Genomic DNA, 72,089 nt, shown 5'->3' with positions numbered 1-72,089 from the left:
GGACACCAGTTCGTCACAAGGCACCCCAAGCAGGACTCAAACCCCAGACCCACCAGACAACAGGACCTGGCCAAGCCTGCTGCACCACCATGCCCCGTTTACTGACTGTGCACTTGCTGCCCAATGTATCCCACCCCTTGACAGGTGCCATTGTAATGAGATAATCAGTGTTATTCATTTTACATGTCAGTGGTTTCAATGTTTTGACTGATCAGTGTATATATATTACGATTTAGCAGTGAGACAGAGTGTAGACATCGAGGAGTTACAGGCCTAACACTTACAGGCCCCAATACAGTAAATAAGAAGCCAGCTACATCGGATACTCTCAGGGCAACTGGGTTACCATTAGGAGAAAGTCGAGCAAAGCTAAGCCTAAACCACAGGTTCTTGGTTCTCGCTCCCGTGGTCTGAACCCAAACTGCATATATGGCTCTTAGCAGCACGTTGAGCTTGGAACTTCCTCTTTGAACTTTTGCCATCTGGTTGGTGCTACAGAGCACTGAGCACCAAGACAGCCAGGCACAAGAAAAGTTTTTTCCTCATGCCATCTACCTCATGAACAGCTAAATCCCCCCCAGAGAGTAAACCAGTGCAATATATTTACATATACACACACACACACACTTTCTGAACCACTTGTCCCATACGGGGTCGCAGGGAACCGGAGCCTACCCGGCAACTAAGGGCGTAAGGCCGGAGGAGGAGGGGACACACCCAGGACGGGATACCAGTCCGCCGCATAGGCATTCCCAGCAGGACTCGAACCCCAGACCCACCAGAGAGGAGGACCTGGTCCAACCCACTGCACCACCACACCCCTGCAGTGCAATGCACAACGCTATTTATATTTATAGTTATATCTATTTATCACATCATATCTCTTACTTACATTCCCTTGCATTTGTATAGAACATACCTGTACATACATATAATGTCTAGTGACTATGTTTGTATATTGTGTACTTTATATTTTTTCTATATATTTTTTTATCCTTTATTCACATATTCTATCTTCTCATTTGTGTCTTGTCACTGTCATTCTGTCTGTGCTGTGGAAGTTTCTGTCACCAAGACAAATTCCTTGTATGTGTGAACATACTTGGCAATAAAGCTCGTTCTGATTCTGATTCTGATTCTGAAATAATAATGATGTGCTTTTTTGGGACATTCGGCTGTTCGAAATGATAACGTTTGAGGACTTTGGAATCAAAGTGCAAAAGTGCAGTGTTTCCCACATACACATGTCTGACATCAAGGCTGGTTCAGTGGCCAATTCTCTGGGCACATGTGCCAAGGCTTTCAGGCAGTCACATTTACATTTATTTATTTAGTAGATGCTTTTCTCCAAAGTGGCTTCTAATGAGCTCTGTGTCATGATGTCAGTCCACACACCTTATTGGCCAAGGTAACTTACACTGCTAAACACAGTACTTACAATGGATCACTCATTCATTCATCAGTGAAACACACTCACTGTCACTCATACACACTATGTATGAATCTGAACAGCGTCTCTTTGAACTGTGTGAGGAAACCAGAGCACCAGGAGGAAACCCATGCAGACACAAGGAGAACATGCAAACTCCAGTCAGACTGAGCAGGGAAGGAACCCATGTCCTCTCACACCACTCAGGCGCTGTGAGACAGCAGCACTACTTGCTGTGCCACCGTGGCACCCACAGACTACAAAGCTACACCACTTGTCTGTGATGGTAACGCCTCCCTCCCAGATGCACTGAATGATTTCTACACACAGTTTGAAGCACAGAACAACATGCCAGCAGGTAAGACTACCCCAACTCCCACCGACCAAGTATTTGTCTGTCTGCAGTAGATGTCAGGAAGACTCTGCCCAGAGTTAAGCCACAAAAAGCTGCAGGTCCTGAGAACATAGCTGGCCATGTGCTCAGGGAATGTACTGTTCAGCTTGCAGATGTCCTCACTGGCATCTTCAACATTTCCCCGAGCCAAGCAGTTGTCCCTGGGTGCTTCAGTATGACCTCCATCATCCCTGTGCTGAAGAAATCATCTGCGTCCTGCCTAAATGACTACCAGTTGGTTGCACTCACATCTACCATTATGAAGTTCTTAAAGCGGCTAGTCATGAAACACAGAAAAAGCAGTTTTCCCACTACACTGGGCTCATTTCAGTATGTCTACCATCTCAGTCGCTCAACAGAGGATCCCATATCTGCTAATATCGACCTTTCTCTGATACATCTGGACAAAAAGGACAACTATGTAAGGATGTTGTTCATAGACTTCAGTTCAACATTGAACACAATCATCCATCAGAAACTGGTAACAAAGCTGAGCCTTCTGGATCTGACCACCTCCCTCTGCAACTGGATCCTAGACTTTTTGACTGGGAGACCCCAGTCTGTCAGGACTGGCAACTCCATCGCCAGCACCATCACACTGAACACCGGCACTCCCCAGGGCTGTGTGCTCAGCCCACTGATGTTTACCCTGCTGATTCGTGACTGTGCTGCAAAGTCCAGTTCAGATCACATCATCAAGCTTGCTGACAACACTACAGTTGTGGGCCTCATCAGCAACACTGATGAGTCAGCATACGAGAGGAGGTGAACCAGCTTGCAGAATGGTGTAGAGACAACAATCTATCGCAATGGTGATAAGACGAAAGACATGACTGTCGACTTCAGGAGCACCCAAATAGACCACTCACCACTGCACATAAACGGAACAACTGTGGAGAGAATCAAAAGCTCCAAGTTTCTTGGTATGCACATGACAGAGGACCTCTCCTGGACTCTCAACACCACCTGTCTAGCCAAGAAGGCCCAGCAGCGCTTCCATTTCCTACGGAGGGTGAAGAGAGCCAAAGTCCCCCTCCCATCTGCACCACCTTCTACAGAGGGGCAACATTTACATTTACTTTTATTCATTTAGCAGACGCTTTTGTCCAAAGCAACGTACATCTCAGCAAAAGTACAATTTATGCATTACAACAGAGAGCGCCCTGACCAGCTGTCTCTCCATGTGGTATGGGAACTCTACAGCCTCTGACCACAAGACCCCAGCGAATTGTTAATAGCTGAAAAGATGATCGGAGTCTCCCTATGCACCATCAACATCTCATACAACAGCTGCATCCACAAAGCCACCAGTATTGCAAACGACCCCTCTCATGGACTCTTTGTCCCAGTCCATCTGGCAGAAGGTACAGGAGCATCCGTGCCACCACGAGCATACTCTGCAACAGTTCCTTCCCTGAGGCAGTCAGATGACTCAACACCCTGCTTCTTCCCAACGCTCACCTGGCAAAGTCAAACAGCTAACCCAGCATGACTCAATACTGCTGCACACTTGTGCTTTACAAAGCTGCATCAGACTGTCACGTCCACCCTCGCACCGCAATCCACAGCAGTTGATGTTGATAGAGCACCTGATGACAAACAGAACACTTGGCTTTAAAAGAACCTCCTCAGCCCTTTTTCACTTGCGGAATCTCACCGAGATAACCGTTCCTCTCAGAGCCTATGTTCTTCGCCACGTCCCATGTCCTGTTTCCCTTCGTCCCTGTCTCCAGTTTCTTCTTCTCTGGCTTCTGACCACTCACCTTGTCTTCTGAGTTCATCCATGGATCTTCACTCTCACTCTGACCGCCAATTGGCCAACTCGTCTGATCCCTCAGTTCTGACTAAATGATCCTGCACTTGGGTCCATCTTTCCCAGCATCCTCTGTTCCATGTGACACACTTTTATTATGGGACTCGTTTTTTGCTGCTACTTAATACTTCTTGCTGCTACACTACAAAATGTTTACAGTTTACAGCCCATGCCCTGTGTATTTTTTGTCCTCTGTATCTACTCTTCTGTTCTGTATATTTATTGTCCTGTACTCATCTCACACTGTTGTGTATTTGCACTTTATGGAGTCTTATGTACTGTTCTGTGTTGCACCATGGTCCCAGAGAAATGATTTTTCTTTCCACTGTATACAAGCTAAATATAGGAATGACAGTAAAAACCCTCTTGAACTTGTATTTAATAATGTGGTGTCAACCCTTATAGTGCACGTTGGTGGTAATGATATTCATTACCAGCAATGTGAGGTGTTAATGAGCCATTTTATTTCTGTGTACAATAAAGCCAGGAGTCAGGGCCAGAGGCTTCCAGGGTATCAGAGTCCATTTCTCTGGTGGAAGTCACTGAAGCAGTTGGAAAGCTCCACGGTGGCAAAGCACCAGGGGTGGAGGAGATCCACCCGGAACTGCTTAAGGCCCTCGATGTTGCAGGGCTGTCATGGCTGACACGCCTCTGCAATGTTGCATGGACCTCGGGGACAGTGCCTTTGGATTGGCAAACTGAGGTGATGGTCCCTATCTTCAAGAAAGGGGACCAGAGAGTGTGTGCCAACTATTAGGGTATCACACTTCTCAGCCTCCCTGGGAAAATCTATACCAGGGTGCTGGAAATGAGGCTCCGGCTGATAGTTGTACCTCGGATTGAAAAGGAACAATGTAGATACCATCCTGGGCGTGGAACAGTGGACCAACTTTTTACCCTCTGTAGCGTCCGGACGGGAGTCCGACACGGACGCGCGTTGCTATTACGTCCAAACACAGACGAAATATATAATGACTTCACGTGCAGTGTGAGGTTAGACGTGTACGGTGAGTATTGTAAGACACTCGGTGGAAGTGAAACAAGAAACACGAGACCAGGAAACACACACGGTGTTGGAACTACGGTGAACAGTGAAACGCTAATCTGTGAGTCTGACCGCAACCCTGAGACGTGACGAAATACCGGACAGGAACGATGGACCAGGACTGAAGAACAAGAGGCAGGAACTGACGGGACGGGCACTCGGGACTGGAACATGCACACCTAGGAAACAAACTGAGGGAACAAGAGACTACCAATCGCCAACGAAGCACAAGAGAACTGCTGATTAAGAATCCGCGACTAGTTCTGCTCCGCTGGCTCCTTTTATACCTCCATGTCCTACGAGACTGTGAGGTGATAGGTAAGCGTTAGCTAGCGGCACTGAGTGGCGCCGCCTCTGACCAGGAGGGGCAGTGACCCCGTGGGATGTGACAGTACCCCCCCCTCCAGGGGCGGCTCCAGCCGCAGAACGCCGGCGGGTAGGCGGTCGCCCCCGCCGTCGCGGAGCAGGCCGATCTGGATGACACTCATGGAAGTCCTCAATAAGAGCTGGGTCCAAGATGTCCCGTGCTGGTACCCAAGACTGCTCCTCCGGCCCATAGCCCTCCCAGTCGACCAGATAGTACAGCGTACCCCGTCTCCGTTTGGAGTCCAGGAGGGCCCTGACGGAGTAGGCAGGAGAACCATCCACATCCAACGGTGGAGGTGGAGAGACTGCTGGGCTCTGCAGGGCGGAAACACAATGGGGCTTGAGGCGCGAAACATGAAACGTGGGACAGATACGATAATGCGAGGGCAACTGAAGACGGTAAGAAACCGGGTTGATCCTCTTCAGGATCTTGAAGGGGCCGATGAAACGGGGGGCAAGCTTCCTCGAGGGCAAATGCAGTTTGAGATCCTGGGTGGACAACCATACTCTCTGCCCTGGCTGGTACAATACAGTCCTACGCCTTTTGTCGGCCTTCTCCTTTTGGTTGGATACCACCTCCTGGAGACGGACATGTGCGGATTCCCACACCGACTCACTCCTCTTGTACCAGTCGTCCACAGCTGGCAACCCACTGGTCTCCATCGTCCACGGGAACAGCGGAGGCTGGTAACCGAGCACACACTGGAAAGGAGTTAAGTTTGTGGATGAATGGACCAGGGAGTTCTGGGCGTACTCTGCCCAGGGGAGGTATCTGCTCCAATCCGCTTGATTCTGAGCACAGTAACTCCGCAGGTAACGTCCAACCTCCTGGTTGAGGCGTTCCACTTGCCCATTAGACTGTGGATGATAACCAGAGGAGAGGCTGACTGAGACTCCTAAGCGGGCAAAGAAGGCCTTCCAGACCCTTGAGGTGAACTGGGGTCCCCTGTCCGAGACGACATCCTCTGGCAGGCCATACAGCCGGAAGACATGTTGGAACAGCAGTTCCGCGGTCTCCAGGGCTGTAGGTAGACCTTTCAGAGGAATCAGTCGACAGGCCTTGGAAAAGCGATCTATGACGACCAATATGGTGGTGTTTCCATCAGAACACGGAAGATCAGTAAGGAAGTCCACCGCTATATGGGACCATGGACGGTTGGGAATCGGGAGTGGCTCTAAAAGCCCTGCTGGCAGCTGCCGTGGGACCTTGGCCTGGGCACATGTGGTGCAGGCAAGGACGAAGTCTCGTACGTCCTGTCTCATGGATGGCCACCAGAAGCGTTCAGCGAGAAGCTTCAAGGTTCGGTTGACCCCTGGGTGTCCTGTACTTGGACCATCATGGGCCCAGTGTAGGAGCTCGGACCGAACAGTGGACGGGACGTATTCTTTGTCTTGGGGCTGCTCGTTGGGACCGGGTTCTTGACGTTGGGCTGCTTGGATATCGTCCAATAAAGCCCAACGGATAGGAGCCACAAACTGCGTCGGGGACAAGATGGTGTCTGGTGGGGAGAGCTGAGGCGATACCTCGAACAAACGGGACAGGGCATCGGCCTTGCCGTTCTTGGAGCCAGGACGATAGGTCACCGTGAAACGGAACCTGGTGAAGAACATGGCCCACCGCGCCTGTCTGGAATTGAGCCTCTTTGCCTTCTGCAGATACTCCAGGTTCCGGTGATCAGTTAACACTAAGAATGGGTGCGTAGCCCCCTCTAACCAATGTCTCCACTCTTCTAAGGCCATCTTTATGGCTAAGAGCTCCCTGTTTCCTACATCATAATTCTGTTCAGTAGGCGACATCTTGTGTGAGAAATACGCACATGGATAGAGCTTCAGGGGACTTCCCTGGCGCTGTGAGAGCACTGCCCCTACCCCGGCCTCAGAAGCATCAACTTCCACAATAAAGGGCAGCTTGGGATCAGGGTGCTTCAGGATTGGGGCAGAAGTAAAACGCTTCTTTAGGTCTTCAAAGGCCTGACTCGCCTCAGGAGTCCAGGTCAGGCGCCTAGGGGCTCCTTTTAACAGAGCAGTCAACGGGGCTGCAACGGAACTGAAGTTCCTTATGAAGCGCCTATAGAAATTCGCAAAACCTAGGAACCGTTGCAGGTCCTTTACTGTCTTTGGCTGGGGCCATGACAGAACTGCCGAGACCTTCTGTGGATCCATCGTGACCCCGTTGGGTGTTAGGATGTACCCCAGGAAATCCACAGAGTGCACATGGAACTGGCACTTCTCCCCTTTCACGTACAGCTTATGTGCTGCCAGCTTTTGCAACACCTCCCTGACATGTCCAATATGCTCCTCACGGGACCGAGAAAAGATCAGGATATCATCCAGATACACTAATACTGAGCGATTAATTAGCTCTCTGAGTACTTCATTAACAAAAGCCTGGAATACGGAAGGTGCATTCGCCAGGCCAAAAGGCATGACCAGGTACTCATAATGGCCGAGGGCGGTGCTAAAAGCGGTCTTCCACTCATCCCCTTCCCTAACGCGAATCAGGTTATATGCGCTCCTAAGGTCCAGTTTCGTAAAGATGGTAGCACCGGAAACCTGTTCGAGGGCCGACGTGATAAGAGGCAAGGGGTGCGGGTACTTCACAGTAATGGCATTTAGCCCCCGATAATCAATACAGGGGCGCAAACCCCCGTCCTTTTTCTCAACAAAGAAAAAGCCAGCGGAAGCTGGAGAGGTAGACGGCCGGATGAATCCGGCTTCTAGTGCCTCCGTTATATAAGCCTCCATTGCCTGATGTTCAGGTTGAGAAAGAGGGTATACCCGCCCCCTAGGGGGTGTAGTGCCCGAAAAAAGATCTATAGCACAATCCCAAGGTCTATGAGGAGGCAGTTCTGCAGCCTTGTGTTTGCTAAACACCGCCACTAGATCTGCATACTCCCTTGGAAGCTGCAGGGGCAGATCTGCATTAGGGCTCTCTATGGATGTGGAGTTACAAGACGTCTCCAGGTGTTTGGGACACTGCTGTCCCCAAGACAGCAGTTTCCCCTCACTCCAAGAGATAATAGGGTCATGGGTGCATAACCATGGGTATCCCAAAATAATGGGGTTATCAGGGGACTTAATCAGATAGAACCATATCTGTTCCTTATGGAGTGGCCCTACCTGCATAGTAACGGGCTCTGTGCGCTGCTCTACACGCCCCGACCCGATTGGAGCGCCATCAATAGCTTTAACAGCCAGGGGTTTTGGGCATCGGGCACAGGGCAAGCCCCAGGACGCGGCCATATCATGATCCATGAAATTCCCTGCAGCGCCACTGTCTACCATAGCTTTCGTCTGCTGCTGCTGGAAACCCCAGGATACTGTAACTGGTAATGTCAACAGGGAGGTATGGAGAGATACATCACTCACCAGTAAGTCGGTCCGTTGGGATCCACGGGGTGGCCGCACTGGGCAGGAAACCTGAACGTGATCCGCAGCTCCACAGTAAAAGCACAAGCGTTGCAGAAAACGGCGCCTCCTTTCCTCCTCTGTCACACGCCCGTTACTGAGTCGTATTATTCCCTGTCTGACGCACTGTTCTTCGAGCCCTGCACAGCTGACAAGGTTGCGTGCTTGAGCCGGCTCACTGTCCACAGGGCTGTAGGGCACCTGCTGCCCTGGCGGCGTCGGGGTCCGGCTGGAACCGGAGTTGCTCCGGTAATCCGGCGAGAACTCCTGAGAGAGTGGTCTTGACAACCGGGGGCTGGATGTCTTCTCCACTGGAGACCAGGAACGCACCTGAAAACTCTTGGTGCTGGGGAAGAACTGTCTCTCTGTCTTTCTGTCTGGGCTAGGGGGTGACTCAGGAGAGTAGGGCCCTGGGAACAGAGAGGCTGGACTGGAGATTGAGTATTCTGTGTAATTCTGGTTCTCACCTCTGCTACCTTGCAAAGCCTCCTGGAAGGGAACGGACAGCTGCTCAGTAGCGCTGATCCCATTGGTCTGCACAGGGCTCGTGGGCTCCGCGCGAGGACCCGAGGAAGCATAAAGACGATCAAAAAGACATGTCCGCCAATCATCATGCGTTTGCGAACTGGTCGGATCGGCGCCCCGCCCACCGTGACTGAGGAGTCGTGTCAACCGCTCCAACTGATCTGTGAGGCGGCTAGCGGCGTTTGTGCAAACCAGGAGTTGTTCTTGGTTCGCCTCTGTCAGATCCGCCAGCTCACGCCATTCCGCTGAAGTCATACTAGCAGGCGGATTCTTCTGTAGCGTCCGGACGGGAGTCCGACACGGACGCGCGTTGCTATTACGTCCAAACACAGACGAAATATATAATGACTTCACGTGCAGTGTGAGGTTAGACGTGTACAGTGAGTATTGTAAGACACTCGGTGGAAGTGAAACAAGAAACACGAGACCAGGAAACACACACGGTGTTGGAACTACGGTGAACAGTGAAACGCTAATCTGTGAGTCTGACCGCAACCCTGAGACGTGACGAAATACCGGACAGGAACGATGGACCAGGACTGAAGAACAAGAGGCAGGAACTGACGGGACGGGCACTCGGGACTGGAACATGCACACCTAGGAAACAAACTGAGGGAACAAGAGACTACCAATCGCCAACGAAGCACAAGAGAACTGCTGATTAAGAATCCGCGACTAGTTCTGCTCCGCTGGCTCCTTTTATACCTCCATGTCCTACGAGACTGTGAGGTGATAGGTAAGCGTTAGCTAGCGGCACTGAGTGGCGCCGCCTCTGACCAGGAGGGGCAGTGACCCCGTGGGATGTGACACCCTCTCACAGATAATTGAGGGGGCATGGGATTTCGCTAATCCAGTCTACATGTGTTTTGTGGATTTGGAGAAGGCTTATGACCAGGTTCCCCGAGAAATTCTGTGGGAGATGCTTCCAAAGTATGGGGTACCGGGGCCACTGCTGAGGGCCATTCGGTCTCTGTAGACACGGAGTGAGAGCTATGTCCGCATACTCGGCATTAAGTCAAGCTTGTTCAACGTTGGTGTTGAACTCTGCCAAGATTGTGCTTTGTCTCCACTCCCGTTTGTGGTTTTCATGGACAGGATATCAATGCGCAGCCGAGGTCAGGAGAGCATTCTGTGTGGGGGCCAGAAGGTGATGTCTGTGCTTTTTGCGGAGGATGGCATGCCCCTTTCAGGTAAGGGGAGAAAATCTGCCCCGGGTGGAGGAGTTTAAGTATCTTGGAGTCTTGTTCATGAGTGAGGGGAGAAGGGAGTATGAGATTGGCCGCAGACTGGGTGCAGCGGCAGCAGTATTGCAGTCCCTGTACTGGACTGTAGTGGTGAAGGGGGAGCTAAGCCAAAAGACAAAGCTCTCTATTTACCGGTGAATCGATGTCCTTACACTCTCCTATGGTCATGAACTCTGGGAAATGACAAAAAGAATAAGATCATGAATGCAAGCAGCTGAAATGAGCTTTCTCCATAGGGTAGTGGGACTCACTCTCTTGACAGGGTGAGGAGTTTAGCCATCCAGGAGGGATTCAGAGTAGAGCCACTATTCCTCCACATTGAGAGGAGCCTGTTGAGGTGGTTCGGCATCTGGTAAGGATGCTGCCTGGGCAACTCCCTTTTGGGGGTAGACCAGGCATGGCTAACTGGGATGAATCCTTGAGGTTGGCCCAGGACCCGCTGGAAAGAATATATCTCCCAGTTGGCCTTGAAGCAGCTGGGGATCCCCCAGGTTGAGTTGGAGGAAGTTGCAGGGGACAGCGGCATCTGGCCTGCTGTGCTCTTCCCTATTGCCACTGCGACCCTAGTAGGACCACCAGATTTGAAAATGGATGGATGGATGGATGGAAGGAAGGAAGGAACAAATAAATAAATAAATAAATAAAGCCAGAAGGAAGTTCCGGGATGTTATAGTGTCTGATACTTTTCCTAGACTCTTCATGGATGACATAGTCTACAGTAGACTGGTTTCCTTTAACAGGTGGTTGGTGAGATGGGGATGTTCTAATCACATATCATTCATTAACAACTGGGATGATTTCTGGGAAAGGCCAAGGTTTTTCAGGCATTATGGTGTACATGCCAAATGCAGAGCTTTTTTGTAGTGTCCCAGAACTTGGCCTGCAAGTTGTAGGATTGACTCAGCCATGGGTCATCTCCTTTATCTCCTTTAAATACTGATGGGTCTGTTACTTGTTCTGGTACAAGCAGTCAGCCCTCCTTTGATGAGGTTTCTTGTGCTGTGCCTTGTGTGGGCCTCAATACTACAAGAAAGCATTAATTGCCCACCCCCCCAAATATATGCTATTATAAAACCGCTGCATTTAACTAGACAGTGATAGGAGTGCTTGCACCAGAAACTTAAATATTTATTAAAACATATATTCAGCTTACTACCAAGGGCAAACAGTACTCTAAAATGCTATCTGTTAAATATTCATTCACTAAAAAGTAATGCTACTTTGGAAAATGATTTAAGACTAAGTTACATGTTCAATTTCTTCTTTCTTAATGAAACCTGCCTCGTGAGTCTGATATCATTCTGCTAATAGAAGCCGCTCCAGATGGATGTAATTATTTCATTAAATCTTGCTCTGGACATTGTGGAGGTGGAGTTGGTATTGTTTTCAATAATACACTACAAATAACCTCTTGATATAGTGATAACTTTGTGTAAGAGATGAGGCAGGAGACAAGAGCTGCAGTTGCCTGTTCAAGAAGGCTTTATTTGCCCTTACAGTGGGAAGTAGGACGGGGATGGAAAAGGGGGACCAGAGAACAGGTAGGATGAGGTTTCGTGCAGGTCAGGGGGGCTGGGAGAGTCGGGTAGGTCAGAACGCAGGCGTTGTCTCTGGGATTGGGTTCAAGCTCGGATTCGTCTCTGTCTCATTCTCCTCCTCGGTCTCTTCTCTCAACTGCCTGGCACCGGGGAAGAAATAGGCAGTGTAATCAGCTCCAACTGTGGCTGCTTTGCCCCCATCTCCGCCCCCTCCCCAGGCAGCCTTGGCGTGCTACACTTTGCCTTGTTTGAAGTTTTTCTTATCTACTGTCCACCTGGACCGTACTGCTCTTTTCTCAGTCAGTGTAGTAAGTTTGTAGATGATTTAGTTATTATTTATGTCAAAATAATGTTGATGTGTGATGTCAGTATTCATATAGATGTATCGCTGGATACTGTTGCTCATAGTTTTATGTCTCTAAGTTCCGTTGGCTTTACTCAAGTTGTTAATGGTCCTACACATTCCCATAACCATACGTTTGAACTTGTCATTACTAATGGTTTAGATGTTCATAATGTAAATATTGTTTCTTTAAACAAGACTATTTTCAATCCTTTCTTGTTAACCTTTGATTTATACCTGCCTCTATTGTTTGACCAAAGTCGTGCAACATATTGATAAAAATAGTCCTGCAAAATTTATCGATTATATGAGCAAATCTGATTTTGGAACAAACACAAATAAAGATGAAATTCCTTTTGCATATAATGCTGTGCTAAAATTCGCCTTAGATTCTCTAGCTCCAGCAAAAACTAAATATAAAGGTATAAAGTTAGAATTGCATAAATTAGAGTGAAAATGGCATTCAACAAAACTACACGTAGCTTGGTCTGATTGTCTAAAACCTATAGAAACACACTTTTTAATGCCATATCTGAATATTATGCAAGGTAGGATTTTGTATGTGATAGTCTCTGTGAAAGAACCTTTTACTCTTGTCCATCTCTCCGATTCATTTCACATGACTCGCTGATGTATCGCCCCTGGCTTAATTGATGAAAATCTGAATAATCCTCGTTTTTTGTTTAATATCATAGCTAACTTAACTGGGAAACACCAAGATCAACAATGTAATTCTGCTTCTACTACTAATGATGAATTTGTTATTTTTAATAATAAATTAGAGAATATCCGGGCATCCATCATACTGTCTTTTTCGGTCCAGGCCAGTAGAAAGGGTTCTGGCAATGATATTAGATGCTATCCGCACCCTTTCAGTAGCTTTGCCTAAAGTACAATAGAGGAAATTACCATGCTATTTTGCTCATTAAAATGTACTACCTGTCATTCACACCCAATCTCCATTAAATTACTTAAAGCCGCCGCTTCCATTCTCACAGAACCTATTGTCCTAATGCCATCAGGCTTAAAGGAAACCTAAGGTTTCATTTTACCCTGATGACCTGTCACATGTGGTGTCTTTAGCAAATTGTTTTACCAATATAAAATTATGGATGAGTAATCATTTTTTAATCTCTGAATGCTAGTGAAACAGAGGTGCTTGCAGTAGGTGATGATTCAAAACTGTTGACGCAGTCACACCAATCTTTACCACCATCGATATAAGCTGCAAGTGTACAGATTGTGTTTAGTATTTTGATGTTTTGCTGGAAGGAAAACTGTCATTTGCGTCTCGTGTGGCTCAAGTGACTAGGTCCTGCTTCCTTCAGTTGAGAAATATAGCTAAATTAAGGTGATTCATGTAGACAAAATCCTGAGAGATTAGTTCATGCTTTTGCTTCTGATAGGCTGAACTATTGCAATGCTATGCAGGGGTGAGGTGGCACAATGGGTATGCCCAGGTCCTGCTATCTGGCAGGTCTGGGTTTCAAGTCCTGCTTGGGGTTCCTTGTGACAGACTAGCATCCCCCCCTGGCTGTGTTCCCCTCCTCCTCAAGCCCTCCACCCTGTGTTGCTGGGTTAGGCTCCAGTTTGCTGACACGAAGTTTCAGACAGTGTGTTTCAATGCTTTGTTATCAGGCTGACCATACCAGAATCCATCCAAGCTAAAGTTCATACAAAATCCTACTGTGAGAATTGTTACTGACCTCTTACTCTAAGCTTGATTTGGGTTAGAAGAGTGAAACATCATAACAGTCAGAGTGATCAAGGAAGATCTCAAATACTAGTAGCACTGGTCTGGTAGGAGTAATTTCACCCTTTTACATCAGCTTGGGACAATGAATAGTGACAACCAAAGTGCAGAGCAGCAGGCACAGACCACTGCCCAGAGTAAAAACAAATGCCTGAATGTAACAGATACAACCCCAAGGACAGTACATTTTACACATTAACTTTTAAAAAGTGTTGTCAGTGTAAAGGAATTAGATTTTTTACTCTTTAATTGCAATAGTGAAAATGTCTGAGTAACTGTACACACACATCTTCAGAACCGCATGTCCCATATGGGGCCAACCCGGCAACACAGGACGTAAGGCCAGAGGGGGAGGGGACACACCCAGGACAGGACGCCAGTCCGTCACAAGGCACCCCTAGTGGGACTTGAACCCCAGACCCAGCGAAGAGCAGGACTGTGGTCCAACCCACTGCGCCACCGCACCCCCTGAGTAACTGTACATGAATAAAATTAATGCAAAGTGTTTAAATACTCTGGGAAGTTATATGTCTAAAAAATCTATGGAAAGGATTTTAATTTAAAAATGTGTTTTTTTTGGTTTCACAGATGATAAATATTTAACTGATAAAACTCCTTACTGCTGTATCTCATACCAGTTCAGATGTGCTGTTGCTCCCAGGAAGTAAATTTGGCCACTTGAGTTAAAACTTGCTATCAGTGAAACTTAGGTCATTGGTTTTGTCTAAGCAAGATATGAGAACTACAGAAATATTTTGATTAACAAAGGAAACATCTATGTTAAAGATGGTTGTCACTGGTTACTTCACATACAAAATCCTACATTTTTGCTTTATAACCAACCCCACCCACACACATACACACACACACACCACAGGGAACCAGAACCTAATCTAGCAGCATAGGGTGTAAGGCTGGCAGGGGAGGGAACACACTCAGGACAGGACGCCAGCCTGTCGCAGGGCACCCCAAGCAGGACTCGAACCTCAGACCCAGAGGCCTTGGTCAAAGCCACTGTACCACCACACCCCCTACTTTACAACTACTGAACATCAATGAGCTGCCAGAGAACAGGTTTAACTCATCAGATACAAATGGATGTTAGACACTGAGCCCTGGAAATGGGATTTAAAATAGACTCTCCCAAAAGACAACTAGTTACAGATAAAGAAACTCAGTTCCACAACAGGTGGCAGGGCAATATATTGGATAGATGGAGCATTTTTCATGCAAGACTGGATCCATAAGGCCTACAAAACTTTTTTCTACAGTGGCTACTGAGCTCCTAAACTTAGAAACTCATTCATTCCATGTCATTATGATCTGCAATACGATGATGAGGTGCTTTGAAGCACTTGTTCTTGGACTAGAAAATCAAATTATCCAGGTGGGAACTGTTTTGATTCACAAGATGGACAACAAAGTGCTTGGGGCAGAGACATAGGAGAACTCACTAGTCACCTGTGCCATACAGAATACTACAAACCTGTCACATCATAAAAGATTCCTGTACCCAACATTTAAAGAAAGACTCGTCACCTAGAATTTTGAGTTATTCTAAGTTGTTTTACTAAAATGTGTAAGATATCAAGTTTTATGAATAAAGAGCAAAACTGGACATTTGCCCTAGAACTTAAAACTACAACATATCCCTGTTCCAGTTCTATTAATTTTTTAACTGTTTTTGTTATTGGAGTTTGCTGGCAATCTTTATCAGTCTGTTTGAGAATTCAGAGCTACTCTTATACTGTACTTGTCCCTTACATGTGCCACAGTTAAGCATGAAGTCAGTCAGTCTTTCTCCTTGGTGCGAAAAGCCCCAACATGCTGGATCACCACACCATTCCTGTCATTTCCCGTGCTCTTGCATTACCACTTAGCTCTCAAGGCAACACAGGAACTGGTCTCAGGCTGTAGCGTGACAGCCTCGGATTTTCTGGGGCTTTTACTTTATTATTCTACATCCCTCACTGTCTTTCATCAACAAAGTCCTCCTGCTTAAAATCTCCCAGAGATGGGCTGGGTGTTAGGTTTCACTCAGTCTCCCTCTGGAGCATGTGGGAGGATGATTTCTAACACATGTAAACCTCATCCTCGAGAACAATGGAAGGTCTGTTGTTGATTTCCACAGTGAGCCTGGAGTAGTGATGTCACACTCTGTACACCCACCTTTTACTCCTCTATCCATTACCAGCAGACTCTAATTAGCACCCGATCTTGGAGCTGTTCTATACATACCCAACTCCTGCAAATAAACCTGTTTGATATGTGCGAGATTTCAGGGAATGTGTGACATTCAGGCAGTAGTCCAATAGGCAGCATTAAACAACATCCCCCACAGAGTTGACACACGCCACTCTAGGCTATCAAGCATATAACACTAGTAATTCCCCCATAACTCCCAAAACGGTTGCTCGTTCAGCTATGCACACACACACACACACACACACACACACACACACACACACACACACACACAAGGGCATTACTGCATTACGGGAGAGCCACAGCTCAACCAATAATTTCTGTTACTAAGCAGTACATTTTGTAAACAAATTGCATTTTCCTTGTATTTAAATTTATTCATTCAACAGACTCTTTGGTCAAAGTTACAAATAGTTTAAAATATATGCACCTGATAGGGATGGTCATTGATCTTGTACGCAGGTTTTACAATCATTTCAGCACTGATATCAGAACCTTGATGTCATTTCTCAAAACTCTAGACATAAAACTCACGACCGATGATCAAAATGCACATTTTTTTCAAAACTCTAACAATTTTCCAATTGATTGGATACGATTCACATAAACCTATGATCATTTGTTCACGGAACAAAAATCACCTGTTCAAAATTACACAACTTAACATTAGTTACCATATCAAAATGCAATTCACACATAACATCTGAGATGACTGTCTATTCATTTCATTACAATGATCTATCAACTGATATAACTGCTCAAAATGATAAGTAATTCTTGCATTACTCTTAATGTATAGTTTTATTGAAACTGACAAGCCATATTGCAAATTTTAGATCATGAAAGTTACATGACAATGACATCCATTGACACCCATTACTGTGGAACATGAACCAATTGGACTGCTTAATCTGTGGATGTCATATTTCATCATCATTCTTTACAGTATCAGACACTGTTTCTATGATCCCATGTTTAACTTTTCTAGACCATGTTGTCAGATTTTACATTGCTGCATGTATGTAGGCCTTTTTAATTGCTTTTCCAAAACTGCCAACTTGTTACTGATGATTGATTTCACACTGTGGTACGAGTATGTAGTGAAATGAGTGGTATCCACCTACAATGCAGTTTTTCTCGATCGATTTGACACATTACTCAAATCTCCAGTCACTGCTCTCAAAACAATTAACACAGCCATCTGAACACTTCCTAATTGTCCTAAATAGATTGTAAGTTCTTGTCTATCTCATACAACTTACAAATAAGATGCATACTTTTCCCAAAACACTGTGCACAAAATTCTGCATTGTTTGTACAACAGTTCATACAGCCAACCAGAACTGTAATATATCAGGAAAAAAGCAATTGCATGTCTTTCATTGGTTTAACACAAATCACAAACATTTATGTACCTTTTGCTAAACACAAAAAGCAAAACTCTGTCATTTGTTCAATCGTCAGTTACACATGGTATGTTCTCAATGAGCCCCAAATTGATATCTGCTGATTCAGTAATACACACAACAGAGGAAATGCAAATTCCCTAATTTATTACACAGTCCTCACAATTCTTACAATTATAAAAGAGGAAAAGAAAAAGACAAAGAATGAGAGCAAGAATGAGAAGGGGAAAAGGAAGATGTGTAAGAGTGAGAGGTGGTTGAGAGGTAGAGGAAGATGAAGAGTGGAAGAGGTAGAAAGGGATGAGGGGAGAGGAGGCAAGGATGTAGGAAGAGGAGAAGGGGGAGGAGTAGAGGGAGAAGAGATCAGTAGAATGGAAGGCAATGGTGTAGTGGAAAGAGCAAGAGAAGAAAATGTAACAAGACATGAGCAGAGAGGAAGTGGACAGCAGGGTGGAAGAGGAGGGAGGAGAGGCAGAAAGATAGGGTACAGATGGGTTTCAAATGAAGTGAGGGACACCCTAATTGACCATGTCATAAATCATGGTCTCCTCTTCAGAGAAGCTGGGCAGAGAGGTCAGCCCAACAGAAACAAATCCACAGTGGCTTCAATTATCTGCACATTTAAGAGTGAAAACCGGTAAGTAACCATACCATTGCACTCCTATGGTTAGAATGTAGTACTCTAGTTCTCTGCTATAAATGTTTGTATTCATCTAAACATTCTTCAGAATAGAAGTTCGACAACATTCAGGTGGACGAACAATACTCTTTTCAGTTGAACAAGAGCATGCCATTGTTTACATGGTGGTCCAGAACAACACCATCCGCCTCAAAGAAATCCAGCAAAGAAGAATACAGGACAACCAACTACAATATTCCAGAATATTCAGCAATGCAGTCTTGCCACAACTGATGATGTTGTAAGGAGAAATGCCATCCGGATGAAGCAGGTATACAAAGTGCCCTTTGAGAGGAACTCTATCAGAGTGAAGGAGTTGCGATTCCAGTTTGTTCAAGTACGTGTAAGTCACACAATTACTGCACTTTTATCGTAAATACAAAGATATTGTTTTTCTGGATGTTATGTGTCTATATACTATTCCATACTAAGTGGGAAAAATTCAGGTGTCTCTGGGCATAGTGCTGTGTCAAAGTGGGAACCTGGACTGCGCCGCAACACTTACAGTATAAACTTTGCAATCAATACCATTACTTTAGAAAACACTAACTTATTGTACCTTGTATTCTTTTTAATCTAGAGGATTTTGGAGTTGGACAGCACACACACACACATTTTCAGAACCGCTCGTCCCATAAGGGGTTGCAGGGAACCGGAGCCTACCCGGTAACACAGGGCATAAGGCCAGAGGGGGAAGGGGACACACCCAGGACAGGACACCAGTCTGCCGCAAGGCACCCCAAGTGGGACCCGAACCCCAGACCCACTGGAAAGTAGGACTGTGATCCAACCCACTGCGCCACCGCACCCCAAGTTGGACAGCAGTGCTACTCATTTTAAGTACCTGTATATTGACGAAGCTGGCTTCAGTCTTAACAAAAAAGGAGAAGAGGGAGGAATGTGATTAGCCATCGTGCCACAGTCAATGTCCCTGGACAATGGGGAGGCAACATCACCGTATCTGCTGCAATTTCAACTACTGGTGTTGTGGCACACAATGATGTCTTGGGGCCGTACAATGCCGAAAGGATGCAAAATTTTTTAAAGTTCCTCAATGAAATCCTCTTCCTGCAGGTTGACCAGAAGCAAATTGAGCGAAATTTTGTAGTTGTTTAGGACAATGTGCCATTCCACCATTCGGTATTGGTGCAGGAGTGGTTTGAGCATCACCCACATTTCAAGATGGTGTTCCTTCCACCATATTCTCTTTTCCTGAATCCAATTGAGGAGTTTTTCTCCTGTTGGAGATGGAAAGTATATGATCGCAACCCTTACAGGCCTGTGGAGATGTTGAGGCAGCAGCTTATCAAGCATGGATTCAACATTCACGACATTTTTTTTCCCACGATGCATGGCTCACGAGAATATATGCTGTGATGTAGATGAAATTCTCTGGCCAGATGTGAATGAGAGGCATGATCAATAAAGTTTGGTGATTGCAGTGCATATATTTGTATATATATATAATATTTCTTTCAGACAACTCCTCAGCAGAACTCCTCAGTAGAGAACATCACGATAAATGTGTATTTGCATTCATGTATTTGTGTGTGTACATCAGACTATGTTATACAATCAACAGAGCACACACTTGTGCTTTTGATGTTAGTATTTATTTTTAGTAAACACATTAGTAGAATAAAATGCAGTACTTCATTATGCAGAGGAATTGAACTGTTTGGTCAAGGTAAGAGTGTGTTTAGTCGGCTGTGTTAACATAGCAATGCAGTAACATGGAGCTGGCAGGTGATCCATGTCACAACAGAGGTCAAGCAGTGGGAGGAGGAAGACAAGGAAGATGTGGTGGTCAAAGGATTGGCAGAGGAAAAGCAACCCTTCTGAGAGATGGTCGTGGGCCTCATCACAGAGGAGGGCTTAGGCCTCATCAGAGACGTGGCCATGGACCTCGCTTGAGAGGTGTGGGGGGACGTGGTAGAGGACAAGGCCACACACCAAGACAGTGGCAGCAACAGCAAAGAGTGTCTAATGAAATCTGAACAATAGTTGTAGATCATGTCGTAAATCATGGAATGACAATGACTGAGGCAGCTACAACGATTCAACCAAACCTCAGAATATCAACCATAGCCTGAATCATTGGACCTTTCTGCAACGAGAACCGGTAAGTCTCCAGCATGCACTTAAGGTTAGGTAAGGTTACTCTTAATTGTCAAATGACTGTATACTGCATGCCAATTTATACCACAAAATAGGTGATGTGACTAAATGTGTTCTTACTGTACTCCCTGTAGAATGAAGACTACACCAAATAGGGGAGGCAGAGGCAAAGTTCTGACTGACCAACAACAGAAGGCTGTGGTCACTTTGGTTCGGGCCAGAAATGATATCCGCCTTACAGACATTCAGCAGCACATCTTGTGCAACGATGACATGTTCAACAATGTGGAAGCAACAAGTTTGCTGGCTATTGCACACGTGCTGAAAAGGCACCAAGTGTCTCTAAAACAGCTATACCATATGCTTTTTGAAAGAAATGCAGACAGAGTGAATCAACTGAGGACTGAGTATGTGCAGGTATGTTCAGTGTCAAGATGCCTGCTTTGAAAAATTGCCCCAAAATTCTGCATCATTGTAATCAGTAATTGTCTTTCCAATATGTATTTTTAGAGGGTGATGGAGCTGGATGCTGATGAAAACCATCACAAATTCAACTTTTTGGATGAAGCACACATCAACCTGGCCAAGACAAGGAGGTGAGGTTGGAATTTCATTGGTCAGTGGGCAACCATCCATGTACCTGGACAACATGGGCCAATATTACCATGTGTGCAGCTATATCAGAAGATGGTGTGGTGGGATGCAGACCTTGTATTAGATCATATAATTTATCTCTCCTTGTAACCTTCCTTGATGAGCTAAATCAGGCCTGTAGAGCTGATGGTGTGACCTATGTTACTGTGTGGGATAATGTGAAGTTCCACCACGCTTAAATGGTGGAAGTGTTGTTTCAGGCGCATCCACAATTTACCACCCTATACTTACCCCCATACTATCCTTTCCTTAATCCTATTGAGGAATTTTTCTCCACAGTGAGGTGGAAGGTATATGTGATAGACACCCTCACAAACAAGTCACCCTTCTCCAGGCCATGGATGCCACATGCAATGACATCAAGGCAGACCAGTGTCAGACCTGGATTCGTCATGTCCAAAGATTCTTCCCAAGATGTTTGGTAAATGAAAACATCGATTGTGATGTGGATGAGAACCTGTGGCAAAATCCACAAGACAGGGTTGATGGAAATATAGAAGTACAGTAACCAATCCTTTTTTTTGCTTTTTAAGTAAACCAAGTGAGGAACACTTCAGTTGACATTTTACTGTATTGTAGTTGTTTCTTTTTTGTAGATAATTATTTTTGATTTAATTCAAAGAAACTTATGTTGTGATTTAATTGTATTTCATCCTTACATTTAAAATTTTGTTTGATGATTCCACTGTGTCTGTAGTATTCTCTCTACAAGTCCTTTTGCAGTAATGTATTTAAATGTAGTACCATATTCAAACATGTATTGCATTTTTTGTACTACAATATTTCATGATTGTACAAAACACTACACAGTGAAACTCTTGCTATCTTGTTTGTGGGTGATCTAAATGAATTTTCCTATGGTATTTCCTGATAAATGAGTTATTTGAACCAATGATTCTGCAAGTACAAGGTTTCTTTAAAGATATGAATGCACAATGCAATAGTTTGATCATTGGATAGTCTGCGTTACAAGTGATGACCGTTTTAAATATTGTGTTTAAAGTTTTGAGAAATGACATCAAGGTTCTGACATAAGTGCCGAAGTGATTGTAAAAAACTTCAAAATATGAAAATAGCCTTCTTAATCTTAAAATAAACATATGAAATGATGATGATTTACACAGCTGATTCTATTTTCCTACCTGGTTTAACCAATATAAGTTGGACTTCATGTATCTTCATGAGTTTTTCCACAGAAAAATAATCAAGAGCCAGTTGATTCAGATCCAAGAGCCAGATATCTGTGTTCATCACAAAATCTGATTAGCTCAAACAATGATAAATTTAGGGGTACCTTTTCTAATAAATTCATGGCACAGTTTTCCTTCTCGCATCTCTCCTTCTGATGATACACTGCCCTCACTGTTTTTTTCACTGAAATGTATGTTGGTTTGGAAAGAAAATGTCTGCTAAATCAATAAATATAAATGTTTCAGTTTTATTAGCAACAAGCAACACTGGCAGGTGCAAATCGAAGATTAACAAGTAATGATCAGAAATAGGTTTCTTCAAAGGAATAATGTTATGAACATTACACCATGTCATCATACCATCAGCTATAAGAAGATCAAGCATATTGTAGTGTAGCCCCGTGAAGCTACTGGCAACAGGATTCAAGGAAACTGCTCTTTATTGACTACTTACAAGTATTTTCAACAGCAGTCTCATAAAGACACCACTGACAGTACAAGGCACTCTGCTGAATACTTGAGAGTTCCCCTAGGTCACTCTAAGCCTCCCTACTCTACCTCTTGAACCAGCTAAAATTTGCCTGTGGCAGACTAAGGATAAACAACATAACAGCCTATCATAAAGGAACAAAGGAGGTGCAAATACTGTGAATAGTGAATGTATACGAATACTAAAATTGCGCGTCAAGATTACTTTGTCATGAGTGACAACTAAATCAGCTGTAAAGTTATTAAATTCATCAAGAAACGAGAAATATCGCCAGGTGGATGATAGATAAGCAATAATGGTAAGTTTTCAGTGAAAATATAGAGCTAGAATGTCAAACATAGTAAATTCATCAAGATTCCTGGGGGTTATCTGTAGTATTTATTAAAAAGAATGCTGACTCCAAGTCCACAATGTAAAGACTGAGATTTAATAAAGAAATTATATCCATCTGCAATGCATCTGTTTTGTGGTGTTCTTGCACTGGCATAACGCTAGTTGGCATTCAGGGTTTTGCAGTACGATTAGAGAGAGAGTAGAGAGAAGAAGAAGAGAGAGAGAGTGTGTGTATGCACGTGGTAATGTTTACTTTGTGTGTTCTATGCTTGTCGTTATCTTAATTAAAATCTTTGAAGGAGAATTCTCCTACTTCCCTTATTTACTGAAGACACAACAAAACTAGCGACAAGGATGGTTTTTTCTACGGGATTACTGAAGATGGTGTCCGTAAGTGATTGGCTTCCAAGTGCTTTTTTACCTTGTCCCAATAAGCCCGCCATACTGCTAGTAATGTGGCGGAAGATGTTTAACAACTACATGGTAGTCATTGATAGAACTGGACATTCCTCATTAGAAGCAAGAAAATGGGCTTTGCTCATTCACTGCCTAGGAACCGAAGGTCAGAGACTGTTTTATGTGTTGCCTAACACCGGTGATGATCTGCTTGATGCAATTAAATCTTTGGAAGACCACTTCATTCCAAAAAGAAATGTGGTTGTGGAATAGAATGCTTTTAGAAAAACCGTGCAGGGAATTGGTGAAACAGTAGTATGATACATTCCTGCTTGAGGCTACTACTTACATTTACATTTCCATTTATTCATTTAGCAGACGCTTCTGTCCAAAGCCACGTACATCTCAGCAAAAATACAATTTGTGCTTTACATTAAGAGAAACAGACATGGCTGCAGACATGTAATTCTTCAGTAAACTTAATTTGTTACCTTCCACTTGATGCACTGATGTTCATCACTCAAGTAGGTGCATAAAACGCAGGATAGGTGAATTCTGATAACCTCCTACCAAAATTTTTATTTATTTATTTATTTATTTAAAAGACACAAACAATCACATAAAATGCCAGAGTATGGCTGTATAAAGGCTTATCTAGGGATGCTCATGATGTTACGGTACATGAACATTTACATCATACATGAGCTGGAGAGATCTTGGGTGAAACAGGTCTGAAAAAGGTGAGTTTTCAAATTTTTTTTGAATGTAGACAGAGTTTCCGCAATTCTGACTGACAGCTAGAACTGAGAACCTCCGTGCTTTACCTTTTGTGCGTGGGATCACCAAGCGAGCAGAAGTAGACAAGTGAATGGGTCTAGCTAAGGTGTAGCAGTTGATCAAGTCCTGTAAATAGCTGTGAGCAATTCTGTTGATGCATCTGTAGACAATAACCTGGGTCTTGAATTTGATTTGGGCAGCTATAGGAAGCCAGTGCAGAGAAATGAGTAGAGGAGATAAGTGGGAATGCTTTGGCAAATCAAACACAACTCGTGCAGGAGTTATCTGTATAAGCCGCAGAGGTTTGATGGCAGTAGCAGGAAGGCCACACAGGAGACAGCTGCAGTAGTCCAGATGGGACGTCACCATGGCCTGGACAAGTAGTTGAGCAGAGCCAGTAGTGAGATTGGGATGGATCCTGTGAATATTATGCAGGATGTATCTGCAGCACCCCTCCGTGAACCGCCACCTTATTGTGGTGGAGGGGTTTGAGTGCCTGAATGAGTCCAGGAGCTATGTTGTTTGGGGCTATATGCTCCTGGTAGGGTCTCCCATGGCAGACAGGTCCTGGATGACAGACGAGACAAAGCGTGGTTCAAAAACCCCTTATGAAGAAAAAATCAAGGCTTTCGTTTACCCCGCCCGGTATGGGGTCACCGGGACCCCACCCTGGAGCCAGGCCTGGGGGGGGGCTCACATGCGAGCGCCTGGTGGCCAGGTCTATGCCCACGGGGCCTGGCCGGGCTCAGCCCGAAGCCATGACGTGGAGCCGCTCTTCGGTGGGCTCACCACCTGCCGGAGAAACCGTAAGGGGCCGGTGCATTGTGATTTGGGCGGTGGTCGGGGCAGAGTGCCCGGCCGACCCAAACCTCGGGTGCCAACTCTGGCTTTTGGGACTTGGAATGTCACCTCACTGGTGGGGAAGGAGCCTGAGCTGGTGCGGGAAGTTGAGAGATACCGTCTAGATATAGTCGGGCTCACTTCCACTCACAGCTTGGGTTCTGGAACCACTCTTCTCGATCAAGGGTGGACTCTCCACTATTCTGGCGTTGCCCAGGGTGAGAGGCGGCGGGCGGGTGTGGGCTTATTAATAGCCCCCCAGTTCAGCCGCCATGTGTTGGAGTCTACCCCAGTGAATGAGAGGGTCGTCTCTCTACGCCTTCGGGTCAGGGAACGGTCTCTCAGTGTCGTTTGTGCTTATGCGCCTAGCGGCAGTGTAGAGTACCCGGCCTTTTTAGAGTCCTTGGGGGGCGTGCTGGAAAGCGCTCCCACTGGGGACTCTGTCGTTCTATTGGGGGACTTTAACGCCCACGTGGGCAGCGACAGTGACACCTGGAGGGGTGTGATTGGGAGGAACGGCCTCCCTGATCTGAACCCGAGCGGTGAGTTGTTATTGGATTTCTGTGCTAGTCATGGTTTATCCATAACGAACACCATGTTCATGCATAAGGGTGTCCATCAGTGCACTTGGCACCAGGACACCCTAGGTCGGAGGTCGATGATCGACTTTGTAGTCGTTTCTTCTGACCTTCGGCCATATGTCTTGGACACTCGGGCGAAGAGAGGGGCTGAGCTGTTAACTGATCACCACCTGGTGGTGAGTTGGATTCGATGGCGGGGGAAAAAGCTGGACAGACCTGGCAGGCCCAAACGCATAGTGAGGGTCTGTTGGGAACATTTGGCGGAAGACCCTGTCAGAGAGGCCTTCAACTCCCACCTCCAACAGAGCTTCAACCAGGTCCTGAGGGAGGTGGGGGACATCGAGTCTGAATGGACTATGTTCCGCGCCTTCATTGTCGGGTCAGCGGTTCGGAACTGCGGCCATAAAGTCTCCAACGCCTGTCGCGGCGGCAATCCCCGAACACGGTGGTGGACACCGGAAGTAAGGGATGCCGTCAAGCTGAAGAAGGAGTTCTATCGGGCCTGGCTCGCTCATGGGACTCCTGAAGCAGCTGACGGGTACCGGCGGGCCAAACGGAGCGCGGCTCTGGCAGTCGCCGCGGCAAAAACTCGGGCTTGGGAGGAGTTCAGTGAGGCCATGGAGGAAGACTTTCGGTCGGCCTCAAAGAGATTCTGGCAAACCGTCCGGCGACTCAGAGGGGGGAAGCAGTGTTCCACGAACACTGTTTACAGTGGAAGTGGTGCGCTGCTGACCTCAGCTGAGGATATCCTCAGGCGGTGGAAGGAGTACTTTGAGGATCTCCTCAATCCCTCCGACACGCCTTCCGTAGAGGAAGCTGAGGCCGGGGACTTGGAGGGGGACTCATCCATTACCCTGGCTGAAGTTGCTGAGGTAATCAAAAAACTCCTCGGTGGCAAGGCTCCGGGGGTGGATGAGATCCGCCTCTAGTTTCTCAAGTCTCTGGATGTTGTGGGGCTGTCTTGGCTGACATGCCTTTGCAGCATCGCGTGGAGTTCGGGAACGGTGCCTCTGGACTGGCAGACCAGGGTGGTGGTCCCTCTTTTTAAGAAGGGGGACAGGAGATTGTGTTCCAACTACAGGGGGATCACACTCCTTAGCCTCCCTGGGAAAGTCTATGCCAGGGTACTGGAAAGGAGAATCCGACCGATAGTCGAACCTCGGATTCAGGAGGAGCAATGCGATTTTCGCCCTGCCGTGGAACACTGGACCAGCTCTATACCCTCAGTAGGGTGTTGGAGGGTTCATGGGAGTTTGCCCAACCAGTCCATATGTGTTTTGTGGACCTGGAGAAGGCATTCGACCGTGTCCATCGTGGCATCCTATGCGGGGTACTTCGGGATTATGGGGTTCAGGGCTCGCTGCTACGGGCTGTTCGTTCCCTGTATGACCGGAGCAGGAGCTTGGTTCGCATTGCCGGCAGTAAGTCAGACCTATTCCCGGTGCATGTTGGACTCTGCCAGGGCTGCCCTTTGTCACCGATTCTGTTCATTATCTTTATGGACAGAATTTCTAGGCACAGCCAGGGAACGGAGGGTGTCCGTTTTGGTGGCCGCGAGATCTCGTCTCTGCTTTTTGTGGACGATGCGGTCCTGTTGGCTTCATCAGGTCAAGACTTGCAGCATGCACTGGGGAGGCTTGCAGCCGAGTGCGAAGCGGCGGGGATGAGAATCAGCACCTCCAAATCCGAGGCCATGGTTCTCAGTTGGAAAAAGGTGGATTGCCCCCTCCGGGTTAGGGGGGAGTTTCTCCCTCAAGTGGAGGAGTTTAAGTATCTCGGGGTCTTGTTCACGAGTGAGGGAAAAATGGAGCGGCAGGTTGGCAGACGGATCGGTGCGGCGTCCGCAGTAATGCGGTCATTGTACCGGTCTGTTGTGGTGAAGAGGGAGCTGAGTCGTAAGGCGAAGCTCTCAAATTACCGGTCGATCTACGTTCCTACCCTCACCTATGGTCATGAACTCTGGATCATGACCGAAAGAATGAGATCGCGGATACAAGCGGCAGAAATGAGTTTCCTCCGCAGAGTGGCTGGGCACACCGTTAGGGATAGGGTGAGGAGCTCAGTCACCCAGGAGGAGCTTGGAGTAGAGCCACTGCTCCTCCGCATCGAGAGGAGCCAGCTGAGGTGGCTCGGGCATCTGTTCCGGATGCCTCCTGGACGCCTCCCTGGGGAGGTGTTCCGGGCTTGTTCCACTGGTAGGAGGCCTTGGGGCAGACCCAGGACATGTTAGAGAGACTACGTCTCTCAGCTGGCCTGGGAACGCTTGGGGTTCCCCCAGAGGAGCTGGAGGAGGTGTGCGGGGAGAGGGAAGTCTGGAGGACTCTGCTCGGACTGCTGCCCCCGCGATCCGGCCCCGGATAAAAGAGGAGGAAGATGGATGGATGGATGGATGGTATCTGCAGCACTGGGTTGTGGTTTTGATGTGCTGAGAGAAAGAGACTCGTGTCAATCGTTACTCCCAGAGTTTTAGCTGAGAAGGTAGGCAAAATTAGTGAGTTGTCCAGTTTGATTGACAGGCTAACTGTTTGGTGAAGAATCTCTGTTTTGGAGAGGTTGAGTTGGAGGTGGTGATCATACATCCATGAAGAGATGTCCGACAGGCAGGCAGCAATGCATGCAGAAATGTCTGGTGCACCAGGTGGAAAGGAGATGAAGAGCTGGGTATCATCAGCATAGCAGTGGTATTTGAATCCAAGGGAGGCTATGACCGGACCAAGGGAGGAGGTGTAGATCGAGAAGAGAAGAGGACCCAATACTGAGCCCTGCGGGACACCAGTTCAGAGAGGGAGAGGAAAAGAATGAGAGCTCTGCCAGACTACTTGATAGGATCTGGCAGATAGGTAGGACTCAAACCATTTTAGTGCCTCTCCTTTGATCCTAAGGTGACTTAGAGAGGAGAGTAGAATCCGGTGGATGACTGTGTCGAATGCTGCAGACAAATCAACAAGGATGAGGACTGAGGATAGGGAGGTGGATCTTACGGCTTGGAGAGCATCAGACACCGCCAGAAGGGTCGTCTTAGTGGAGTGACCAACTTCAAAACCAGATTGATAACCATCGAGGAGATGGTTCTGGGTGAAGAAATCAGACAGTTAATTACAGGCTGCCCACTCTAGAGTTTTGCACAGGAAGGAGAGGAGGGAGACCGGTCTGTAGTTTTGGACCAGACTGGGATCGAGGAAGGGTTTCTTTAACAGAGGTGAAATGAGAGCGGTTTTGAAGGCAGCTGAGAAACAGCCAGAGGAGACCGAGGAGTTGATGATCTTAGAGATGAAGATGGAGAGTTGTGGGGAAATGTTCTGTAGGAGTAATGATTGGATCGGATCAAACGAACAGGTGGTGGCTCTGCGCGATATTAGGAGGTCAGAGATTTCAGATTCGGAGAGCGGCTTGAACTTGGATAGGATAGCTTTGCAGGGAGGTCCAGCGTGAACCGGGCAGGGTGATGCTGAGAACTTGTCAGTGATTGCTTTGACTTTGTCTCTGAAAAAAAAAGGCAAAGTCATCAACAATGAAAGAAGAGGGAGGAGGAGGTGACAGAGGACACAGAATGGATGAGAAGGTGACAAAGAGTCTGTGTGGTTTTTTAGATGAAGATTGTATTTTGTTGAGGTAGAAGGAGGTTTTAGCTAAAGAGACAGCAAAGTGAAAAGCAGCTAAACGTGACCGGTAGGGATCCAGGTCTGAGCAAGTCCTGGATTTACGCCATCTTCACTCTGCAGTCTGGAGTTTGGTCCTCTTAGCTTGTAACATCAGACAGCCATGGGGTGGCACTGGGGCGTAATAATCTGGAAGACAGTAGACAGAGAGTCAGGGGTAGAAAATAGGGCAGAAAGGAAAATGTTAGTGGCATCGTCTGATGATAGATCCGAGAATTATGCAGCAGAAGGGAGAGTGGACAGCATTGTAGAGGCAAAGTAGAAGGTGAGAGAGTTTTTAAGTTGCAGCGGAAGGTGACAACGTGTGCAGAACAAAGCGAGGAATTAGTGGTGAGGCAGGGTTAAAGGAAATGAAGAAGTGCTCAGAGACATGCAGCGGAGTGATAGAGAGGATAGGACAGCCACAGTTGTGGGAAAATACAATGTCAAGACAATTGCTTGCTTTGTGAGTAGCAGGGGATTGGAACAAGGAAAGATCGAAAGACTGTAGGAGCAACAGAAGGCCGTTTGCATTAATGTCAGGGACATGCAGGTTGAAGTCACCCAGGAGAATGGATGGAATATTGCCCCCTGGCAGAGAGCTCATGTGTAATACTTGCGACTTTGCTGATAAACTAGATGATATGCTGCGTGGCCAGCTATTTGAAAATATTGCTAATCCTCGTAATTGCAAAAGATTATTACTGGAATCTACTGGAGACTGCAATTACAGTTGTTACACTGTGAGAGGCAGCTGATTCCAGGCAAAAGTGATGTCTGCAAGCATCTCTGCTCCGGTACAAGCCGTACACACTAATATGTCCGGACGACAGTATCCTAAAGCTAACTACAAAGCTTGTGCCTCAATAAAGGCTTCTACTCGTGCTCTTGTTCTGCTTTGTCGGTTTGGACATGTCTCTGTTGTGGCTCTGATGGACATCTTGCTAACACATGGAACTGCATCTGCTAAACGTTGGAACTGCAATAAGCATTTTTGGGCAAATTTGTCATTCTGCTCCTACTCGATCAGTGCAGGCAATTGAATTACCAGAGCTCTGTATTCTCCATCTGTCTGGACCAACGGACTGTCTGCTGTGTGATGTGGCCATAAAAGTTACACCTGCTGCTGCACCCGTGTCTCTTCAATTCACAGTTGACTCCGGTTCATCAGTGTCCATTTTACTGAAACAAGTGTATAAGCAGCGTTTTCACACTGTGCCCTTACAGCCTCTTACTGTCTGTTTGCTTACTTATGCACGTGAACCGATTTCAATGCTAGGCTGTTTAGACACCTTAAGGTGTCTAAATATGGCCTTACTTGTCCTGCTCGCTTCTTCATGATGATGGCGCAGCATTGCTAGGCAAGGACTTGATGAAAGGATTTCAGCTTTGGTTCTATTGGAAACACAGTGCTGCGGCCACCACACTCTGTTCCAGTTTGCGACCTTTCCACCCTTCCATTACAGCATACTGCATTGGGCTGTGTGAAAAATTTCACACACAAGGTTAAAATTTCTGACTCTGTGCCTCCTGTCAAGTACAAATTGCGTCATTTCCAGTTCTCTCTGCAGGATGCCGTTTCCGCAGAACTTGCTGGCATCATTGAAAGGATTGATTCCTCTCCGTGGGTCTCTTCAGTTGTAGTGGTCCACAAGAAAATGGGCGGAATTTGTATGTGTGTGGATTTGCGAGGGCCGAATAAGGCAATTATAGTGGATAGTTACCCATTGCCACATATGGAAATGATGATGACTGTCACAGCGTTCCCCCGGGGCGGATGCGTCGGCCCCAAGTGCAGAGCACAAGAAGAATACTCATGGAGCAATCCAAGAGACATGGTCAGGGAAACAGGCAAAATGGTCACCGATGGGCAAACGAAATCCGAAGGTCAAATCCAAGAACCGTAATCCAGTACACAGGTGAGAAGTTGTGGTAAACCAGGAAGTTGTAGATGAGGAACAGGACGAGGAGAGGGCGAGGAGCAGGAACTGGGAATCAGGGAGGTCAGGAGATCTAATAGAAGAAGCACGAGTGAATAGCGAAGCTGAACTTCTGCAGTTGTGTGCGTTCTGCGCTTTCCTTTTATACATTTGTCCCCTGATCAGCTGCAGGTGTCCGTCATTGCGCTGAGGTGGAGGGCATGACAATGACACTACTGTGAGGTACAACTGTGTTTTCGACTATAGATTTAGAAAGTGCATATTACCAGGTACCCCTCCATGAAAACAGCAGGGACCTCACAGCCTTCATTACACACGGGGGTCTTTTCAGGTTCTGTCGGATATCTTATGGCTTGGCTTCTGCTCTGTCTGCATTTCAGATGATGATTGCTGTTATTTTTAAGGGACTTCAGAATGTTGCAAACTCTCTGGATGACATCATCATTTGGGGATGCTCGCTGAGGGGAGCATGATCAAGCGCTGGAGAATGTGCTGCAACGTCTTAAAGACGCTGGATTGTTGCTGAATGAGTCAAAGCATCACTTCAGAAAGCTGAGCTTGAGATTCTTAGGGCACACAGTGACTACAGAGGGTATTCAGCCAGACCAGGAACACCTCTCTGCAATAATCGATGCACTTGCGCCACTGGATGCTGTTCAGTTGTGTTCTCTGCTAGGTCTCTTCTCTTGGTACAAAAAATTTATTCCCAATTTTATTTCTGTAGTGGCGCCTTTGCGTGTGTACTGCAGAATAACAGTAGATTTTGCTGGTCTGAAGTTTTTGAAGACAGCTTGGCTGCAGTCAAACAGCTTCTTGTGAACAGTACTGCTCTAGCATTGTTTGACCCTGACCTACCAATTGTCATCTCCACTGATGCATCTGATTATGGCTTGGGTGCTGTCTTTTCACAGATTAATGCTGATGGTCATTAACATAGTGTTGCTTTTGCATCCAGAACACTCACCCTGGCTGAGCGAAAGTATTCCACTGTTGATAAAGAGGCTTTGGCATATGTTTGGGCCATCGAAAAGTGGAGGACATGCTTATTGGGTTGCAGATTTCCCTTGCGGACTGACCACCAGGCGTTAACTCCGCTGCTGACTACAAAAGGGACCAATTGAGCCGGCATGTACGCAGCAAGGTGGGCTGCTTGGTTGCTTTGCTTTGACTACATTGTTCGGTACTGTGCTGGATCTGAAAATCACACTGTGTATTGTTCGTCTCGCCTGCCTCTGCCTTGTCCTTCCACTGAGCAAGAGACGAAACCTGAGTTTGTGGCTTTGCTGTCTACTGCTCTGACCGCCACCTCACTTTGCTGCTGCGTCGGCTGGCTGTTCTGAACTCTCTGCTCTGCGTACACAAATTGAGCATGGTTGGCCTTCTTCTCCTGCTGCTTTGGGTTCTGTGTTACATCCAGTGTTAAAGATGACTTTGCATTTAGAGGTTGTCGGCTGGTTGTACTTAAATAACTGCGTGAGACGCTTGTTTGTATTGTGCACGAAAGTCACCAGGGAATTGTACAAACAAAACAACTCCTATGTGAACTCTGTTGGTGGCCTCAAATGGATGTGCTTGTGGCTGAGAAAACTGCCGCTTGTCAGTTATGTCTTTCTTTGGATAAGACTGCCAAGTCTTCTGCTGTACCTCTCCAGCCTGTTCCTTTGCCTTCTGCAGCTTGAGAATAACTGGCAACAGACATTGTGGGCCGTTTCAAGATGGCTGTTTGGAATTGCCAATATGAAGTGACTGCTTCTCTTACCTCTGTTTTCAGTAGACATGTCTATCCGACAGCACTGGTGACTGAAAATGGGCTGCAGATAACTTAGCCTGAGTTCGCTGCGTTCTTGAAAGACAGGGACATTCAGCATGTTCATACATCGTTGTATCATCCTGCTACAAATGGAGCTGTTGAATGCTTCCACGGTGTGCTTAAAAGTATGATTCAGTCAACCATCATACAACCAGCACCATGGCAAGAAACAGTGACTGACTTCCTCCAGATTGACTACGCAACACCGCATGCTATGACAGCTGTCTCACCCTTTGAATTGCTTCATGGATGGAAAATGCCACTTGCTGTAATGTTCTGCTGCCTCCACCTTCTGGGCATGAGCCTGCAAAAGTGCACTAGCGTGTTTAAGCATGGCAAGATGTCATGCAAGCTTGCTTTGTTCGCAAAACATTGCATATATTGTCATGGTGAAACAAGGGAAGCCAGACTGCAGGTGAGTGGGACCTAATCCTAGGTTCTGTTTAATGAGCAACAAAGTCCAAAAAGCACGAGACAAGAGCAGTAGTTGGGAATAGGCGTTGGTCGGGTGATCAAAATGAAGTATTCCAGAAGCTAGGGGCGCAAGACGTAGAATGAATGGATTCACTGTAGAGAGTGGACACGCGGTTGCTCGTGAGAGGTTCCACAATCAGGCGTTGACTCCTGGTCCTTTTAACCCCTGCCGCCTTGATGAGAGGCAGGTGCTAGCTGGGTGCATGTGACGTGTCATTCTTGTTTTTCAAGAAGGGGATAAAGTATGCATAAGGAAACCAGTACATGTACCAAAGGCTCATTCCAAATTTATCCATCCGGTTGAGGTTAGGAAACAAGTGGGCCCTTATACCTACCTCTTGATGATGGAAGGAAATGGCATACATCATGCCTCATACCAGTACTGACAAATGCACCGGATCCTGGACGATCTACTACTTCAGATGCTTGCTCACACGAGGAACACCAAAGGCTTGAGCCTGTTTGGCTGAAGGACTATGTTCACTTGTTACATAATTGATGTGGACATTTGTATTGTTAAAATGTTCAAACTGCTATTTTGTTTCAAATTACTGGAATTCGTTCAATGTGTTTTATAACGTATTTTCATATACTTGGAAATGGTTGATTGATAACAAATGTAATGATTGCTATTCCTATTTCATGTGCTGCTGTGACTACAGGAAGAATTCTTTAAGTAAGAGGGGGATATGTGGTGTTCTTGCATTGGAGTACCACTAGTTGGTGTTGGGGTTTTGCGATGCGATTAGAAAGATAGTACAGAGAAGAAGAAGAAGAAGAAGAAGAAGAAGAAGAAGAAGAAGAAGAAGAAGAAGAAGAAGAAGAAGAAGAAAGGGAGTGTGTACACGTGGTGATGTTTACTTGGTGTGTTCCATGCTTGTTGTTATCTTTATTAAAATCTTTGAAGAATAATTCTAGTACTTCCCTTGTCTACTGAAGACACAACACGCTTCATTTAGCAGAATCATATCAGAGTCACTGAGCCAGGTTTCAATAAGAAAGATGAGACTGGACTTGTAACTTTGCATCAAATTTATTTACCAAAGCAGCATTATTAGTTAGAGAGCAGATATTTAAGAGACAGCATTTTAGACTACTGTTTGACAGCAGAGGTAAATGTACTTGATTCAATATAAGTTATCAGTCCAAGTGCTCCTGTTGTTGAACCAAGTTCAATGCTGTCTCTTTTAAATAGTGTCTGTTTTAAGACGGGTGTCAACAACAGGGACGGGAGACAGGGGGAAAGGGATTGGACCCAAGTGCTGGTATGTTTATTTCGGCGCATTCACAGTGTCAGATAATAGAACGGATGTCATGGACATGTGTGGGTCTTCCAATACGCAGACGTCGTTTCCAGGGCAAAGCAAAACTCAAGAACCAGGAGAGCAAGCAGCGGTCAGAAGCCAGGAAAGTCAGAAACATGAATCAGGGAATAAGGTACAGGGAGTAGGCCGCTGAATCACAAGCCACATAGGGCAGTGTGTAAGATTCTGTAACTCTGTGTGGTGACAGTGCTCCCTTTATACCTGGTCGTGTTGATCAGCAGAAGGTGCGGTCGCTTCGCTTGCTGGCGAGGGCATGAAAATGGATGAAATGCAGAGCATCACACTTTGCAGAGAAATCCAAAAAGACCCTTGTTAGTGATGAAATTAACTTTGTCAATGAAGAACATGGCAAATATGTGAGCAGAGAGACAAGAGGAACAAGGAGGAGGAAAAAGCAGTGAGGAGTTTGTGTGGATTTGTAAGCTGCGGACTAGCTTGTTTCGGAAGAGCGTAGTTTTGTAGAGGAAACTACTGAGAGAAAAGATGCGAGGATCTCGATGTCGTTATAAACTGATATGTCTGTGGAACTTTTTGATTGCTGTTCAGCAGAAGAAAATTTGGTTATTTTGGCATGGAGTACATCTGATAACTATGGTTCAGATTTATGCTGATGTGGAAGATAGATCCAGACTAAAGATTTACATGTTCACCCATGCATATCACCACGAAGTTTAATTCCACTTGGCTGTGTTTCTGTTTTTCTCCATCTGTATTAAACTGTTTAATTTCTTTGATACAAATCACTAACAATTTCTTCTTGTTGAGCATTGTTTCCCTACAATAAGCCTTGAGGAGGCTGACTGGCTGGCTGTTATGCAAGCACCCCATGCTGACTGAAGCTGATGACCAACTGCCATGGCGGATGAGACGTAACTTGGTTGAACTGGGAAATCAAGTCAACATACAGCAACAGTGCTATTGTTATCTGTAACTAGCATCTGAATACAGAAGAAAATGCAATTAAATAATAATAAGAAAAATTCTAGAAAAGTATGTTCTTAAATTCGTAACTCAAACAATAACCAAAAAATAGTATGAAGAAAGAACTTTACTGCTGTATGCTTGGAGCCATAAGTCTACAGTAACAGCAGACTGGTTGGCTTAGTGGTATGTTAAGGGTTCTATAATAAGATGGATGTGAATAGATTTACCTTTTTTTGGAGTAGTATCAAGGACAAAGACCTTTATATCTGTGTTTGGAAGGCCAACCTTAACATAAGCTTACTATTGTGATGCCCTCCTCCAATCCTGCTCTGTGCAGCTGTTGCAAGCTTATGAAGCAAGAAATTAGATGACTATATGACAACATCTTGCATTTGAGAAGTCTTATTTTTGTCCATGCCTTCTTATTTTCTCTTTCCAATGCAAAGAGGTGTAGACCCCAGGTTTCTGTACGTGCTATATTTTTGCCGTCCCCAAGTGTGCTACTGTACAAATCCATTCAGTGCTGTTCAGGGCAGATGCTTCCCTTCAAAATATTCTAAAAAAAAGGAATGTCCACTTTCCTCAGCTGAGTTAAACACACTATAAACTCATCTGTGATCCATACACACACCTCTAAAGAAATAGTACAGCCCAGTTTTATTTAGACACTGCATACTATTCAATTTCTATACCTCCATCTCCAGCTTATTGTTGTAATTGCAAGCCTATTAACATTCACAGCTATGAGACAAAAAGTTCCAGTTAAAACAGATCATCAGAGAAGAATGTCAAAAGTGTGAGTGTTTCCACACAGACAGTTCCTGTGTTCAAATCAGAGGGATAGAATTTCATTTGTTAGCTCAAGGAAAGTCCATCGGTCTTTCTAACAGACATTTCTGCTTTTTTTGGAGACTGCAATTTGTAACACCATTTGCCTCTCCACAAGGATTCAAATTCTATAGACTGGGATAACTGAATAAACTGAATTATATGTAGAATACACAGAAAAATTTGGGTGAAAAAAAAGACTACTTTGTACCGAGAGCAGGAAATGGTGAAAATGAAAGGTATATAAATAATTTTACACAAATAAGTCAAACTAGGTCAAAATTTTGTGTTTTTTCCCTTAACCCATATATCAAAAACAGAAAAAAAAGTTAAACTCTTTTTACAAATGTTTCTAAAAATTTATTGAAGCCATAGGTCTTAAATTTCTACGTTTCTACATTTGTATTCTGTATACTTTAATCCCTAATGAAAAAAAAAAAAACAGGAAAAAATTAGAAACAAAATGTTTGCTTAAAAAAACCACCTGAAAACACACCAAGAAGGACACTTACACATTTCTGACTCTGGAATGGTTAAATCTGGAATTAGTATTGGATCAAATCATAAAATATTAATGCACTCTGAACAGAAACTGGGCTTGCATACCATCCAGGGAGTATCCCTCCTAAACTAGTACAAGTCCAAGGATAGACTCCAGGCTATTGCTGTACTGACAAGGCCAAGCAGTCAACAAATGCAACTGACTGTGAATGAGTTTCAGGTTTTGAGAGAAATCTTTCAAAAAAGCCCAGTTTTTGATCCTTTAAAGTGATCCTTTAGATGTCATCAACAAATAAGACTTCGAAAAGCAGGAATCAGGATTCAAGAACCTACACTCTGAGTCCACATCATGATGAGGACACAAAAAGAGTTATTGATTATTTTCTAGTGAATTTCTGGATTTTGTCAGAATTTGCGAATCGAAGAGAAAAGAATGAAGACCTTGGCATGCTCTATAATGTGACCTTTGACTATAGACCATAACTGTGGAAGCTGGCCATGAAACCAAACATTACATATGCCCATAAGTGGCATGCTAATTACTGCAAATGCAGAAATCGTCTTGCCCATGGTACTATTGCAGCCAAGGATCCCGAGATGCCATTAGGGACTGTTTGCTGATGTTGGTGCGCTTCCATTCCTTCACTCAGAGCTGGGTGAAGCGGCTGAATCCACTTCATCTGTCTCTAAGTCATGGGGGGAAGCAGGCTGTCCACCTTTCACTCTCTTCCATTTCATCCGTCGGTTTTGGAACCACACCTTAACCTATAGGTGGCAGACATAAGTTAAATGGAATGCATACAGTACAAAATAAATTTCACAATATGGGAGTAATACACAAGGTGACCCTCGCTGGAACAATAAAAACGTACGATTTGTAGAGTAAATCATATTTTAATAATTCTGTAATTTTTTAAATTTTATTGATTTATTTTTTTTTTAAAGGCACAGGAACACCTTTATGACATGGTTTCTTTTAGTAAGAAATAATTATTTTATATAATTTGCTAATCGGCATCATTAAGAAATTTTCTGGTGCTGTTTCCTTGCTGTGATGATGTAATTTCCTGTGAGCACAGCCTGTTTCCTGCCTGTGTAGGCTGGGCTCTTGGGAAGCCACGTGAAACCTCTGTGCATCCCTGTCTGCATTCCCCAAAGTAACACAGGAATAAAGACAATCAGTTCCCACACTATTTCAATCGCATTGCTTTGTCTCAGGCTGTCTGTCGTTTATGCAAGTGGGATCTTTGGTTGCCAAGATATGAAAGTTTCATTAAAAAAACATAAGCTGAACTTGCACCAAGGGTTCACAAGAAGTCTTGGACAGGGCTGGGGTCTGGTTTGCGTTTGGGACCCAGAGCCTGGGAAACTCATTTTTGGTTGGAAGAGACTTTGTGTGGTCAGTGTGAAAGTGTGAATGCTCAGAAAGGAATGGTTAGGAGAGGGGGTGGAGGGGTGAGGTCCTCTATGTGATCCAAAGACATTGATGTCCACTATTCAAAGATTAAAGTCTTTATACTGAGGTATCTTAGAACTATGTATAGCGAGATCTTTAAAATTTTAAACTCTGTGCAGTTAGCTATGTAATAGGTAACCTAATACAGTAGCACAGTAGTAACACAGTAAGCTAATAATATTTATATCACAGTTACCTGTGTCCAGCAACCAACCTGACCTTGATTTCCTGCACCAAACCAGTGCCAACAAAGAGCAAAAAGTTCTCATGCAGTGTCCTACAAATAAAATGAGTTGTTTTTATGTCAGTGAATTATTACCTTAGACTAAGACTATTTCCTAGGAGTCTTACTGGATCAGTTTCCTTACTGTGTCTGAGCATTAAAGAGTGAATAATGTATTTTTGTTACAGGCTTTTCAGTTACAGTTTTATACACACACACACATTGACTGAAACCACTTGTTTCAATCGGGGTCACGGGGAGCCAGAGCCTAACCCAGCAACGCAAGTCGCAAAGCTGGAGAGGGAGGAGACACACCCAGGACAGGACACCAGTCCGTCGCAGGGCACCGCAAGGGGGACTTGATCCCCAGACCCACCAGAGAGCAGGCACAGGCCAACCCCACTGCACCACCATGCCCCCTTTACAGTTTTGTAATATAGACGTAAAGATATAAAGATGTTTTGGTTTCTTATTTCTGTCAGGTGTTTAAAATGCTACTTTTTTTTTTTACTTTTTTATTTTCAAAAAAATACTGCAAAGGAAAAGTCTCTTCCCTTTCTGCAAACAGACATTGGTTGGGAGCAAAACATTTTACATTACATTTTATATTTATTAATTTAGCAGATGCTTTTCTGCAAAGCAACGCACATTACAGAAAAAATAGAGTGCATTACATCAACACACATCCAGAGTAATAATGTGAGAATGGATTAATTAATGTCACTTTCACATGCTTTCTGCTCATGTCTGCTGTTCCTGAGTGTTAATGATCAATAATAAAAAGAAGAGCAACGTTGTACATGTATGGGCAACATCCAGTACTGACTAAGACTTGGAGATAACTTTTTTAGTAATTTTAGATTAGTTTTATTTTTAATGTTTCTAATTTCTATTTTTCTTTGAGGTATCTGGGATGCATCAGCCCTGCATAGGACTGGTTTAGGACTGTTGATGAAAATAAATAAAGTATTTAAATAAAAATCTTACAGGAATTTTGTGTTTTGTTATAGCTTTATCTGAAACTTTTTTCGGAGTTTAATTTGTCAATAAATCAAGAAATGTTAGAGCTGCTGCCTTTGGACCAAAAGGTTGCAAGTTCAAATTCCATCTTCAGCTGTCAAACCCCTGAGCAGAAGGCTTATCCTAAATTGTTCCAGTAAAAATTACCTAGCTGTATAAATGAGTAAATAATTGTAAGTCTCTTTTAAGAAAAATGCTACTGTAGCTGAATGAATGTCGACATCTGTGTTAAGTTTTGTTCAGAGTGACATGGTGATAGGATTTACAAATTAAAAAGACTTTCATTTGTATTTGTAAACTGAGAACCCAGTGTAAATTTTCCTAAAGCTGCAAAATTGAAAAACCATTGATTGAATATAACATCTTTATTTTTGGATAGTCTTCATTCAGTTAAATGAATAAATGTAAATAAATACAGTGTAAGAGTAGTGCTTAATGCCAGTGTTGGGTACCACTAATAGAGGTCTATGATCACCTGTCTCTCGGTGAGGTCCAAATTGACAGCAATCTCGTAACGACGCAGCCGTGTCAGGTAGTTGTGGTGGTTGAACTCTGCCTCAAGCTCTCGCAGCTGCTCCTTGGTGAAGGCTGTCCGCTCTTTCCTGGCCTTGCAGTTTGAATCAGCCTTAAAGTTGGAGTTGTGACTCTCTGGAGGAACAAAGGAAGGAATCCTTTAGCATCGTTCCCTGTCTGGCTGAGTACTTTGCAGTTCATTGGTATTATGTGGAAATAAACCAAAATTAAATCAAATTAATTAATTGCTTTCTTTAGCCTTTACAGTGTGTATGTGATGGACACAGCTGGTGCAAGTCCTGTGACCTGCCAGAGGTGGGTCATTCTATGGCAGAGTTTACAGACATTTGGTTAAGCAGGAACGTGGCAGAACACCATTAAAATTGCCCACAACTGTAAACATCCCTGGTAGATCCATTTCACTGTAAAGACCACTTATTCTGGTCTGCAAAACATGTTGATGTAATTAACATGTCCCAAAACCCAAATATGTATGACTCAGCCATTATAATTAGCGCATATTTGGAACAACCATGAAAATATTAAATTATTAAATGTTAAAACATGAGCTCCGTTTTTGAACATTAAATATTACAATTACTATGTTATATATATTTATTTATTACTGTAACACTGGGTCACATTGGCATACAGAATACGATAACAAAACAGACAGAAGAAAATTCATCACTGACATCCTCCATGTAAAAAGAGAATTATGAGCATAGATGACAAGTACAAAATATCTTACTAAGTTATTAAGTGAAAAATAAATAAAACTGACAAGACTTTAAAAGATTTCAAGATTTAAATTATGAACAGTCTAATTTTATGTTTGGTATATTTTAGCATATGATGAACCTACAGCCTATAGTATGAATATTCCGAATGTTAATTTTAACTCGAAACTGTTTAACTTTAAAATAGCTACCCAAGGTGTACAGTCTGTCCTCTTGTCAGACAACTAGAACATGTGACCCAGTGGGGTAGAAAGCAGAAAAGAAAAAAGTGAAAAAGGGAAAGAAAGATTAAAGGAAAGAAAGACAGAGAGGGAGATGTCAAAACACATGACAAAAACACAAAACAACAAAAATTTAACAAACAGCAACATTCCCCCTTAGAGAACATGTCAGCCACAATCTGCATTTATGGGTGTCAGACAGGGAGGACACCTCCTAAGCCTAACTCCTAAATAGACATCCCTGACTACACAACCCCATGAAACTGATAAAATGATAACATAAATAAAAACTTGCATTAGAATTAAAAAAACGGTGAAACACAGGAACCGAGAAACATGGTAGCTATTTAAAGACATCATGTGTCATCACCGCAGCTTTTTTGAAATGAGTAAATATGACAAGTTTAATCTAATGAAAAAAACAACTAAAATATTACATATTAAAATGAAACATGATCTATTGTATATTTGTAACAGACCAAAATGTTTTTATTTGCCAAATTTAATTTAAATAATTTTAAATTGTGCTTGCTATTTGTTAAACTGAAAATATTTTTGTGTAGTCTATGTCAAATTGCATGACCACACTGCATGATGGGTGAAGTCATGAAGTTATGGACAAAGAAGCTCAATTCAGGACCTTTTAATGTAATAAATGAATGCAAGCCGTAAATGACACGTCTTCCCAGTGTCAAAGAGGTATGAAGATACAGATATTGTCATAGCTGTTTCTTAAACATTACTTTAGATGATTGCTTTATGTACAAACAAGCGGATGCACACTGGCCAGATATATCCATCTAGGGCTTTAAAGTTGAAACTAAAGTAATGTTTGGGTTGACATCTGTTAGGGAAAGCTCACAAAACAGCTGCCCCATAAAAATCCCCCAAACGCAAGGCCCATATCTTGTCATGCTCCTGTACACTGCAGGAAGGCTATGGAACAAGTAACATAAGACAAAAGTTTGGAATTAATAGTAAAGCATTTCATCCTAATTAAGGTTGAACGGCTGCTAGCATTAACTGTAAAGATTGTAAAGATATCATTGCTTGAAAAACAAACCACAACACAACAAAATAAAAACAGAATTAAACACCCAATTTTGGGCGAGCTCTCCCAGGTGCTCTTTCTTTTTTAGATATTTAAGAATGAGAAAAGCCAATAAAATTTCCTGCTGTTGAATTTTAATGAATGCAATTAAAATTAACTTCAAAAAGAAATTAAAGATAAGTTTCATTTTAAAGCTAGACCTCATTTATGAAAATATATACGATTATATACTGGATAAAATGTTAGAATATGTTAATTTCCCATCTTGGAAAGCCAGATGTCTTTCACCTGAATGCTTTACTTGTTCATTATTATTTTAATTGTTCTCTCAGCGGCATGGTGGCACAGCATGTAGCGCTGCTGTTTCACAGGACCTGGGCAGTGTGAGGTGATGTGGGTTTGATCCCTTCAATCTGTATGGAATTTGTATATTCTTCCAGTGTCTGTGTGGGTTTCCTCCTACAGTGCTGTTCAGGTAGGTTTAGTCACTCTAAGTCACCTGCATTGTGTGTGTGTGAGTGATATAGGGAGTGTGTTTCACTAATGTACAGATGAGTGGCCCATCGTAAGCAGTGTATCTGTAAGTCACCTTAGGTGAATAAGGTGTGGACTCATAACACTACATGGTGTTCATTGGAAGTTGTGCTGGAGAAAAGCTAAATTAAGTAATATAATTGACTCTCTCCATGTTATTTGTGCACTTCTCCTGCCAGGTGAACTATGACACTTTTTCTGATCATCAACAGGTTGATTTCATTACTTTGTACAAGTATAGCACATCTCATATCACTCATTTCATTTTATGAACACCAGCAGTATATATTTTGTATAGAATTCCACAAATGTATTTTGTTAAAAATTTAATTCACTTTATTTTGAATTGCTGTGCATCTGCAATGAGATTGTTTTTACAGCTGAGGTATAGAAAGTGGACAGCTGGCAAGGTTATTTATCAGACATTGTCTAGCAGGCCTGCTGTTGTCAGGCTATGTAAAGGTAACTATGATAAAGTGTGTTTCCCCATTTAATCAGAAATGCGTGTCTTTAGTACTTAGAAATTGGACGTTTTTCTGAAATTTACTCTAAACCACTGTGTCTATTCCAATTACCTTTTTGTTTTTAAATTTACCACAGAAATAATCATCACACAATCAAAATGCTATCATGATGTTACTTATGTTAGGTTAGCTGCTGTACTGTAGAAAATAAATAGAAGGAGAGAGAGTAAGAGGTAGAAGGGAAATAGAATATTTGGTCAACATATCACACTGTATTGAAAGAAACTTATTCATTGCATGAGAAGCGAAAACCAAGTTTGAAAATAATCGAAAACCTATTTATCGGAGAAGCTCTATATGGATGTACTACAGAATAAAATTAGATGTTTGAAATGTGGGAAGAAATGAGCCATTTGGACATAATTGTTACAAATAAAAAGACCTATGTACTCTATTTTGTTGAAAGCACCATCTCAGCACATCACATATTATATATTAATATATGCACTAAATGGTCAAATATCTTAGCAGCCATTAGAAACTGGGTACTTAGTAACTTCAGTAACTTTTCAACATGTATACATACATACACACACACACACACACACACATTTTCTGAACCGCTTGTCCCATGCGGGGTCATGGGTAACCGGAGCCTAACCCAGCAACTCAGGGTGTAAGGCTGGAGGGGGAGGGGACACACCCAGGACGGGACACCAGTCTGTCGCAAGGCCGTCGCAAGGCACCCCAAGCGGGGCTTGAACCACAGACCCACGGGAAAGCAGGACCCAGTCAAACCCACTGCGCCACTGCACCCCCCTTCAACATGTATATTGCTAATAAATTTAAGCAATAGTGCTACTGGATATTGTGAATAATTTCAATACGTTTCATTGATCAAATGATCAAATTAAGTATTAACTGTTACACCAAACTGAGTTCATTTAATATTAAATCATATTAAATATGTTTCAGAAAATAACTATTTAAAATATTAAATTATTACGCACCTGATTATAACAAGTGAGATGCACATTCCCTGCATTACATGATTTGTGATTCGTAAACAAGATTTAAAGTGCAAAGTACAAGCCATGTTCTATAGCTTGGGCTGTCCCTGGCTGCAAGCTGTTCTATCATTCTTTTGAATAATTGAGCCTGGAGTTTTTAGGTTGTATTGGCTATTTCTGATGACTGCTAGAAAAATGGTTGTACCAGTGTGCTGTAGTGAGACAATCCTCTGGTAAGAACAAGCTTTCCTGCATGGTGCTGTGTGATTGCAACAGATATGTAGGAAACACATTGTCCATCAACTTGCAAGGCATCATACTGGAGCAGTGCATGCCTGCTACCTCAGATGTTTTCTGGCTTGACCTGGGATAGAACTGCACAGAGGTCAGTATGAAGAGATCTGAAGTGTGAGAGATATTTTGAAATGGCTAAATTATGGTTAAAATGTCAGAAAAGCATTCAGGGTTACTTTTGGATATGTAATATAATTACAGTTCTTTTGAAATACAAATTTGCTAATCTGAACTTTTTCTGCTACACACATATATTGTTCCTGGCAAAATTTATATTATGTCTGCGCTATTTCTGTCAATAAAAGCATTCTGGCCTATACAGTGGAACAGAATAAATGGAGACCAGTGTGACCAATGGAGACTTTGACATGTCCGACACACAAACCAGTTCTAATGTTTACTAACCTGTAATCTCTCTCTTTTGCTTTAATGTCCTTTTCTCCATGTGTCGTGAGTACTCCCCCTCAAGACACCCAGCAACCGAAACTGGCAGCCTGTCCAAGCCTGTACAGTCCATCTCGCCCCTGTTGACGCCACCTACAGTCGCAGCAACTGAAGAACAGAGCTCTTGGCCTCGACTTTGGGTCTCACAGGTGGTATACTGCCAGTCTGCCCGCTGGAAACCACCAGACTCAGTGTAAGCATGCTCCTCACGTGGATAGGCATGAGGAGTTGACACCAGGCAAGATCCAGAAAAATCCGTACAGGCCAGAAACTCTGGCTTCTGGTGTAGCGAAAAGGAGCCTTGCTGGTATGGTGGCATCCCTGTATTTGGGACCCCTGTGTGATGGTTCCGTACACATCCCCAGATGGGACTGCCTGGGTGGGCACTCCTCATGCAGTTACTTCCAGAGTGATCCATAGCAAAGGTGTAGAAGCAAAGTCTCTTCAGAAAAGTTCAGTTTTTCACAATGTGCCAATTACATCCAACGTCACTTAGCACTTTAAAAGAAGTACATTGTTGCTTAGCTGCATTCCACTGTCTAGAAGAGATTCTGTTTCTTAATAGCTTTGGGTCCAGAAAGTGCTCAAGGCAACCTCAGTAGCATGTGGTGTGAGGAAACCATCCAGTTGTTCTTTCCCTGTAGATTGTACCGAATTGCTCTGCTACTGGAAACGCTGATGAGTGAGTGGACCGGCTGTGCTGCTCTGCATCCTCTCCCAATTCCTGGGCTGTTTTTCACAGTTCTAAGGCATTCCTGACAAGTGATCCCGCCTCTATTTTAAAGGCTTAGGTGGGAAAGAGTGGCAAGTTTATGGAGTGTAACACGAGCCCACGAAGGAGGGGTCCTGCAGGCCACATGTTGGTACCCTCCAAACAACCCTACCTCATCAACTATTAATCATGGGGGAAATTTTATATGCACATCTAATGGGATTTCCAGATGCAGACTTTTAAAGGAACACTGTCTGTAAAATGTAAAACGGACACCCACATGGGAACGGGGAGGAACTCTCATTCTTTCCCATTTTCTGGGGCACAATTTAAAATTCAGCTCATAATGTGTACAAAACAGCAAATGTAAAAGCATTCAGATATTTTAGTGAAGACCGTTATTGTAATTCCAGTACACTGAAACTCAATGAACATCGGTGCATAAAGTGGAAAGAAACAAACTAGGTTTACTTAAGAATCACAACTGTAACTATGTCTCTCTTTCTCCTAATGTAATGCACAAATTGTATTTTCTCTGAGATGGACGTTGCTTTGGAGAAAAGTGTCTGCTAAATGAATAAATGTAAATGTAAATATAAACACAGACATATATTGCCATTGACACCAGTGTTTCAAACAAAGCAACTATTTTAAGTGCATTACAAACTACAGCTATTATTCATGGTTCCTTTATTTTTTAATGAATTAATGCTTTCTGTCAGACTTCAGTCTTGACATAGCTACTATATATATACAATTCATGTGAACAAAATGTAGACTTTTATGAATATACTTATGAAACATCCAGCATAGTCATGATTCATGTCAATCTAAACCTGTCTAAAGAAATGTGTCTCCCTTACAAGAGAGAAATATTTGAAGATTTTGGTGACAAAAGTCACCAAAGTACGGAAGTATGGAAATGATAGTTTAGTCTTTTATCAAGACTGTTATGGTTTTCTGAGCATGAAGTGATTTTTTTTCTTTTTTTTTTGTGAAATAAAATTATGTTTGGTTCAGCTCAGTATTAATAACTTCTAACAATAAGACTCATCACCTCCCATGTACAACAGGCAGGAGGAAATAGTGGGGCTACTAGATATTTCAACTTAAATATTGAAATAGAAAGTGTTGTCACTTTCATGATTCACACAGAAGTATAAATGTCCTTCTGAAGAAAGAAAATTAACCAACATTTTTATATGCATTATACTGCTTTTTAAATGATGCACTTACATGCATTTCTTTTGGTTCATGGACTGGATTTACTACTTTATAACTGTTTCCTCCATTGGCCTCAGGGGTCTCCAGACGGCCACACATTCACTGTGCATTTGAGTAGCTCTGTGGCATCAATGAAAGTATAAAAAGTCTGTGGTCAGGGTGAAATCTTTTCCATTTATCCACCAAATACTTTAGCTGTGATGTGTACTCTTCTTACCGGCACTTGGTACTCAACCTTGACCACAGAGACAGAGTTCTGCTGAAAAATTGTGGGGTACTGTATATGTGTGAGTACGCATGTATGGCAGAGAGAAATAAATGGTTCAGAGAGAAAGAAATGTCTTGTTACCTTAGTTTAAAATTAATTTATTTAACCTCTGGGGAGTGCGTTGGCGCAGTGGGTCGGACCAGGTCCTGCTCTCCCGTGGGTCTGGGGTTCGAGTCCTGCTTGGGGTGCCTTGCGATGGACTGGCGTCCCGTCCTGGGTGTGTCCCCTCCCCCTCCGGCCTTACGCCCTGTGTTGCCGGGTAGGCTCCGGTTCCCCGCGACCCCATATGGGACAAGCGGTTCTGAAAATGTGTGTGTGTGTGTGTGTGTGTGTGTGTGTATTTAACCTCCATATAGTTTCTCAGTTAGAAAGCTATCATTTAAAACTATAGTTCACCTCCCAGCAGCTATAAATTACACACACACACTTTCTGAACTGCTTGTCCCATACGGGGTCACGGGGAACCAGAGCCTACCCGGCAACACACAGGGCATAGGGCCAGAGGACACACCCAGGACAGGACGCTAGTCCGCCGCAGGGCACCCTAAGCAGGACTCAAACCCTAGACCCACCGCAGAGGAGGACCCAGTCCAACCCACTGCGCCACCACGCCCCCCTATATTGCTATTAATTACATGAAACAATAATTAGTGTATAGTTATTCATCACTGCTGACATTGGTGAAAGATTGGTGAAAAATGACATTGGTATGTTTTTATAAGATCTATAATGCTTCAGATTTGTACTTTGTTTTCTCTTACTGTGCATTTAGATTTCTTTTTACCATATTTGAAATTTTGCATGTCTGTCAAAGGCAAGCAGATAGTGAAGTCAACAAAGAAACTTTAAGCTGATGGTTTGAGTTGAAGGAAGCACTTTGTTGCTGTACTCATGAGCAAGATGCTTAATTCTGCAATATCCAATTGCCTAAATGTTCTTCTGCCAGCTAACCACCAAACACAAAATGTTCTATGAATGCTTTGCATGAACTTCTGCATCATTCCACTTTAGGATGTGTTGGTGAACCTTTGAACCTGTTTCTGTCTGTCTATAGCCTAGGTTGAATGGTACAGAGGGTGTCAGTGTGTTTTCATTTGATCTATCTTTATAACCCGTGTAGCCCCTATTCAAACTCTGAGCTTGATCTTGTATAAATGATGAACCAAAAAGGTTGCTTCAATCCTTACAGCAAGAACCTGCACCTTTCTCCATCTATCAGTCTCTCTGAGGTCACTCCTACACATTTTTCATCACCTTGTGAATCACAATGAAAAACTAACTTTTAGCTGCTGCCTATCAGCAGATGCATATGTCCTTCTGTCAGACTGCGGGACATGCACACTGAGATCACATTATTGCTGCCCTCTAGTGAGCAAAGATTGCTGGAACAGATTCATGTTTTGCCTCCATTTTTCTTACACGTCAGGGGTTAATGCAGATTAAAGTGTGAATAAATTAAAATCTAAAAGCAGAGGTGCTTACTGTCTAAAAACTATCTGTTCCTGCACAGGCTTCCGGTCAGGTTTGGCATGACAAGGGCATCTAATACTGTAATGGTTAGGGTTGTTTCCTTTGGATCCAGAGGTTGCTAGTTTGACTCTCACTGATTGCTGTTGTACCCTTGAGCAAGTACTTTCCCCAAACTGTTCCAATAAAATTGCCCAGCTAAATAAATAGGTAAATAGCTGTAGGTAGCTTAACATTGCAAGTTGCTTTGGAGAAAAGCATCACCTTTGTCTTTGGTTATCAGATGTGAGTTACATTAAAGTATGTGTGATTTATACAATCTCAGTAGGATTTGGCAGCCTTTAGCTACATATCACCAAAACTTTGGAATAGTCTGCCAGATATCACAACAACCAGTCTATCTCAGCCTTTAAATCCAGGCTAAAGACTCATCTGTTTGTGCTGACATATCCTAATTGATATGATTCCTATTTGCTGTATCCCTAAATGTTCTCTTTTAGTATAAAACTCTCTAATCTCCACATGTTGTCAGTTACTAACTTTTCTTTTTTTCAACATCGTTTCCTCAAGACAAGACCTGAGGAGATCAGCCACGAAACCAGCACTCCTTGTTGACAGAAGTTGATGACTGCATACCTTGGTGAACAAGACATGTCTGTGCTAACCAGGACATAATTTTATTAGTGTCTAGCGATGGTGTTATAAATAGCTGTTTAAGTTGACTTAAAGGCTTTTTTTCTATCCAAAATCCACAGGAGAGCTGGGCAGCCATGGGCACTTGGACCACCATGTTTGTTTTTTTTTTTTTTCTATCGCCTTTTGGTTGGGAGTTTTTTTATTTTCCTTTCCTCCATGGCCAGTTGGTTTATTTTATAGCTTTAATACGTAGTATATTTCTTGTAGTCATTTAATGTAAAGAAAATTTTTAATTTGTATTATGTCTCCTGATCTTTTGTTCAGTCTCTTTGTGTCAAGGTGTGAGAAGAGCGTTTTATTAAAACAATTTGAATGAACTGAATTGTCTTTTACAGTGGGATTTTTTCACCAAAGAAAATTATGAAGCCAAATACATTTTCTTGTTTACATTTGATAATTTTGAGTTTTGTGACAAGATAATTAAAACAACATGTTGAAAGAGAATAATATGCCTTGTACGATTCATTGTGCAATCATACAAACAATAAGACATCAAAAATCTGTTGTTTTGTTAATATCTGATTTAGTCTGCTTTTTTTAGTAGCTGATAGAGTATAAAAGGGGGACGCACTGATGCAGTGGGTTGGAACGGGTCTTCCTCTCTGATGGGTCTGGGGTTCGAGTCCCGCTTGGGGTGCCTTGCGGCGGACTGGCATCCCATCCTGGGTGTGTCCCCTCCCCCTCCGGCCTTACGCCCTGAGTTGCCGGGTAGGCTCTGGTTCCCCGCGACCCCTCATGGGACAAGCGGTTCAGAAAAAGTGTGTGTGATACAGTATGGAAAAATCTTAACAACTATAAAATGTTCTGTGCTGCTGTTTACACAGCACAGTTAGATGTCACTCAGTGATGGGAGTTTGATAGAGATATCACTGCATGTTATGGATTTCACACTCTTGAGATATAACTGGCACCAGCATGTGTGTTTATCCCTTGAAGGCTGATGGGCCAATTCGCTTTGTATTTTTTCAACCGGAAATAATAAGCAAATTATTGTCCTTGTTGATCATATTTCTATTAGCACTGAAATAAATGATGAAACAGAGTAATATCCATTTTCACTGTATTAAATATTAGTGGTATTTAGAGTTAAATCCAGGTGTACCAGTATAGCCTCTCTGCCCCCCATCCGCAGCACACTACACACCCCAACCCCCCCCCGCAATGGTGCCATATGGCTCCGGACCTTGTTTCTCACTCTTGAGAAAGCCTTGCTGTGTCTGGGTTTGTGGGATGAGGAGCACTGGTTCTGTATTCATGGAATGCCTTCCTGCAGGGTCCTCAGTTTGTGTCCAAACAACACAAGGCAGGGCTTCCTGCTGTGAGTGAGAAGGGGTACTTTGAAGTAGCTCTTCAAGATATCTCCCCTGAGCTTTCTCTGGGCAGGCTGTGGTTCCAGCCAGGGAGCAGTTCTACTCTGTGTTTCCTGCCATGCCAAAGAAATGTTCCCTTTTGCCTGTGGAATGATGTAACAATATGTCGGTTATTAATCCCCCCAGTGTCCCAACTACTGTTTTTCTATTTCTGTGTGTGTTTCCACTTTTAAGTGTGACCCAGCTTGTTATCATTTGTGTGTGCAAGCCTGTCGCACATATGTTTTGGTATTTGGCCATGTTCATTTATACATTCATATCTGACGCATCTTTTTTTCTGAAATTCAGGAAAAAAAAAAAAAAACATGTCAAGCCAACAGCGTCCTGTTTATGCCTTAGTATATTTAGTGCAGTCTGCTAGTCTGACTAATACATCTCTGCCAACGCCTGGAAAAAGCCTGTTATCCTGTTGCTTTGCATTATGTGTTCATGGGAACATCTCCAAGGGTGTTCTGACAATCGTCATGATCCACAAACTCTTCAGAGCTGGATTCTTGTCTTTAGTCAGGTAATCTTTTGGTGTCATTAACATTTTACATTTATATCTATGATTAGAGAAGATCATAAAAAACTGGGATTACACAGAGACAGTCTACCAGTAAACCAGAAGAATTGGAGTACTTTTCAACTCAAAAAATGCTCTTTTGGCATCATAATCATGGTGTCTCTAAGAATAGATCTTACAAAGGTCGCTTTAGATAACCATATGTGTGTTTTAATATACTCACTTTTGGCCGTATGGTTTTCATGAAGATCCAGAATATCTTATGGTCTGCAGAGTTCTGCTTGATTCATGCCCAGTTCATATAAGGGGAAAACCAGATGTTGCAAGTTGTATGTAATCCCAGATAAATATAAATAAATTCAAAGAAATATTTTGTATGTTTTTCATTTAAGATTGTGTTTTGTGGTTTTGTTTACATCAATGTAAATGTCTCAATCATAACCCTAAAAGTGTAGAAAAACCTGTTTATTCACATTTATTCAGACTTTTGCTGGTCTTTCCTATCTGAGTGTTGTTCAAGTAGTTTACTCATTATTCAGGAAAGTAAGTGAAAGTATGATATAACAAACTGAAAATTTATTCATTCCGAAAAGTCTCACAATCAAATCTCTCACTGCACTTTATTGTTCTAAGAAAGACTGTGTTTATGATCTGACATCTTCCTCAGCTAGTCTTTACCGAGTCCTTCACCTTGAAAGTTAATCACCTCAATCACACCTCTCCTTCAGCTACCCTGTACCTCATTTTGCTTTTACCTCGGCTGTCTTTTTTTTTGATTGCTTTCCATATGAATTGAGCTGTCCTCATCTCAGCTGACATTATACTTTGGTTATACTATTTTCCGCAGCTATCATCCACCTTTAGTGCTTGTTATTACGCTATCTCTCTGTCTTAGCCATTTATCCATATCGGACAAGTGCATGAGTTGGGGAGATTATGAATAATGTTAGACTTAAGCAGAATATGTCTCAGGTTAAAAAAAGAAAGGGGATCTGGAAGCTCATGAAGTGAGTTTATTGCAACCCGAAAAAATTCCAGATGTGAACAGTAATCTTGTCCATCTCTGCTTTGTGACCAAAAGACCTTTGTGTACCAACACTGTTAAATTCATTAAGGGCTGTGTGCCCCCATCCCACCCCCGAACAAACTGTCCATAACACTAGAGCCAGACAATTCTCAGAAGGATTTGAATTCAGCCAGTGCTCTTTCTCACTGCATTGCTGTACCAGGCTTTTCTGTGATGGTGCAAATTGCTGCTAATTTGATGGAGGGCAGGGGTGCATTCACAAAGATGTGGGAACTGGGCTAGCGGGAATCCTCTTGCCAAGTGTTCCCTACTATTACTCAAAGTACTCACAGCCTCAGCTTTTCTTATAGATACAACATGAAAAATTACTTTTCGTTGGAGTTTTGTTGGTTAGCTAATGACTGCAAATAGTATTAATTTGAAATTTACTCATTTGCAAAGTGTTTATCATAAGGAACCTTCAGCTTGAGGACCTTCTCAGGTATATAGCAGCAGATCCATTCATTAGGCTTAAGTCAGTTGTAGCAGAGAGGTTCAGCACAACCAAAAAGATCAGCCAAAGGTCAAGCTCACTAGCAAATCATGCTAAAAGTCACAACTGTCTATTTATCAGACTCACTCGACAGGTTGTATAATTACCGTCCTCCCATTTTTCCTCTTTTCACTTTCTATCGGCATCAGCACCTGCCATGATCCCTGATGATGAGACTCAAGATGAACGTAGTGGATATCTCTCCCAGGGCCATTCAGTGACATCAGCACACCTGAATTCAATGAACACAAATCCCTTACACTATTAAAGCAGTAAAAGACAAACATCTAGTTGTGGATTCTTGATAAGCTCTTTGTCATGGTTCCTGATGATCTCACAGTGATTCTTGGTCTGTGTTTACACACCTGGTTCTAAAATCATATTCACAATGTGTTTGTGCTCTACTCCTAGACCATAGTCCTGTTTTCCTCCGTGCTCTTGTCCTGGTCATCTGTCCCTGCCTATTCTAAGTCACGTTTCTGTGAGCTCATTCAGTTTATATTATAAGAACACTTAAGATATCTCTTTGCTCCCTGTTCCTTGTTTCACTTCAACACTTCCTTTCTTAATTTGCACTGTGCACATATTATATATTCACTCTGCTTTTGAAGACATCACCTTGTCTGCATTCAGATGCACAGCAACACACATCCATGTCCGAGTTACCTCCAGATGTGACAATATCGCTTGTCAAGCTCAACACTAATAATGAACTAAACCTCCTAAGCTACAAATATGTTCTCTGAGGTACATTTCCTCTGTTACTTATACTTTCTGAAAAAACTGTACTGGAGAAATTTTCTGAATAATTTTTTGCCTGGACACTTAGTTTAAATCAAACATGGCTATAATGATGGGGGGCACTGCAGCAAGGCAGCATAGTGGTGTAGTGGATTGGACCAGGTCTTGCTCTCCAGTAGGTCTGGGGTTTGAGTCCTGCTTGGGTGCTTTGTGATGGACTGGAGTCCCCTCCCCCTCCAGCCTTACACCGTCTGTTGAAGGGTTAGGCTACAGCTGCCCGTAACCCCTGTATGGGACAAGTGGTTTCAGACAATGTGTCTGTGGGCTGTAATGAACTTAATAATAAACTTTTCTTTAGCTGATTACATTTTTTAATGCATTCTCAATACATTTAATTTTTTCCTATTTGTAACCAAGGGGAGGGGGCGTGGTGGTGCAGTGGGTTGGACCGGGTCCTGCTCTCCAGTGGGTCTGGGGTTCGAGTCCTGCTTGGGGTGCCTTGCGACGGACTGGCATCCCATCCTGGGTGTGTCCCCTCCCCCTCCGGCCTTAGGCCCTGTGTTGCCGGGTAGGCTCTGGTTCCCCACGACCCCGTATGGGACAAGCGGTTCTGAAAATGTGTGTGTGTGTGTGTGTGTGTGTGTGTGTGTGTAACCAAGGGGGTGCAGTGGCGCAGTGGGTTGGACTGGGTCCTGCTCTTTGGTGGGTCTGGGGTGCCTTGCGATGGACTGGTGTCCCGTCCTGGGTGTGTCCCCTCTCCCTCCAGCCTTAAGCCCTGTGTTGCTGGGTTAAGCTCCAGCTCCCCGCAACCCTGTATGGGACAAGCGGTTCAGACACTGTGTGCGTGTGCATGTGTGTGTGTGTATTTGTAACCAACAAAGAATCGCTATTGTCTCTTCAAACCAAATTCAAGGATGTCTTTGATTGCCTTGGCTTGGTAATTGAGGTAGATCTCCATGAGGGGGAGCAATATGTAGTGAGGTTTCATATGCTGGCAGCTGCTTAGTTGAAATGTGTGAGCACTCCTATGTTGTTACTGTTGCGGATTCAATGATTTCTTCCTCTCAGAACTTGTCTGTAGGGACTTGTGAATAATTTTTTGGAATGTATTCCTGAGGCATTAGAGATGTGTATTATTAGAAAAATTTTCACAAATTTGTCTGAGTGAATGTCATCGGCATTTCTGTGCCTAACTTAATGGGCAGCAAAATGCACTGAGGCAGAACCAGGTAAAATCAATTTGCTTCCAACAGCTTGTGTCCGGTGATGATGTCAATGATCAGTAACAAGATGAAGAATTTTGCACATTTACATGATATGCTGGTCATCAACTGGTGTTAAACATGAGATTATAGAAAGAATATACATGAATTTTCTATCATAATTTAGTTTTAATTTAGCCTGAGATTAATAATGTAAAATTTTAAAAAAAAAAGAAAAAACTTTGAAATATTATTTTAGATATATTTGAAAGTAACCAGAAGCTGATGAACATTAGATATGCTATGGGATGAATCATCTGATAGTAATGGGAGGTAGGTATTACCTGGTCAGGGTTAAGCCCAGCAGACTGTTGGTGACAACTGTTGTTTCCTAACAGACACACACAGACAAAATTTAGACTGTCTAATTCACCTGGACTTCATGTCTTTGGAGGATGGGAGGAAACTACAGCACCTGGATTACAAATGCATCAATAGAACTGCTCCCAGTTATTTACAAGACTTGATTAGCCACTAAACCCTAGCCAGACCCCTTTGCTCGTCTACTTCTGCTCAACTGGTTGTCCTGCGCAATAAAGTTAAAGCACGGAGGTTCTCGGTTCTGCCTCCGTTGTGGTAGAATGACCATCTGCAGAAACTCTCAGCATTTCTGGGAGGCAATCTAGAACCTAGACAACATCTACAAACCCAATTTTGGTGAATGGTCCCAAGTCCTGAGACGCAAGCTGAGGAGCAACTTGTCACATCCCACGGGGTCACTGCCCCTCCTAGTCAGAGGCGGCGCCACTCAGTGCCGCTAGGGAACAGCCACATATCAGCTCACAGTCTCATAGTACACGGAGGTATAAAAGGAGCCAGCGGCGCAGAACCGATTGCGGATTCTTAATCACCAGTTCCATTGTGCTCTCTTGGCAATTCGTAGTCTCTTGTTCCCTCAGTCTGTTTCCTACATGTTCATGTTCCAGTCCCGAGTGCCCGTCCTGTCAGTTCCTGCCTCTTGTTCTTCAGTCCTGGTCCAGTGTTCCAATCTGGTATTTTGTCACGTCTCAAGATTGCAGTCATACTCACAGAGTAGCGTTTCACTGTTCACCGTAGTTCAAACACCGTGTATGTTTCCTGGTCTTGTGTTTCCTGTTTCACTTCCACCGAGTGTCTTACAGTACGCACAGTGCACTTTTAACATCACCCTGCACGTGAGGTCATTTTACGTTTTGTCCGTGTTCGGATGTCATTGCAACGCACGCCCGTATTGGACTCACATCCGGACGCTACAGAAGAATCCACCTGCTAATATGACTTCAGCAGAATAGTGTGAACTGGCAGAGCTGACAAAGGCGAACCAAGAACAACTCAGCGTTTGTACAAATGTCGCTCGCCGCATATCGGATCGCTTGGTGTGGTTGACACGACTCATCAGTCACTGTGGGCATGGCGCCAATCCGACCAGTTCACAAACGCATTATTGGCAGACATGTCTTCCTGCTGCCGCCTCATGTCCCCGCGCTGAGCGTGCGGCTGCCCTGTATCATGACAGTGAGCCGGCACAAGCACGCAACACTGTCAGCTATGTAATGCTCGAAGAACAGTACGTCAGACAGGGAGCAATACGACTCAGTAATAGGCGTTTGACAGAGGAGGAAAGGAGGTGTCGTTTTCTGCAACGCTTGTGCTTTTACTGTGGAGCCGTGGATCACGTTCAAGGTTCCTGTCCAGTGCGGCCATCCCGTGGATCCCAACAGACCGACTTACTGGTGAGTGATGTATCTCTCAGTACCTCCCTGTTGATTACCAGTTACATTATCCTGGGGTTTGCAGCGGCAGGAAACAAAAGCTATGCTAGACAGTGGCGCTGCGGGCAATTTCATAGATTATGATATTGCTGCGTCCTGGGGCTTGCCCTGTGTCCCATGCTCAAAACCCCGGCCTATTAAAGCTATTGATGGCGCTCCAATCGGGTCTGGGCATGTAGAACAGCACACAGAGCCCGTTACTCTGCAGGTAGAGCCTCTCCATAAGGAACAGATATGGTTTTAACTGATTAAGTCCCCTGATCACCCCATTATTCTGGGATATCCGTGGTTAGTCACCCATGATCCTGTTATTTCTTGGAGTACTGGGAAACTGCTTTCTTGGGGAAAGCAGTGCCCCAAACATCTGGAGATGTCTTGTAACTCCACATCCATAGAGAGCCCTAATGCAGATCTGCCCCTGCAGATTCCGAGGGAGTACGCAGACCTAGCGGAGGTGTTGAGCAAACACAAGGCTGCGGAACTGCCCCCTCATAGACCTTGGGATTGTGCGATAGATCTTTTGCCTGGCACCACACCCCCTAGGGGATGGGTATACCCCCTTTCCCAACCTGAACATCAGGCAATGGAGGCTTATATAGCAGAGGCACTAGAAGCCGGACTAATCCGGCCACCTACTTCTCCAGCTTCTGCTGGCTTTTTCTTTGTTGAGAAAAAAGAAGGGGGTTTGCGTCCATGTATTGATTATCGGGGGCTAAATGCCGTTACTGTGAAGTACCTGCACCCCTTGCCTCTTATCACATCGGCCATTGAACAGGTTTCCGGTGCTAACATCTTTACGAAACTGGACCTTAGGAGCGCATATAACCTGATTTGGATTAGGGAAGGGGGTGCAGTGGCGCAGTGGGTTGGACCACAGTCCTGCTCTCCGGTGGGTCTGGGGTTCAAGTCCCGCTTGGGGTTCCTTGTGATGGACTGGCGTCCCGTCCTGGGTGTGTCCCCTCCCCCTCTGGCCTTATGCCGTGTGTTACCGGGTAGGCTCCAGTTCCCCGTGACCCCATATGGGACAAGCGGTTCTGAAAATGTGTGTGTGTGTGTGTGTGTGTGTGTGGATTAGGGAAGGGGATGAGTGGAAAACTGCCTTTAGCACCGCCCTAGGCCATTATGAGTATCTGGTCATGCCTTTTGGCCTGGCAAATGCGCCTTCCGTATTCCAGGCTTTTGTTAATGAAGTACTCCGAGAGCTGATTAATCGCTCAGTGTTGGTGTATCTAGATGATATTCTGATCTTTTCTCGGTCTCCTGAGGAGCATATTGTACATGTCACAGAGGCTTTACAAAAGCTAGCAACTCATAAACTGTATGTGAAAGGAGAGAAGTGCCAGTTCCATGTGGAATCTGTGGATTTCCTGGAGTACATCCTAACACCCAGTGGGGTTACGATGGAGCCAAAGAAGGTCTCAGCAGTTCTGTCATGGCCTCAGCAAAAGACAGTAAAGGACCTGCAACGGTTCCTAGGCTTTGCGAATTTCTACAGGCGCTTCATAAGGAACTTCAGTTCCGTTGCTGCCCCGTTGACTGCTCTGTTAAATGGAGCACCTAGGCGCCTGACCTGGACACCTGAGGCTAGTCAGGCCTTTGACGATCTAAAGAAGCGTTTTACCTCTGCCCCAATCTTGAAGCACCCTGACCCCAAATTGCCCTTTATTGTGGAAGTTGATGCATCTGAGGTAGGGGTGGGGGCGGTGCTCTCACAGCACCAGGGAAATCCCCTGAAGCTCCATCCATGTGTGTATTTTTCACACAAAATGTCACCTACTGAAAGGAATTATGACGTAGGAAACAGGGAGTTTTTAGCCATAAAGATGAACTTGGAAGAATGGAGACATTGGTTAGAGGGGGCTACTCACCCGTTTCTAGTGTTGACTGATCATCGGAACCTGGTGTATCTGCAGAAGGCAAAGATGCTCAATTCTAGACAGGCACGGTGGGCCGTGTTCTTCATCAGGTTCCGTTTCACGGTGACCTATCGTCCCAGCTCCAAGAACAGCAAGGCCGATGCGCTGTCCCGGTTTTTCGAGATATCGCCTCAGCTTTCCCCACCAGACACCATCTTGTCACCAGCACAGTTTGTGGCTCCCATCTGTTGAGCTTTATTTGACGATATCCAAGCAGCCCAACTTCAAGAACCCGGTCCCAGCGAGCAGCCCCAAGACAAAGAATATATCCCGTCCACCGTCCGGTCCGAGCTCCTACACTGGGCCCATGATGGTCCCAGTAGAGGACACCCAGGGGTCCACCAAACATTGAAGCTCCTCTCTGACCGCTTCTGGTGGCCATCCATGAAACAGGATGTAAGAGACTTTGTCCTTGCCTGCACCACATGTGCCCAGGCCAAAGTCCCATGACAGCTGCCAGCAGGGCTTCTTGAACCGCTCCCAATTCCAAACCGTCCATGGTCCCATATAGCGGTGGACTTCATTACTAATCTACCGTGTTCTGAGGGAAACACCACCATACTGGTGGTCATAGATCGCTTTTCCAAAGCCTGTCGACTGATCCCACTGAAAGGTCTGCCCACAGCCCTGGAGACTGCGGAACTGTTGTTCCAACATGTCTTCAGGCTGTATGGCCTGCCAGTGGATATCGTCTCTGACAGGAGACCCCAGTTCACCTCAAGGGTCTGGAAGGCCTTCTTTGCCTGCTTGGGAGTCTCAGTCAGCCTCTCCTCCGGTTATCATCTTAATCAGCAGTTCCATTGTGCTCTCTTGGCGATTAGTAGTCTCTTGTTCCCTCAGTGTTCACGTTCCAGTCCCGAGTGCCCGTCCTGTCAGTTCCTGCCTCTTGTTCTCCAGTCCTGGTCCAGTGTTCCAGTCTGGTATTTTGTCACGTCTCAAGATTACAGTCATACTCACAGAGTAGCATTTCACTGTTCACCGTAGTTCAAACACCATGTATGTTTCCTGGTCTTGTGTTTCCTGTTTCACTTCCACCGAGTGTCTTACAGTACACACAGTGCACTTTTAACATCACCCTGCACGTGAGGTCATTTTACATTTTGTCCATGTTCGGACGTCATAGCAACGCGCAACCGTGTCGGACTCCTGTCCGGACGCTACACAACTGGAACAACGTGTGAGAGGAATGGAGTGGTTTGAACACAGATGTGAACGGCTTCAGCAGCAAGTGGCAGAATCTTACCATTACCATTTTCAGAACCGCTCGTCCCATATGGGGTCGTGGGGAACCGGAGCCTAACCCGGCAACACAGGGCATAAGGCTGGAGGGGGAGGGGACACACCTAGGACGGGACGCCAGTCCGTCGCAAGGCGACCCAAGCGGGACTTGAACCCCAGACCCACCGGAGAGCAGGACTGCGGTCCAACCCACTGCGCCACCGCACCCCCAGGATGAGTGACTCCTCAAGCCATTTTCACCACTCTTCCAATACCAGTTTCTGTTAATGTGAATGGGATGTTGTGAGCAAAACACTTGGACAGCAGAAGTTGGTTGGTTTAAAGATGTTATGGTTGACAGGTAGCCCTGACTATATCTGATAAAATATTCTTTCTTACAGTGACTGTAAGACGCCGAGGAAGGCAGGGAGGGGGGGTGGAGTCCGAGATAAGCCAGCCGCAGCTGGGGCTAATTGCAACCTCTATTTCCCCCACCCCGGTAGGGAGATGAGAGAGCGAGAGAGAGAGAGAGACAGAGAGAGACAGCATGACCAGAGACAGCCACGACCCCGATCCCGACCACAGCCACGAAGCACCATCTCTGTCTACCAGTTCCCGGTTCCCCTCTTTCCCCAATTGTTATCTTCCCCTGCACAGCCCTAAATAAAGTCGCCGCGAGGCAAGCAGCTTACCATTTGCCTGCCTCTTCTGTCACAGTGACATTACAGGATTATCACATGTCTGGTAGAAAGTGAAGTAGCACATTATACAAAGTCCTCCAGGCCTTTGTTCTGCAATCCACTTTCTTCCAATTCTTTGACAAACCAGTCCTGGACACCTTGCTCATAAAAATAAATTACCAAATGTACCACCAGATGGGGCTCCATTACTGTAATTTGACATATTCTTTTCTATTTGATCTATTTGACGTACTGTGTTCTATTTTTATCTTTTCCTCCCTAAATTGGTGAGAAACTCCTGTTATTGATTTAGTTGTTTTTTTTTGTTTTTTTTTTTAATAGCATGAGCAGGAAAATACAGTGTTCCAACCATTCATTTCTTTTCCTCTGTGTTTTGAAGAACACTTCATTTGTTAAAACAAGCCCATAAAAAGTCTGAAAGAACAAGTGTATTATATTGCAGTGGAAAGGTTATTGAAAAAGAAATATACGCATATAGTATGCATTGTTATATAATCAACAGTGAATTAATAACACAACAAATGTTTTCTTCTCATGAAACATCAGCAACATATACATTTACATTTACATTTACATGTATTCATTCAGTAGGGGGTGCGGTGACGCAGTGGGTTGGACTGCAGTCCTGCTCTCCGGTGGGTCTGGGGTTCAAGTCCCGCTTGGGGTGCCTTGCGACGGACTGGCGTCCCGTCCTGGGTGTGTCCCCTTCCCCCTCCGGCCTTACGCCCTGTGTTGCCGGGTAGGCTCCGGTTCCCTGTGAGGGACAAGCGGTTCTGAAAATGTTTGTTTGTGTGTGTGTGTGTGTGTGTGTGTGTGTGTGTGTGTGTATGTATTCATTTAGCAGATGCTTTTCTCCAAAGCGACATACATCTCAGCAAAAATACAATTTGTGCATTAAATTAAGAGAAAGAGACATGGTTGCAGACATGTGATTCTTAAGTGAAGCTAGTTTGTTACTTTCCACTTGATGCACCGATGTTCATCGCTCGAGTAGGTGCAAAAAACGGAGAATAGATTAATCCTGATAACCTTCCTACAATTTCTTTTTTTTTTTTTATAATAAGGTACACAAACAAACATTTCTGTACAATGCTGGAGTAGCAGCTGTGTAAAGGCTTATCTGGGGATGATCATGATCATGAAGTTACAGTGCATAAACATTTACACCATACATGAGCTGGAGAGATCTTGGGTGAAGTGAATCCAGAAAAAGTGGTTTTTCAGAACCTTTTTGAATGTAGACAGAGTTTCTGCAGTTCTGAGTGAGAGGGGAATGTCATTCCACCACAACGGAGCCATTACCAAGAACCTCCTTGCCTTACTTTTCATGCGCAGGACCACCAAGTGAACAGAAGTAGATGAGTGAAAGGATTTGGCTGGGGTGTAGCGGATGATCAGTTCTTTTGATGCATTTGCAGACAATAACTAGGGTCTTCAATTTGATCCGGGCAGGATCAGGAAGCCAGTGTAAAGAAATGAGTAGAGAAGATACATGGGAACACTTTGGCAAATCAAAGGGCCTGGGGGGGTGTGGTGGTGCAACAGGTTTGGCCAGGTCCTGTTCTCTGGTGGGTCTGGGGTTTGAGTTTTACTTGGGGTGCCTTGTGATGCACTGGAATCATGTCCTGGGTATGTCCCCCCCTGCCAGCCCTGAGCCCTGTGTTGCCAAGTTTGCCTACGGTTTGTTGGGACAAGCGGCTTCAGGCAGTGTGTGTGTGTATGTGTGTGTGTATCATATTGCCCTGTGTACATGCTAGTTTTAATATTTTCCTTTCTGTGTGCACAGACAGACTGAAAACCATGCACGTGCTTTGAAACACAGTGTACTTGTCAGCAGGAGGACACGCTCATACTCTGTTGTTGCTCTATGGTTAGTCCGACCTGAAAGGAGCAGTCAGAATCAGGTGTGCAAGAAGAAGCACCAGCTTTGGAAACATAACTTATTCTATGCTTGAACAATTGTTCTTCCAATATCAACATATTTCCATTTAAACTAATTAATTTAGCAGACACTTTTCTCCAGAACAATGTACATCTCAGAGAAAAATAAACTGAGTGCATTACATCTACAAAAGGTGAGATTTGGATGCAGACATGTGAACATGAAGCAGTAAACAGTATGATGCTGATCAACTGTTCACTCTGTTTTGGTACATATGACAGTGCATCCCAGTCACAACAATATATCTTTACATCCTTTTTTAACCACATGCATGTGGAGGAGAAATACTAGGAGTAAGTCTACACCACAGACAAGATGCAAGTCATTATTCTGATGCTAGACATGAATAGTGCCAACTGTAGGTGTTATGTAAAAACTACAGCTATGAGTTTAAGCTATGATAAAGACAGTAGTTACTTCTGATGAACACAGCATTGATTCTTGTCTGTATGCATGAGTGCATGTGTCTATGCATAACTACATCTGCACTTGCTTCCATGTATATCACACACACATGCAATGTCTACAAACGCTTGTCCCAAGTGGGGTCAATGCAAACCTGGAGCCTAACCTGGCAACACAGGGCTCAAAACTAGAGGGAGAGGGGACACATCCCAAATAGGACACCAGTCCACGGCAAGGCATCTTAAGCAGGACTTGAACCCTGAACCCGCCACACAGTGGTCACAGGCTAAACCCACCGTGCCCCCCCCCAGGTAATTATGTATGTCTATTTTCCTTCAGTTGGACATGTAAGACTTGCTTCCAGACACACAGTAAATCCACTCTGGTTATCACATTGTGTATGAGAGAAAGAGTCTTTAGGGTCAGGAATTCATCCATTCATCCTTGACTAAGAGGGCTAAAAGGCCATAACCCCATAGCCCGTCCTCCAAGGAAAATAGGACATCTATGAAATTTTTTAAATTTTTTAAAAAGCTTTTTATTTTTGTGCCATACATTACACACTTGCCTTCTTCGGGTGTTTTGAGAGAGTTTCTGATTTCTGAGAGTGCTTTAAATAAATATAGAAAATCCTTTGTGGTCACAAGAGAGATCACAGCAACAAGCACAAATAGTCTTTACCATATCAAAAAATTGATTTGGCAGTGATTCTGATTTGTCTAAACATAACAGACATATATTTGGTTGTACAGTTCAGACCACCTGTGTTCTCTGTAAGAGAGGCTTAGCTTTTACAGTGTAGCAGTGCTTATTTAAATATGTTTGTATGTATGCGTGTTGTTCATATGATTTTGAACGAATTGTGGATCAAAGCTCTCTGCTGCTTCCTCTGTAATCCTGGAAAGTAAACAGAAAATACCGATCAAAATGTTATCTGACAACCTTCTAATTTGCTGCGATTTTGCATTAATATGTTGAGTTGAAATTGCCCTTTTCCTCTTCCTTTGGCTTATGTTTATTTTCCCTCTCGTCCCTTTGCTCCTCCTCACCTCCTCATAACTCTCCCTGCTTGGGGACAATTAAGTATGATTAGCTTACAGACAGATGCCATACACTTCCGGATTGTGCTGGAATGGCTCGGAGCCGTACTGAGGGCTGCCCTTATAGGACAATTATGCTGCCATTGCCGCCATGAAAAAGTCTGCTCCTTGCTGTTCCGTTTTCATTATGGTCTTGACAGGAGTTCACCATCTCTTATCCTCCCTCAGCTCCACTCAGTCTCTCTTGAATGTATGCATGTCTATGTGTGACACATTTTCACATCTTTCACAAGTCTAATATCTGTTCATATGTGTGTACCTTTGCTGCATGCTTACACATGAATCATATATGTTAACATGTATGAATATACCTCTGTCTGTATGAGTTTGCATTTTCTCTGTGTGTGCATGGTGGCGGTACTCTAGTTTCCTCCCACAGTCTAAAGACATGCAGTTTGGATGAATTAGAGTTGCTAAATTGTCCATACTATGCGAATGGGTGAGTGTGTGTGATTTAGATCATCCTGCAATGGACTGGTCTCCCATCCAGTGTGTACCCCCAACCCCCAACTGTGCCCAGTGATTCTGAGATAGGCTCCAGACTGCCCTGACCCTGACAAAGACAAGCGGCTAACAAATCTGAGTGAAAAATAAATGTACACATTACTTCAGACCCAGTTTTCTTGAAAGGCTAGAAATATGCTTATCTTTAACAACACCAGAAAGAATTCTGAAGCTTTTTACTTTCAATACCTTTGTCAGAGGCACCTACAGAGTGGGAGGATGTGTAAAAATTCTTAGCGTGATGCTTATCAATACATCAATCATGCATATAGAAAAACACATTCAAGGGAAAAAGACCTAAATGAAGTAGTCAAAAATAGCAAAATAAATAAAACCCTAGCCACCCCTACCCAATGTAAATTTAACATATGCTACTAACAACTTACGAAATGTGCACGCTTCACATTCCTTTGAAAGCTTTGGAAAGAAAACACATTTATATATTAAAAGCACAACACCAATGCTTCAGCTTTCTAAGGCATTGCGCATTAGAGAATTTTTACCCACCATTCTTTTCACATAAAAAAACAAGCACTGACATTTCTTTTCACCTCTTCTCCCTCCGGGAGACCATACAATTGCATCTCTAATTAGGTACAGATTCCACAAGATAGACCTGCCTGTAAGTATATGTCTAAATTATCTTCCTTACTGGTTGCAGTACTACATAGTAGTACAGTTATACACACACACACATTTTCAGAACCGCTCATCCCATACGGGGTCACAGGGGAACCAGAGCTTACCCGGTAACACAGGGCGTAAGGCCGGAGGGGCAGGGGACACACCCAGGACGGGACGCCAGTCCGTCGCAAGGCACCCCAAGCGGGACTCGAACCCCAGACCCACCGGAGAGCAGGACTGCAGTCCAACCCACTGCGCCACCGCACCCCCTTTAGTACAGTTATATTAATATGTAAATGGAACATGTAATTAGGAGTGAGTGGGTAGGACAACTGAGGACTGTGAACTGTGAAGCTGATGAACATTTGCTGTACTTAATAAATTTTCATAGTCACAAAATAACATAATATAATATTGCCCTTTAACTCACATTTCTGGTCATGATGTACTACTCTGGCCATGTCTACTCCTAACCTTTCTACTAACACCTTAGCATGTAATTTGGTGTCAGGGGGGTGCAGTGGCGCAGTGGCGCAGTGGGCTTGGCTGGGTCTCTCCCTCTGGTGGGCCTGGGGTTCAAGTCCTGCTTGGGGTGCCCTGCGATGGACTGATGTCCTGCCTTTGGTGTGTCCCTCCCCTACCCCGCATCGCTGGGCCAGGCCCCAGCTCTCCACAACCCCACTTGGGACAAGTAGCTTCAGACTGTGTGTGTGTGTGTGTAAAATTTGCTGTTAAAACACAACAGTCAGTGGCTGCCAGTTTACTATTTTAGTCTCCTTTTTTATACAACAAAGAAAGCACACCAATTCTAATTGATTTGTTTAGCTTACTTTGCTCCAAAACTTCTGCATAGTATCTGAAAAAGTGATGGAAAACTCAGGTTGACGGTTGGCAATGCCCATGATTTTAACTGCTTTGTCTAATTTTTGTTGTGTAAAAGGTGTCTTAAGCCTTTCACCTTCACTTTTTATTTTGCAGTTTTTTATTTTGCAGTTTTTCTAAAAACATTTTCCCTTGAGGGGGGCATGGTGATGCAGAGGGTCTGGCCTGGGCCTGCTCTCCAATGGGCCTGGGGTTCGAGTCCTGCTTGGGTTGCCTTGCGACAGACTGCTACAGAGCACTCCTTAATAGCATAGGACACTACAACACAATCAAATTACTGGGTCACTACTCCTTTTCATCAAATATGAGAACCCCGGCAATCAGACAATTTCCTTAAAAATGTGAGGATTCATTAGTGTCTCCAAAAGTGTCCTTAATGTAATATTTGGCTGAGTGACATATTCAACCATTGCCTAACCCGTATAACACTGGTCCTTCAGTAGTTACACTGGTTCCCAGTTAAATTCAGAGCTGATTATAAAATCCTACTCTTAACATACAAATGTTGTGCCCTAATCCACCGGCACATCAGGAACAAAACCTAGCCTTCCTCAACACACACACACATACACACACACACAGTCTGAAGCCGCTTGTCCCAAGTGGTGTCATGGTGAACCAGAGCCTAGCCTGGCAGCACAGGATCGTTGGGGGTGCGGGGGACACACACACACACCGAGGATGGGAGGCCAGTCCGGCACAGGGTACCCCAAGCAGGACTCGAACCCCAGACCTGCCACAGAGCAGGCATGGGCCAAACCCGCCACTCCACCAAGCCCCTCCCCCTTGTTAGAGATACTGCAGTGCTTTGTGCCTGTATTTGTGGTTTCTCCCTTAGTGATTGCTTTCCTGGTTTCTGATCCTCCTGCTTTGTCTAACCAATCTCAGCTTTGGGTAAACCCCTGGACCATGTTCGCAGATTGAACGACCTTCACCTGGACCCTAACCATTCTCCTATCTTCCCCCTGTTAAATAAAAATACGAGCCCGCACCTGAGTCTGCTGTTCCTTCCCCGATCTGTATCATAACAACAAGGTAGTTAGTTGTCTCAGCTGAGCTTACCTTTGTGATACTTTTCATTCCAACATTCCTGAACATTGTCTGTGATCCTCATATGCTGGATATCTCAAAGTTCTTATAACACTTCTGTAGAAATGTGTGCTACACTAAACTGCAAAATCTGCTGGGTAGTATCAGGAATTCTTGTCTGTTTCAATCTTTAAATCTGGGCTTAAGACATTTTTCCATTACAAATGGACTGTAAAATTGCCCCTGATTTTTGCTTTATACATCCTTGTCTGTTACTTACTAATGTAATAACCTTGTACAGGTTAAATGTTCAATACTGGTTACCACCTTTTTCTCTCTTTCGTGTCTCAAGTCGGTACCCTGTAGAGCCACCAATGATGCAGAATACCTGATCTATTTCACTGCCTGGAGCTGACGACTGTGTTTGAAAACTAAAGGGATCAGCAAACTTAGGCCTGGAGAACAAATTTTCAGCCTCTCTATTAGACAGTTTAGTTGTGACAGCTGTATTGGACTTCTAGATTTTAGATATATTCACACAGGCATTCTGTTACCATGGTAGAATGCACAGGAGAGGTGAGCAGCAACCGGTCCTTGGGCCCCCAGAGGATGTTTCTTTACCCCAGGTAGTCCTGGAGCCTTTTCTCTACTTCTGGTGTCCAGCACTGCACTGTACACATCACAGGCTTTTCTCGCTTGAGTTTCTGCTTGTAGACCAGGAGCAGCAGAATCGAGGCGTGATCTGACTGCCTGAGGTGAGGATGCAGCAGGGAACGGTACGCTGCTTTATGTGAGGTGTAGCAGTGGTCGAGGGTGTTTGAGCCTCTGGTGGGGCAGGAGATGTGCTGGTGGTATTTTGGGTACACATTACTGAAGTTGGCTTGATTAAAGTCCCCAGAGATAATGAACAGTACATGGGGGTGCTTGTTCTCGTATTTAGTGACAACGTGGTATGTGGTGAGTATCGCATTGCATATCGCTTGCCTGGGGAGGGTTCTTGAAGTACTGCAATGGCTTCCTGTTAAGTTGAGCACAGATTACAAAAACTTATTCTTGACATACAGGGCTGTAAATGGCATTGCTCTCAGCTTAGTGAAGCTATTGACGATATGCTCCAAATGTTGTCTTTGATCATCAGATGCAGAATCAGATGCATATCTAGTAGAAGCATTTCTCCAATGCAGTTTTCAGTGGATACTATGCTGTGTTATCAGCCCACACACCTTATTCACCAAGGTGACTTACACTGCTAGATACACTAATTACAATGGGTCACTCATCCATACATTACTGGAACGCACTCTGTCACTCACATACTACGGGGGAACCTGGACAACATGTCTTTAGCCTGTGGGAGGAAACCCACGCAGACACAGGGAGAACATGCAAACTCCACATTGAATGAGTAGGGATTGAATCCATCTTCTCTTGCGCCACCTAGGCGTTATGAGACAGCAGCGCTACTTGCTGTGTCATGGTGCCGACTTCAACCTGCATGTCAACGATATTCATGCAAACAGCATTATGTCACTCCTACAGTCCTTTGATCTCTCCCTGTCTCCATCCCCTACTACTCACCAAGCAGGCAACTGCCTTGACCTTGTATTTTCCCCTAACTGTGGCTGTTCTATCATCTCTGTTATTCCACTGCATGTCTCTGATCACTTCTTTATCTCCTTCCAATCCTGCCTCACCACTAATCCCTCGTCTTGTTCTGCACACATTGTCACCTTCTGCTGCAACTTAAAGTCTCTCTCACCTTCCTGCCCTGCCTCTGCCACGCTGTCCACTCCCCCTTCTGCTAGACAATTCTTGGATCTATCAACAGACAATGCCACTAACATTTCCCTCTCTGCCAAATCTTCCTCCTTTGATTCTCTCTGTCTTCCAGACCAGCATACCTTGGTGCCACCCCATGGCTGACTGATACGTTACGTGCTAACAGAACCAAACTCTGGGCTGCAGAGGGAAGATAGCAAAAATCCAAGACTCACTCGGACCTGGATGCCTCCAAACTACTCTTAGCTACTTTTCACTCTGCTAAAACTACCTTCCACCACAACAAAATACAATCTGCAACTAAAAAACCATACACTTTTTGTCACGTTCTCATACCTTCTGTGTCCTCTGTCGCCTCCTCCTCCTTCTTCTCTCATTGCTGATGGCTTTGCTTTATTTTTCAGAGACAAAGTCAATGCAGTCATGAACAAATTCTCAGCATCACCCTGTCTAGTTCGCGCTGGACCTTCCTGTGAAGTCATGTTGTCCAAGTTCAAGCCACTTTCCTAATCTGACATCTCCAGCCTTCTGATATGACAGCCACCGCCTGCTCGCTTGAACCGATCTCATCGTCACTCCTATATAACATCTCCCACAACTCTCCACCTTCATCTCTAGGATCATCAGCTCCTCGCTTTCCTCTGGCTGTTTCCCATCTGCCTTCAAAAAATTGCTCTCATTTCACTCCGTTAAAGAAACACTCCATGGATCTCAACTCAGTCCAAAACAACAGACCAGTCTCCCTCCTCTCCTTCCTGTCTAAAACTCTAGAGCGGGAGGCCTGTGATCAACTATCTGAATTCCTTACCTGGAAACATGTCCTTAGTGGATATCAGTCTGGTTTCAAAGTTGATCACTCCACAGAGACGGCACTTCTGGCAGTTTCTGATGCTCTCCAGTTGACTAGAGCCGCCTCCCTCTCCTCCATCCTCATCCTCCTCAATCTGTCTGCAACATTCAGTAATTCAGTAATTCGACCACTGGATTCTACACTCCTCTCTTAGTCAGCTTGGGATCAAAGGAGTGGTACTAAGATGGTTTCAGTCCTACCTACTGACAGATCCAATTCAAGTTGTTCTTCTCCTCTGCCTCTCAACCGGTGTCCTGCAGGCCTCGGTACTGGGTTCTCTTCTTTTCTTGATCTACGCCTTCTCCTGTGGCCCTGTCATAGCCTCTCATGGATTGAAATACCACTGCTACGCTGATGATACCCAGTTTTTCCTCTCCTTTGCACCTGGAGCACCAGACATCTCTGCATGTATTGCTGCCTGCCTGTCAGACATCTCTGCATAGATGTCGGATCACCACCTCCAACTCAACCTCTCCAAAACAGAGATTCTTCACCTCCCAGCTGGCCTGTCCTCCTGTCACAATTTATTAATCAAATTGGACAACTCACTCATTTTGCCTACCTCCTTGACTAAGAGTCTGGGAGTGACAATTCACTCAAGTCTATCGTTCTCTCAGGACATCGAAGCCACAACCCAGTCCTGCAGATACATCCTACATAATATTCGCAGGATTCGACCTTACCTCACAACTGACTCTGCCCAACTACTTGTCCAGGCCATGATGACATCCCGTCCGGACTACTGCAACAGGGTATGGCTGTCCACTAGGGTCCTCAAGCTATGCCACCCATTGTGCAAATTAAGCCCCAGGTATGTCGATTCATTTAAGGTTCTCTGGCAGGTGACTCTGGTTACCTACAAACTCAACCCATCCTGCCACCGTGGTTAAGAGTCCATCCTACCTTCCACTTCTCCCTGTTGAAGCCCTGTAGCATGTCCGTTTTGCAGGCACCTGGGCCGATGCAGCCGGTCCCCCCCAATCCAAGTTGACAGGGGCCTCGTGTACACAGTGAGGGCCCTTCTCGACTCCCACCATTGGCGTGGAAGCCTGCAGTACCTTGTTGACTGGAAAGGGTATGAGTCAGAGGAGCAATGCTGGGTTCCAGCCCGTGACATTTTGGACCCAACCCTCATTGCTGCCTTCCACAGGGTTCACTTGGACCGGCCGGCGCCTCGCCCTGGGGGGCACCTGTCCTTCTGTCACAGGGTGGCCAGGACTGCCTGTAAGAGGGGTGAGTTCTGTCACGCCCACAGCTATACAACCCACCTCCACACCTGCAGGTGATTAGGGCATGTAAGTATAAAGGAGGCAACTCAACCAGAGCTGAATGTGGAACCTTACTTTGAGCAATCGCAACGAGACCCTTGCGCCTTGTGCTTCTTGGTTGTATTCCTCTCCATAATCCCCATTCCTATTTCCCCAGTAACGACTACCTAACTTCTTGAGCTTTGCACCGTTCCTGGCTTTGATCCTTGGATTCCCTTCTGCGACTGACAAACGCAAATCTCCTGACCCTTGCCTGTCCTGACCACTCTCTTGGCTGTCCTGCAAAGAAAATAAATGAGCACCTGCATCTGACAATATTGTGTGTCATGATGAGGAAGTGGTAGAGATGTGTTTAGTGTGATATGTATGACACACGAAACAGATGAGGACTCATTTCTTTCTTGTTGAGTATTTTTTCATGATGATGAGACCTGAGGAGGCCAGATGTGATACCAGCACCTCATCTTGACAGAAGCTGATGATTGCATGCCATGGTGGATGAGACCTTGCTATGTGACCAAGGACAACAAATAATTAGCACTCAACTGCAATGCTATAAATAGCTGTAAAATAACTTAAAAGTCTTTTTTTAATCTAGAATGCCCAGGAGGGGTGTACTGCCGCTAACACTTGGACCCCCAGAGGTTTTTTCTGCCTTGCCGTTTGGTTTGGTTTGGTTGGGAGGTTTTTTTGTTCCTTTCCTCCATGGTCAGTAGGCTTACTTACAGCTTTAACAATTGCATGGTTACTGTAGGAATTTAATTCAATTCAGTCCAATACAATTTATTTTTACAGGGCACTTTTCTCATGAAGTGACACAGAGCACTTGAATAAAAGCATAAGGCAAAGAAACAAATACAACAAAGAGGACAGTTGACTACAGACTGGTATAATACATTATCAATGCATTGATCAAAGTTATGACTCTTGGCCACAGAGGAAAAGAGCAAATTACTCTCAACTGAAAGTTAAGGGAGAAAAAAAATCTCTGGGGATTCAAGCACCAGAGGCTGCCCACCCCTCCTAGGCATTCTAGATTGAACACTACATATGAGTCAGCTTACAGGTAATATTAACATTGTTGCTCTATGTTGACTTGATTTCCCAGTTCACCAAAATACGTCTTGTCCATCACAACAGTTGGTCATCAACTTCAGTCAGCATGCGGTGCTTGTGTGACGGCCAACCAGCCCTTTAGCTCTTATTGTCAGGAAACAATATTTTTAATGTATTCGAATTTAAGAATTTAATGTACAGCTAACTTTCTTTTTCTCTTATGCCTTTGTTCAGCACTCTGTGTGATAACAGTGCTGTATTAAAATTAACTAAATTGAATTTTTCCTGCTGTGAGTAGTATGGATCAGATTAGACTTGAGCAA

At 44.3% G+C, this 72,089-nt stretch overlaps 1 protein-coding gene across 1 annotated transcript; it reads right to left on the bottom strand.

Annotated features, from left to right (window-relative positions):
* Positions 1 to 37,048: 37,048 nt before the first annotated feature.
* On the bottom strand, positions 37,049 to 45,554 carry meox1 (mesenchyme homeobox 1). Its single transcript, XM_018739756.2, has 3 exons — positions 44,899 to 45,554; positions 40,142 to 40,314; positions 37,049 to 37,732 (listed from the first exon to the last, which is right to left on the bottom strand). Exons 1-3 carry the CDS (start codon positions 45,353 to 45,355, stop codon positions 37,610 to 37,612), a joined length of 753 nt encoding a protein of 250 aa, XP_018595272.1. The 5' UTR covers positions 45,356 to 45,554; the 3' UTR covers positions 37,049 to 37,609.
* Between the last annotated feature and the right edge of the window lie 26,535 nt (positions 45,555 to 72,089).

This window comes from Scleropages formosus, chromosome 7 (assembly GCF_900964775.1).
Source record: "Scleropages formosus chromosome 7, fSclFor1.1, whole genome shotgun sequence".
In the NCBI taxonomy this organism is placed as follows: domain Eukaryota; kingdom Metazoa; phylum Chordata; class Actinopteri; order Osteoglossiformes; family Osteoglossidae; genus Scleropages; species Scleropages formosus.
The sequence above is the reverse complement of the archived record's forward strand: the minus strand, read 5'-3'. Positions and strand labels throughout refer to the sequence as shown.

What these genes read in the sequence shown, in the direction of transcription:
- meox1 (XM_018739756.2), bottom strand. Translation starts at nt 45,355, where the DNA reads ATGGATCACTCTGGAAGTAACTGCATGAGGAGTGCCCACCCAGGCAGT. An exon ending in GCAAAAGAGAGAGATTACAG is followed by an intron (nt 40,315 to 44,898) that starts GTTAGTAAACAT and finishes TTGTTCCTCCAG; the next exon opens with AGAGTCACAACTCCAACTTT. An exon ending in TGGACCTCACCGAGAGACAG is followed by an intron (nt 37,733 to 40,141) that starts GTGATCATAGAC and finishes TGCCACCTATAG; the next exon opens with GTTAAGGTGTGGTTCCAAAA.